Below are 68,577 nucleotides of genomic sequence, written 5' to 3' on the forward strand. Positions count from 1 at the left end.
GAGGCTCGTTCACCTGCACATCCACCAATGTGATATATGCCATCATGTGCCAGCAATGCCCCTCTGCCATTTACATTGGTCAAACTGGACAGTCTCTACGTAAAAGAATAAATGGACACAAATCAGATGTCAAGAATTATAACATTCATAAACCAGTCGGAGAACACTTCAATCTCTCTGGTCACGCAATCACAGACATGAAGGTCGCTATCTTAAAACAAAAAAACTTCAAATCCAGACTCCAGTGTTGCGGTTCAGTGATGAGACAGAACACAGCTTTATGCAAGCAAACAGGCTGGTCAGCGGAGATGAGCTGTTCTGCCCCCCCGCCTTCCACCTTCTCCTTTTATTATATTTCTCCCCCTAAACATTACACACTGCTACACAAAGGAATGTATGATGTTAATTCATATGCTTAGTTACCATCCTTTATCTACTACAATCCTGGTTCTCAGGCCTTGAGCCCAGGCTAAAGAAACCTCCCACAGTTGCTGTCCAAACAATCAAGTTCTCAGGGTTCATATCTAGCCCTTGTCCTTGGATAGAGCAATGTGTGCATTGCTCCTAGGAAACAGTCAGGGTGTGCCGCGCCTGCTTCCAGGTGGAATAGCTAGACATTAACCCTTCATCTCCCCTTTTTTGTTTATTGATAGTTGGCCATCTCATGGTAGCCGCCAATTTGTTTTATCATGCTATTTAACTCCCAGACAGACAAGGACATAACCTGGGGAGCTTTCCAGGGCAAAAATTTTACAAAGTCTTAACAAGGAAGGAATACATTGTACACAGCAGCAACAAAAAATAAGCCCAATGATTACAAACACAAAATAACCAAAAGCTTAACATCTGCAATATAATCATCTAAAAGAGGTACACTTCTTTTACTACAATTGTGACCAGCAAAAGGCAATATAAGTATCATTCTACTAAGACAGCAAAGGGTGCCATCACTTAAATTTGCAGGAATATAATTAAAGGTGCATGAACCACAAGTAAAAACCCATCCTGATGGTAGGATGATATGGCCATAATTATATAAAACATTAACAGCATGGGAACAATTTAAAAGGGATTGAGAAATTTTTTGACAGCCTAAGGGCACCTTTGTACTAGTGCAGTTAACTACACGCGCACAGGTGACATTGTGAGCCCCGGCCGGGTACGGTGTGTGAAGGGATATAGCCGTGCAAGGCGGAGTATAGTTGGCCGGGCCCCAATTAGCCATGCTAGAGTACTGGGAGAAAAGATTAGCATAAGCAAAGAGCAGTATCTTATTCTCCTTCGGGCTTGTAACGGGGGAGGCGCTTCCGAGCCAACCCCTACAGGAAATAGCAGGCACAAAAGGCACACAATCATCACAGAATTAGCAGTGATTTGGGCGAGAATCGCCACAAAGTCTTAAGAGTTTCTGGCTGCTGATCTGCTGCCAGTTTTCGTTGAGCCGTGGCGACCAATGCTTTTACTGCTCCCCATGTCACGGGCTGGCTTGGGACGTTACGCCTCCTCCGTTTCCGTCCCGCCGTTGTCGACTCGGGGGGCAACGCGGTCTCCTCCAAGGTCAGCTGAAACTCTGGTATGGGATTCGACAGCCCCTGGTGCCATGCCATGTTGTTTAAGTGCTGGTCGCACGCACCGGGCTGGAACCCACAACGGTCCTGCAGGGAGAGACACAGCAGCATATCCCCGACCCCAAGTGATTAGAGGTGCTGGGCCCAGCCACTGTGGATCGGGCAGCTGACGGTAAAAGACACGCGGTCTTTCCAGTACCTCAGATTTGTGAAAATGCCGATCCGCAGGGGTCTGCTGATCTGCATTCAGTGTTAAATTATTTAAAGTAAACAAGAGGATATACATTTGTTGTTGAATGTCTCCTAAGGTTTGGAGACGCAGCTCCCCTTGTTTTAATTGTTTATCTAGCAAGGTTTTGAGTGTGCGATTGGCACGTTCAACAATGGCTTGGCCCGTGGAATTATAAGGGATTCCGTGTTTAAGACGGACGTCCCAGCGGGCACAAAAGGTGGAGAGGGCTGCAGAGCAGTTGGCTGGGGCATTATCTGTTTTAATTTGGCAAGGGCGACCCATAACAGAAAAGCAGGCCAGCAAATGGTGAATAACTTTGTTAGTGGCTTCCCCACGTTGTGGGGTTGCCCAAAGGAAGCCTGAATAAGTATCAACGGAAACATGTAAAAATGAATAGGGGCGGAATTGTGGTACATGAGTAACATCCATTTGCCACAGCTGATTTGCTGCGGTACCTCGGGGGTTAACGGCATAAGAAAAAGTAGGAGCAGCAGCAGCACAGTGGGGGCAGGAACGAACAATGGAACGTGCATGATCAGCAGGAATGTGAAACTGCTGGGCCATCAGATGTTAATATCGAGGGTGGTGTCTAACTTTGTAAGTAAATCACGGCCCCAAATATTGAGGTGGACAGGGAGCACAAAAGGGCGGATTGTAGCAAGGGCACGGCCTCCTGGTTTAGAGACCGTGACCCAAGACAAACTTTGGCGCCCGGGTTTGCTACCCCCAATCCCCCACAACTCTTTAGAAGGAACCGTAGGCCAACTAACCGGCCACTCCAGATCACGAATCACTGTAACGTCAGCTCCAGTGTCCACCAGCCCTGTAAAAGGAACATCATTTAAGAGAAGTGTTAACTGAGGTTTCGAGGGGCGGACTGACATTGTCAGAGCAACAAGTGGAGACGACGCGCTGTGAGACGGCGAGTGAGACAACGTAGATCCAAAGCCTCCTCCACCCCGAGTTCGATCCTCGGCAGCTGGCACCTGATAGGGGACTAAAATCAATTGTGCAATTGACCGTCCACGCGGGAGCGACTGTGGAAGATGAGTCCACACCTAAACCTTAATAATGCCAGTGTAATCAGCATCAATGACCCCTGGAATGGCAAAAAAGCCCTGTTTCCCAGCATGTGAGCGAGGGAGAACAAGACCTACCAAGCCGGCAGGGAGAGGTCCCCTCACCTGTGTAGGTATGGCACAGACGTCCCCTGGCAGCTGAAAGTCAGTGTCCTCCTGCATGATCAAATCAAGCCCTGCACTTCCAGCAGTCGCTGCCCTCATAGAGTCTACGGATTCCAAGGCAGAGGAGCGATTGCCTGAGTAGGAAACACCCCTGTTTGGCCCTGGGTTCGGGGGGGACCCGTCGCGCGGTTTCCTGACCCGCCACGACACTGATTAGCCCAGTGATAACCTTTCCCACACTTGGGGCACTTCTTTGAGGGTCGGGCTGGTGCCTTAGATGAGCGGCACTCCCGCTGAAAATGACCCTCCTTTCCACAGCGGTAACAGCGCTTCCCCTCCTTCCCAGTTTTTCTGAGGGCGGCAGCCAGAACTCCAGCCTTGTGGGCTTGTGTGCCAATGTTCTGGCACGCCTGCAGCATGTCTGAGAGCTCTAAAATACCAGAGACTTGTGCTGCCTGGAGAGCACGGCGGCAATCCTCATTTGCATTTTCAACTGCCAATTTTAACAGGAGCTCGTGAGCTGCCTCAGTGTTATCCACCTGTCGGAGGATAGCCTCCTGCAATCTGTTGGTAAAATCCAAAAAGGACTCTAAGGCACCCTGACGGATACTGACAAAGCTTTTGGTAGGCTTGCCTGAATCCGGGACCTTCTTGAAAGCATGCTGGGCACAGGTGGAAATAATGGGGAAGACGGCCTGAGGGAGTTGAGACTGCATCTCAATAGTAGCAAACTGGCCCTCCCCTGCCAAATGCTCATAAATGATACCATGCTCTCTATATACCTGGGCTTGGCGTTCTGCCATCTGCCGATACTCACTAAGCCAAATAACATACTGACTGGGTGACAACATCATGCGCAGCAGCGTTTTCCAATCCTCAGGGATTAGGGAGTACCCAGCACCCATCCCTTCAATGAGACCACGCACAAAGGTGCTAGTCAGGCCAAATTCACGAATTGCTTTCTTTACCTCTCTAACCACCGAGTATGGCACAGTGGTCCAGGTGCCCACGGGGTTGCCCTGGTCATCATTCTGCCAGGTCACCGGGCAAACGGAGACCAGATCAGCCAGCTCCTCTGCTGTAAGATCTGATCGAGCTTTCGCTGCGTGAACCATTTGTTGCACCAGCGAAAGCTTCTGAGCAGATGCAGATGACTCTCCGGGGGGCCCCATGGGGGGAGGGTGATCACACACCGGCTCCGGTGGGGAAGGCCAGGGAGGCGGTGGTAATAGAGGCACTGGGGGCGAAGCAGGGGGAGGGATGGCTGCAGGAGCGGACGGGGGTGGCAGGATCGGCAGCTCCTCTGTTGGTGCTGAAGAGGGCCTTTCCGAGGCGACACGCTGTGTCGCATCGCCAGGATGGGGGATGGCTGCAGGGGCGGACGGGGGCGGCGAGAGCACCAGCCTCACGAGGGAGGGTCTGTCCGAGGCGACACGCTGTACCACGTCGCGGCAGAGGTGCCAGGCATGTAAAGCCTGCACGGGTGCCCGAGGCTCTTTGTGCAATGTCTGGCCCAATCGCTCCCAGTCCGCTAGCTTAAGGCTTCCAGCTTCAGGATACCACGGGCACTTGGCACGCACCTCCTGTAGCAGGAGAGTGAGTTCTCGAGCCGGGCAGTCATGCTGAGCCTTACGCAGCAAATACTGCAGCTCATTACAGTGTTGCACTTGCAAAGCAGAGAGGGAGCTTCCCATACTTACCACAATGAAAAATACTCACCGGGATCCACGAAGTGGATGAGTGACGCGTCTGAAACCCTTGCCGGGCGAGGTGAGTGCTGAGGGCCCCACGTTTGGGCGCCAGTTGTTGCGGTTCAGTGATGAGACAGAACACAGCTTTATGCAAGCAAACAGGCTGGTCAGCGGAGATGGGCTGTTCTGCCCCCCCTGCCTTCCACCTTCTCCTTTTATTATATTTCTCCCCCTAAACATTACACACTGCTACACAAAGGAATGTATGATGTTAATTCATATGCTTAGTTACCATCCTTTATCTACTACAATCCTGGTTCTGAGGCCTTGAGCCCAGGCTAAAGAAACCTCCCACAGTTGCTGTCCAAACAATCAAGTTCTCAGGGTTCATATCTAGCCCTTGTCCTTGGATAGAGCAATGTGTGCATTGCTCCTAGGAAACAGTCAGGGTGTGCCCTGCCTGCTTCCAGGTGGAATAGCTAGACATTAACCCTTCACTCCAGCGAGAAACTGCTGAATTGGAATTCATTTGCAAATTGGATACTATTAATTTAGGCTTAAATAGATACTGGGAGTGGCTAAGTCATTATGCAAGGTAGCCTATTTCCCCTTGTTTTTTCCTACCCCCCCCCCCCCGACGTTCTGGTTTAACTTGGATTTAAACTTGGAGAGTGGTCAGTTTGGATGAGCTATTGCCAGCAGGAGAGTGAGTTTGTGTGTGTGTGTGTGTGTCCCTGGGGAAAAAAAAAGGGGGGGGTGTGAGAGCCTGGATTTGTGCTGGACATGGCCCACCTTGATTACCATGCACATTGTAGGGAGAGTGGTCACTTTGGATGAGCTATTACCAGCAGGAGAGTGAGTTTGTGTGTGTATGGGGGTGGGGGGGTGAGAAAACCTGAATTTGTGCTGGAAATGGCCCACCTTGATTATCATGTACATTGTAGGGAGAGTGGTCACTTTGGATGAGCTATTACCAGCAGGATAGTGAGTTTGTGTGTGTGTTTTTTGGAGGGGGGTGAGGGGGTGAGAGAACCTGGATTTGTGCAGGAAATGGCCCAACTTGATTATCATGCACATTGTGTAGAGAGTTGTCACTTTGGATGGGCTATTACCAGCAGGAGAGTGAATTTGTGTGTGGGGGGGTGGAGGGTGAGAAAACCTGGATTTGTGCTGGAAATGGCCCAACTTGATGATCACTTTAGATAAGCTATTACCAGCAGGACAGTGGGGTGGGAGGAGGTATTGTTTCATATTCTCTGTGTGTATATAAAGTCTGCTGCAGTTTCCACAGTATGCATCCGATGAAGTGAGCTGTAGCTCACGAAAGCTCATGCTCAAATAAATTGGTTAGTCTCTAAGGTGCCACAAGTACTCCTTTTCTTTTTGCGAATACAGACTAACACAGCTGTTACTCTGAAACAAATACTCCTGTTCCTTTTATGGATACAGACTAACACAGCTGCTACTCTGAAACCTGTCATTATGTTGGAAGTAAACAAATCAAACAGGTCAGGAGTGAGAAGTGTTGGCACAGAGGGAGATGGGGAGGGGCAAGGCTAGAATAGCAATAGGGGCTCCCGGTCAGGAATGAGCGGTGCTGGCAGAAGGTACATCTCCCTTTTCACAGTGGTGGAATCTGAGTCATTCACCCCATCAAAGAGAAACTATTCACTCGAATGCTCTTATATTACTTCATTCTACTGGGGGTAAGATTACAGGACAGAGGGTGAGTGTGGGGTGGGGTCACTAGATCAATATGCGGTGTTGGGGATCTAGAGAAATGGAGACTCTCTGGGGTCAGGGTTCCATGGCAGTGTCCCGGGAATGGCGCTGTGTTCATGCCACAGAGGCCAGGGCCACCTGGTTGTTGGCCCTGTCGAAGACAACGTAGTACTGGCTGATGAAGACATCTCCAAGGATCCAGAGCTCTCCAGAGGGGGTAGGGAGGTCGATGCTTTCAAAGCCAGAGCTACAAGAGCCAGAGTCCTGCACCAGGAAAAATAGGACATAATTACTGGGCAGGAACTTCAATGATCCCTTGAGTTATCATCCTGTAGAGCCTGCACATGCCTGTGCTTGTACCATCTTCGGCTGGACTGTCAGAGCTCCCAAGCTAAGGAGCATTAGGCTGGGTCAGGGCTTTGATGGGAGATCTCTATGGGCCCTAGGGAGTGGCACTGGTGAGTTGGTCCCCAATGTTTGGAGCTATTTAGATATCTAACCCCCACTCACCTACCTTTGTGGATTTGGGCCTAGGAACAGCTTCAGGCTAAGGGGTGCAAACTTTCAAATGGGAAGAAAAGCAAGGTCCTGACCACTTCTGTTCATGACACATCCCTTGGGGAGGCTGAGCGCGCTCTCTCCAGACTCCTGGCCAGATTCCAAAGGAAGCAATTACATTCTGCCACCAGAAATCCTGCTGTGATTATAAATGGATTTGGGCTTCCCCACTGCCTGCTACCAGCTGGTGTTGCTGTGTGCTGTTAAAGCAGCTTGCCTATTCCTCCCCAGAGGGAAGCAAACCTTTATCATGGGGAAGGAAACTCCTTCCTGATGCTCAGATGCCCAAGCCCTGGAGCGCGAGGCAGTGATCTCTCTTGATCTAGCCTCCCAGCTTGGGTAGCTGCTCATTTAATTCTCTCCTAGCCCCGTAAGGCCCCTGCCCTGGTGATCTCCTATGGTGGCCAGCTTTACAGGCTGCCTCGCTGCTCTTGCGGTATGTCACTTTCACTGTGGGCCTGCCTTGATCTTGACTGTCCCTCCCACTGGAACTGTTTGTGAGAAGAGCTCTCTGCTGCCCCACTCTCATACTGGGGACAGAGTCTGAGCTGCATCTCAGTGATGCTCCTGCAGGCTCATGCCGGCTGTGCAGGGGGCAATTGCCAGCATGCTCAGTGCAATGGCCTCAGGCACAAGCCCTCGATAAGAGGCCCCGAGGCGGCTTTCTCAGCAGAACACTCACATCAAGAATGTAGGCACTGGGGGGCACAGGGAACTCGATGCCGTTGATGGTGAAGACGATGTTGGGCAGGCTGCTCATGGCACTGCAGCTGATCTGCAGGGAGGGAGGCAACACACGGAGGAAAGGTTAGACACGTCTCGGACACTAGGTTCTCCAATGAGAGATGGAGCATCACATCCGTGTGTAGCAGACACCTCTAGAAGCATCTCTCCCTCTCCCTGCCCTTACCGTGCCATCGCTGGTGCCGATGTAGGAGTTGATGTTGGAGATGCCAGAAGGGGGCCCAGCCAGCAGAGAAGTGCCAGTGTCAATGATAGCCCGGCAGCCACCAGAGCAAGCGATGGTCTCTCCGTTCATGGTGACGCTGCAAGAGAGAGAGTCGGGGGGAACGTTCCCAGTCACACTCCCGATTTCATTCCCACTCAGCCCACGAGCCAGCAGTGAGAGGCCTGTGGAGCTGCCTCACCATTCCCTTGCTCCAACTGCCAAGAATTTTCCCCTAATGTTTCAGCTTCAACCTTCCTTGGCTATTGCCCATCACTCATCATCCTACATCCTTCTGGGACTGTGACCGATCTACCCTGGGTGTCACAAAGAGATGTCAAGGGGTTGTGACCATCCTGCCCTTTATTGCTAAGCAGAGCTGGCCAGATGAAGGTTCCTGATGTGGATGAGGTGGAGAAACACTGATCTAACCTCCTCACTGGTGAGCCCCTTTCCTATAGCTCCAAGGAAGGTGTGATTCCTACTCCTTTGTCTCTCATCTTGTCTAGACTCTGCAAGTTGAGCTCCCACACACACCACCTATTGCCTGTCTCCTCAAGGTGGCACGATTGAGGGGAAGGGCCAAGGGGTGGGAGATACCTGTCCATGGTGATTTCCCAGTAAGTCTCAGCAGAGAGAGGGATCCAGTTCAGGCTCCCAGAGTAGTAAGATGAGTCAATGCCACCAAACATCACAAAGCTGCCGCTCTGCTCATCACTGGAGAAGGAAGAGAGGAGAGTCAAGGAAGATCCATGAATGGTCGGCTAACAAGACAATAGCAAATGCCCCATCTGTTAGAAAAGGACCACAGCTGGGCAGTGCTGGGGTAGAGTCATAGCTGGGCACATCAGCATCTAGTACAGAGAAAGGAAAGGATGGTTGGATGAGAGTGGCACCTCACCCCCTACTTTAATCTTACTTTGCCCTGTCTCTTGCTAGATTTCAAAAGCTAAGCATGATTGGACCTGCCCTAAAACTGGATGGGAGACCTTCAAGGAAAGGCCCAGGTGTTTGAGGCAGTGGTGTCAGTCACTCAGTAAAAAGAAAAGGAGTACTTGTGGCACCTTAGAGACTAAGCAATTTATTTGAGCATAAGCTTTCGTGAGCTACAGCTCACTTCATCGGATGCATCGGAGCTGTAGCTCACGAAAGCTTATGCTCAAATAAATTGGTTAGTCTCTAAGGTGCCACAAGTACTCCTTTTCTTTTTGCGAATACAGACTAAAACGGCTGTTACTCTGAAACCAGTCACTCAGTAGGTGCTGCTCTTCCCTCTGAGTCAGTACCAAGCAAATGGTTCTGTATGGTGCTAGAAGATGCTAAGTGAGGGAACCACGTTTGGGGGAATGTTTCCCCCCAGGAGTCAGTGTAATACTGATGACCTACCTTGGCACTGGGCAGTGCTTGATATGGTCCTGATGCTTTAATGTAATCATTAGAGATAGTAGCGTTAATTTCTGCTCCCGAAAACTTGGGCCCAAATTGTGAAAGAAGCTTATTGGAACATCTCTGAGGGTGAGATTTTACCTGTAATCAGTTTCTTAATGTATTAGGCTTAGACTTGCGTGTTTTTGCTTTATTTTGCTTGATGACTGTCAAGGTTCCTTCCCCACTCTGAACTCTAGGGTACAGATGTGGGGACCTGCATGAAAACCTCCTAAGCTTATTTTTACCAGCTTAGGTTAAAACTTCCCCAAGGTACAAACTATTTTACCTGTTGCCCTTGGACTTTCGCTGCCACCACCAAACATTTAACTGGGTTTATTATTGGGAAAGAGCCGTTTGGAAACGTCTTTCCCCCCAAAATCCTCACCAAAACGTTGCACCCCCCTTCCTGGGGAAGGTTTGATAAAAATCCTCACCAATTTGTATAGGTGACCACAGACCCAAACCCTTGGATCTTTAGAACAATGAAAAGAAGCATTCAGTTTCTTACAAGAAGAATGTTAATAGAAGAAAAAGTAAAAAGAATCACCTCTGTAAAATCAGGATGGTAAATACCTTACAGGGTAATTAGATTTAAAACATAGAGAATCCCTCTAGGCAAAACCTTAAGTTACAAAAAGACACAAAGACAGGAATATCCATTTCTGTCAGCACAGCTTATTTCCTCAGCCATTTAAAGAAATCAGAATCTAACGCATATGTAGCTAGATTACTTACTAAATTCTAAGACTCCATTCCTGTTCTGTCCCTGGCAAAAGCATCACACAGACAGACTCTTTGTTTCTCCCCCCTCCAGCTTTGAAAGTATCTTGTCTCCTCGTTGGTCATTTTGGTCAGGTGCCAGCGAGGTTATCCTAGCTTCTCAACCCTTTACAGGTGAAAGGGTTTTTCCTCTGGCCGGGAGGGATTTTAAAGGTGGTTACCCTTCCCTTTATATTTATGACACGCCCCCCCAAATCACGGACAGGGTGAAACACTGCCTGGGATTTCTTCCTGGAGTTCTAGGAAAAAACAGAGTTAATAAGACACAGGCACCTCTAAATATACTACCAAGTATATAAAGACTAAGAATATTTTCCACATCTCAAGGATGATTTTAACCTGTTGATTCTGGGAAACTTTCACGGGAGAGTGCATCAGCCACTTTGTTAGAAGCTCCTAGATGTGTTGGATGTCGAAATCAAAATCTTGGAGAGCTAAACTCCACCGAATAAGTTTTTTGTTATTTCCCGTGGCGGTATGAAGCCACTGTAGCACAGCATGGTCGGTTTGCAGGTGGAAACGCCGTCCCCAAATATATGGGCGTAGCTTTTCCAGAGCGTAGACAATAGTGTAACATTCTTTTTCAGTGACTGACCAGTTGCTTTCCCTCTCAGACAGCTTCTTGCTGAGAAACACTACAGGGTGGAATTCTTGATCAGGTCCGTTCTGCATTAAAACTGCTCCAACACCACGTTCAGATGCATCTGTGATTACTAGGAACGATTTGTCAAAGTCTGGGACCCTGAGTACAGGGTCATACATGAGTGTCGCTTTAAGCTGGTTAAAGGCCTTCTGATACTCTTCGGTCCACTGCACGGAATTTGGCTGTTTCTTTTTGGTTAGGTCTATCAGGGGGGTGGTGATTTGGCTGTATTGCGGTACAAATACTCTGTAATAACCGGCCAAGCCTAAGAAGGATTGAACCTGTTTCTTTGACTTTGGGACAGGCCACTTTTGGATAGCATCCACTTTGGCCTGTAGGGGGTTGATAGTTCCTTGACCCACCTGGTGTCCAAGGTAAATCACTCTGTCTAGGCCTGTTTCAGAGTAACAGCCGTGTTAGTCTGTATTCGCAAAAAGAAAAGGGGTACTTGTGGCACCTTAGAGACTAACCAATTTATTTGAGCATGAGCTTTCGTGAGCTACAGCTCACTTCATCGGATGCATACCGTGGAAACTGCAGAAGACATTATATACATACAGAGACCATGAAACAATACCTCCTCCCACCCCACTGTCCTGCTGGTAATAGCTTATCTAAAGTGATCATCAAGTTGGGCCATTTCCAGCACAAATCCAGGTTTTCTCACCCTCCGCCCCCCCACACACAAACTCACTCTCCTGCTGGTAATAGCCCATCCAAAGTGACCACTCTCTTCACAATGTCTAGGCCTATTTGGCACTTCTTAGCCTTAACAGTTAGTCCTGCCTCCCTTATGCGCTCAAAGACTTTTTGTAGATGTTCCAGGTGTTCTGCCCAGGAATCCGAAAATATGGCCACATCGTCAAGGTAGGCGACTGCATATTCTCCTAATCCCGCTAGGAGACCATCTACAAGTCTTTGGAAGGTGGCGGGTGCATTCCGCAGCCCGAAAGGGAGTACATTAAATTCATGCAGCCCGACATGGGTGGTGAAGGCTGACCTTTCCTTGGTGGATTCATCTAGCAGTACCTGCCAGTACCCCTTGGCCTATCCCAGTTTCTCTAATAGTTCATCTGTGCGTGGCATTGGATAGTTGTCTGGGTGAGTTACAGCATTTAGCTTATGGTAGTCCACACAAAAACGTATCTCCCCATCTGGTTTGGGAACTAGAACCACTGGAGATGCCCATGCACTGCCAGAGGGGCGGATTACACCCATCTGTAACTTATCCTGGATCTCCCGTTCTATTGCAGTTTTAGCTTGAGGAGACACCCGGTAAGGTTGGACTTTAATTGGGTGAGCATTACCTGTGTCAATGGAGTGGTATGCCCGTTCAGTCAGTCCTGGGGTGGCTGAGAACATCAGCGCGTAGCTAGCGCACAGCTCCTGGATCTGCTGTTGCTGCATACGCCAAAGAGTCATGGAGAGGCATTCACCTCTTCCACGCCACCAGCACTTTTCCCTTCGTAGTAGACACCTTCAGGCCACTCAGCGTCATCTCCTCCCTGGGCTGTAAACTGACAAATCTTTAATTCTCGGGAATAAAAGGGCTTAGAGAATTAATATGGTATACCTTAGGCTTTTGGTTGGAGGAGGGGAATGCTATGAGATAATTAAGAGTTCCCAGGTGCTCCTGGACCGTGAATGGCTCTTCCCACGACGCTTCCATTTTATGGGCCTGAAGCACCTTTAAAACCATGACCTGGTCTCCTACTTTGAAGGAATGCTCTCTGGCATGTTTATCATACCAGGCTTTTTGCTTTTTTTGAGCATCCTGTAGGTTTTCTTTAGCAAGGGCTAAAGAGGTTCGGAGGGTGTTTTGTAGGTTGGTTGCAAAGTCCAGAATGTTAGTTCCTGGAGAAGGTGTAAATCCCTCCCATTGCTGCTTCACCAACTGTAATGGCCCCTTAACCTCGCGGCCATATACAAGTTCAAATGGTGAAAACCCTAAACTGGGATGTGGTGCAGCTTTGTAGGCAAAGAGCAACTGCTGCAACACTAGGTCCCAATCATTGGAGTAAAAAGAAAAGGAGGACTTGTGGCACCTTAGAGACTAACCAATTTATTAGAGCATAAGCTTTCGTGAGCTACAGCTCACTTCCTCAGATGCATCTGATGCATCTGAGGAAGTGAGCTGTAGCTCACGAAAGCTTATGCTCTAATAAATTGGTTAGTCTCTAAGGTGCCACAAGTCCTCCTTTTCTTTTTGCGAATACAGACTAACACGGCTGCTACTCTGAAACCAATCATTGGAGTGTTCATTTACGAATTTATGTATCATGGCCCGCAAAGTTCCATTAAACTTCTCCACCATGTCATTTGTTTGATGGTGGTAAGGAGTGGCAACCAAGTGGTTTACCCCATGAGCTTCCCAAAGGCTTTCCATAGTTCCTGCCAGGAAATTAGTTCCTGCATCTGTGAGGATGTCAGAGGGCCAACCTACCCTGGCAACAATGTCTGTTAATGCCTGGCACACACTTTTAGCCCTGGTGTTGCTCAGAGCTACTGCTTCTGGCCATCGGGTGGCAAAATCCATGAAAGTCAGTATGTACTGCTTTCCTCTGGGTGTCTTTTTCGGAAAAGGACCCAGAATATCCACAGCTACTCGCTGAAATGGAACTTCAATGATGAGGAGCGGCTGGAGAGGGGCTTTGCCCTGGTCTTGGGGTTTTCCCACTTTTTGGCATACCTCACAAGACCGGACATAGGTAGAAACATCCTTGCCCATTCCCTCCCAGTGGAATGACCTCCCCAACCGGTCTTTGGTCCTGTTCACCCCAGCCTGGCCACTAGGATGATCATGGGCTAAGCTCAAGAGCTTGACCCGGTACTTAGTTGGAACTACCAACTGTCTTTGAGGATGCCAGTCTTCCTGGTGTCCACCAGAAAGAGTTTCCTTGTATAAAAGTCCTCTTTCTACAACAAACCGGGATCGATTAGAAGAGCTGAGAGGCAGGGGGTTGCTCCGTGCCACCATCCAAGCTCTCTGGAGGCTTTCATCTGCTTCCTGTTCGGTCTGGAACTGTTCCCTTGATGCTGGAGACATCAGTTCCTCATTGGATTGTGGACTTAGGCTTGGTCCCTCTGGAAGCGATGTAGGGGATGGGGCTGTTTCCGCTGACTGTGAACCGCTTTCCGCTAGTGCACTATGTTGGGGTTCAGGCTCCGGCTGAGCCTCTTGTGTAGGGTTATCGGCTGCTGCCGGTTCAGGTTCAGTGGGGCCCTCTGGTGTTGGGATTGCAAGTACTGGGTTCAGTGCTGGCATGGGTCTGGTGTTGGTTGTTCCGCCGGTTCCGGTTCTGGGACTGGCTCTGTCTGGGTCTCTGGGACTGGATCCACTACTGCTGTTGCAGACATTGGCCTGGGGTCTGGGTCCATCACCTCTGACCGGGTCCTGGTAGAAGTTTCCGGAACAGAGCTAGGTGTGACAGCTTGTTTAGTCTGGCTGTGGGTGACCATTCCCACCCTCTTGGCTGACTTCACATGATTGGCCAAGTCTTCTGCCAACAGCATGGGGATGGGATAATCATCATAGACTGCAAAAGTCCACGTTCCTGACCAGCCCTTGTACTGGACAGGCAACTTGGCTGTAGGCAAATTGAAAGAGTTGGTCTTGAAGGGTTGAATTGTCACTTGGATCTCTGGGTTGATTAAATTGGGGTCCACTAAGGAAGCATGGATAGCTGACACTTGTGCTCCGGTGTCCCTCCACGTGGAGGGACCTTCTTCCCGCCCACACTCACAGTTTCCCTCCGCTCCAAGGGTATCTGGGAGGTATCTGGGCCTGAGGACCTCTGGTGTGATTCCGGTGCAATGAATCATAGAATCATAGAATATCAGGGTTGGAAGGGACCTCAGGAGGTCATCTAGTCCAACCCCCTGCTCAAAAGCAGGACCCATCCCCAATTAAATCAATGAACTGTAATCTGTTGGAGTTCTTGGGGCAGTTGGCCTTTACATGCCCCGGCTCGTTGCATTTATAACGTCATCCAGCTGATGGGTCATTGGGGCGAGGTGGGTTTCTGGAGAATGGTGTGGCAGGACGATAAGGTGTCTGGAGGGTTCCTTGGGGGGTAGGTGGAGCGTTGGGCTGCCTCCGGTAGTAGGGTGTGGTCTGAGGTTGTCCCTTCTGGTATCTGCTCCAACTGCGACCAGTTTTTTTCTTCTCTGCCACCTCCACCCATTTGGCTCCAATCTCCCCTGCCTCGATTACAGTTTTGGGCTTCCCATCTAGGATGTATCTTTCTATTTCCTCAGGAACACCCTCTAAGAACTGTTCCATTTGCATTAGGAAGGGCAAATCTGCTGGAGATTTAACAGCATCCCAATGTTTCACAATGTGGTAGGCATGTTGGGTAAATGACATGTCCGGGTTTCCACCTTAGGGCTCTGAACCGCCGATGGGAATGCTCGGGGGTTAGCCCCATTCTGACTCTCACCTTGGTTTTAAACAGTTCATACTGGTTCATTTGTTCCTTAGGCATTTCAGCCGCCACCTCAGCTAAGGGTCCACTGAGCTGCGGCCTCAGCTCTACCATGTATTGGTCTGTAGAGATGTTGTACCCAAGGCAGGCCCTTTCGAAGTGTTCTAAGAAGGCCTCGGTATCATCGCCTGCCTTGTAGGTGGGGAACTTTCTGGGATGGGCAGTGGTACCTGGACAAGAATTGCTAGGGTTTGTTGATATATTCTGCTGAGCCTTTGCATTCTCCATCTCCAGTGCATGCTTGCTCTCTTTTTCCTTTGCCTCCAGTTCTTTGTCCTTCGCCTCCATTTCCCTCCTGTGGGCAGCCTCCATTTCTTTTTCCCTGGCTGCATGTGCATCCATCTCCATTCGCATGAGTTCTATCCATCTTTCATATTCCTATTGTTTTTCCTCAGCCTCCAATCTGGCTAATTCCAGGTTTTGTTGAACCGTGGAGTCTGTAATCCTAACCTCTCTGTTTTTAACTAACTTTACACCCAAGAGTTAGAAAGAAAGAAAAAACTTGGCTTGTAAAATTTTGCTGTGCTGTAATATGATACCTATATTCTCTGATAGTGATTGTCAGCCTACAGAGGAATCCTAAAAAAAAAAACCCCTCACACCTTTGTCTCCAGGCAAATAGGCAGAAAACCCCTCTAGTTGCTCTTAGGTAAAAAAACAACTTCAGGTCTGTGAAGACTTGTGAATTTCCCTGCAGAAGGTTAACTACCCTGTCTTTAGGTAAAGAAAACTCCAGCTCACAAAAGACAATTCCCTTTTGTCTCTGCTTTGGCCCCAAAGAAGAGAAAAAGAACTCCAACTACTTCCAGTTGGAAACCTGCTTTCCAGCAGCCCAAAGGAAAAAAAAATCCCTTTTAAAATCTGTGTTTCTGGTTCAAAAAATCTCAAATTGATCTCAAAATGATTTCAAGTTGATCCCACTGCTCTGCTACCATGTCAAGATTCCTTCCCCACTCTGAACTCTTGGGTACAGATGTGGGGACCTGCATGAAACCTCCAAAGCTTACTTATAACAGCTTAGGTTAAAACTTCCCCAAGGTAACTATTTTACTATTTTACCTTTTGCCTATTTTCCTATTTAAAACTATTTTACCTTTTGCCCTTGGACTTTCGCTGCCACCACCAAATGTCTAACCGGGTTTACTATTGGGAAAGAGCCATTTGGAAACGTCTTTCCCCCAAAATCCTCACCAAAGCCTTGCACCCCCCTTCCTGGGGAAGATTTGATAAAAGTCCTCACCAATTTGCATAGGTGACCACAGACCCAAACCCTTGGATCTTAAGAACAATGAAAAGAAGCATTCAGTTTCTTACAAGAAGAATTTTAATAGAAGAAAAAGTAAAAAAGAATCACCTCTGTAAAATCAGGATGGTAAATACCTTACAGGGTAATTAGATTCAAAACATAGAGAATCCCTCTTGGCAAAACCTTAAGTTACAAAAAAGACACACAGACAGAAATAGTCATTCTATTCAGCACAATTCTTTTCTCAGCCATTTAAAGAAATCATAATCTAACACATACCTAGCTAGATTACTTACTAAAGTTCTAAGACTCCATTCCTGGTCTATCCCCGGCAAAAGCAGCATATAGACAGAAACAGACCCTTTGTTTCTCTCCCTCCTCCCAGCTTTTGAAAGTATCTTGTCTCCTCATTGGTCATTTTGGTCAGGTGCCAGCGAGGTTACCTTTAGCTTCTTAACCCTTTACAGGTGAGAGGATTTTTCCTCTGGCCAGGAGGGATTTTAAAGGGGTTTACCCTTCCCTTTATATTTATGACAGCTGCTTTTGGGCAATTCTAATGCAAACATTGCAGGGGTCACTCAGTGTGAGAGGCACTATACGAACGTGAGTCTCACTGCAGTAGATGGGCTGTTTCCAGCCTTGACTTACGAGCTCAGGTAGACAGAGAAGAGGTCCTGGGACACCAAACCCTCATTCATCATGTTGTCGAAGACGGGGGTAGCTCCAGAAGAGGCGATGCTTGGGAAGGCCAGACCCAGGATCCCATCAAATTCGGAGTACTCAAAGGCTGTGCCGGGCTCAGTTTCACTCAGGCCAAAGATCTGTTTGGTGTCCACAATGCCTCCAATCTTGGGGGAGGGATGGAGACAATCAGACACATGCTATACCCGAGGAGAAGCTGCTAAGTCCTACCAGAGGGAACTTCATGGGTGGGAAGTTTTCAGAAGCTGAACTCTGCTCTCCCCCACATATGGGAACAGCCTAAGAATGACTGGGTTACGTGCGTAGGCGCTAATGGGTCTGACTTTGATTTCATTCTTTGTGGAGTCGTTCAGCTGAAGTGGGCAGTTATCAGCATGAGATCAGAATGAGGCCCCAGCATTAAGAATAGTGTCAATGGGTATTATATGTATGAACAATCCTATAAAGCCCCTTTGATCACCTAGGATTTCGCAGTTGTTCCTATTCTGGATGCCACACTCACTCGACACTTCAAGCCAACAGCAGAGAGAAAACTGAGATCCTCCTGCTCTAAAAGCCTCCCTGCCATACAAAGGCACTAACTGTATACAGCAGAGCAGCTCTGTTCCATACAGTAGGGAGCAGTGGTGCTGTATACCCTACCCTCTTCAATAGGAGTCAACATATGAGCTGCACTCTGCTTGTAAGTGGGTAAAATAGAGCGAGCATGATACAAAAATGCAGATGATCTCTGGCTTGCTCTTGTGTCTTCCACCTCTTTCTCTGGCTTTATCTCCTCTCTTCTCTACTCTTCTCTATCCCCCTCTCCCGGTTCACTCCATGTGGAATTCCTCTTTAGATTCCCAGATGCGTCCTGTCCTTATAACTCCCTATCTTGATCCTTTCTTGTGATTTACCTGGACGGTGTCATACGCCAGGAATCCGGTCATGCTGCCACTGCCATACTGGATGGAGAGACTCTCATTAGTGGCCTCATAGGTGGAGGAGTCTGATGGGTTGAATTGGTTGTGGTTTGCTGCAAGTACAGAAAAGTCAGATGGTCACAGACGGACACTTGTAACTCTCCCCATGTGTTGTATAGAGAGCCTGGATGCCTAAACAGGCTATGAATTCCTTAGTGGGGACAGGGTGCTGAAGAGTCAAGCATTGCAGCGCTCAGCATTACCACACCTAAGTGCCTTTGTGGATCTAGCTTCGGGTCTGACTAGGGCCTGTTTTCCCTCTGACACCATGCAACACGTGGAGGGATAATGGAGGGAGACCTACTGCTCTCTGGCTTCTGAGGTGGATAAAAATAGATGATTTTAAAAATCCTATTTAAAATTAACCTTGACATTAGGACAACATATGTTAAGGTCTAAACTTACTAAAATCCACTAAAATCATCTAAATTACATACAAATGTTACTATTAAGCACTGCATGTTCTCTGCCTTTAAAGAAAGTCAGTGGAACTGGAGGAATTTCAGTGCTCTCATAATCTGGAAACACAATTTCTTCAAGTACTAAACAAGCTTTTGACAGCAGTAGGCTCTTCTGCAAGTGCAAAGAGAATACTTTCTTTATATCCGTTTATTAACTAGTTCAGTTCATGGACTAGTTCATTCCAATTTAAGAAACTAATTGGAAATTGAAAAGTGGGAATGCTTGTTTTCCTCTTCCAATCTCTGAGTAAAAACTAGGTGCGAGAGGATGAGCTCTGCAAGTTCTAAAATCAGAAAACGCTGATCAGAAACAATCAGTTCAATTCATTAACTACAGATAACACTTCCTTTGTTTCATAAATCTGTTATTTTTAAATGCAAAACATGTTTTGATAAATTTTTCTTTCTTATGTATCCAGCCCATTCAAAGGAGTTTTAACTAATTTTTTTTAAAAGCTGGATTTTGCATTTTAAAGTGAATTCCAATTTCCATGCAAATTGAGTTTGACACAAATCAAAAAATAATTACATAGTGAATAAGAAATGCATCCCTCACCATTCTCTAAAATAATTGAAAAAAGTACAAATTATTTATCTGAATAATTGTATATTAAGCTATATAATTGCGTAAATAAATGTGTATTGCCAACCTTCCTGGTTTCGCCGGGAGTCTCGCAGAATCAGGCCCTATCTCCTGGAGGCTACTGAAGCCGATCCGGGAGATTTTAGGCCGCTAAAAGTCCGGCGGCACAGCAGGGCTAACACAGCCTCCCTGCCTGTCCTGGCCCTGTGCTGCTTCCAGAAGCAGCCAGCATGTTCCTGAGGCCCCTGACAGAGAGGTGGGGGGTTTCTATGCGCTCCCCCCACCTCCAGCACTAACTCTGCAGCTCCCATTGGCCAGGAACTGCAGCCGATGGGAGCTGCGGCTTTGGTGCCTGCAGGCAAGGGCAGCGGGCAGAGCCCCTCTCCCCCTCCCCCTCCCCAGGGCCATGCTGGCTTCTTCCAGGAGCAGCGTGGGACCAGGGCAGGCAGAGAGCCTGCCTTAGCCCTGCTGCACCACCATGCGGGAGCCAGCTGAGGTAAGCGCCTCCTGTCCGGATCCTGCACCCTACACCCCAAACCCCTGCCCCAGCCCTGAGCCCCCTCCCGCACCCAAACACCCTCCCAGAGCCTGCACCCCATATCCCCTCCTCCACCCCGACCCCCAGCCCTGAGCCCCCTCCCGCACCCAAACACCCTCCCAGAGCCTGCACCCCATATCCCCTCCTCCACCCCGACCCCCAGCCCTGAGCCCCCTCCTGCACCCAAACTCCTTCCCAGAGCCCACGCCCCTCACCCCCTACTGCACCCCAATCGCCTGCCCTAGGCTTAGCCCAGAGCCCCCTCCCACACTCCCAAACCCTCGGCCCCAACCCAGAGCCTGCACCCCAATCCCCCTGCCCCAGCCTGGTGAAAGTGAGAGAGGGTTGGGGAGAGTGAACGACAGAGGGAGGAGGGATGGTGTGAGTAGGATGGGGCCTCAACATGTTTATAGTGGTAACAAACCAGTGAGAATCAACTTCCTTTAGAAAAATAACTAAAAAGTACAAATGCAAAGCAAGATTAAAATCAATTATTTCAATTAAGGTTCTTCCTCACTAATGTAAATCTCTATGATTTCAATCAACCTGCCCAGCTGGAATGTCAAGGCAAGAGGCATTACAGGTGACTTACTGCAGGCTGTGCTGGAGCAGTACACGGAGGGCACCCACAGGTTGGAAGAGCCGGTGTCGAAGAGGACAGAGAACTCCTGGGCTGGGGTACCAATGGAGATGGTTCCATAATACTCGATCTGCCAAAGCAGGACAAAGAACGATGTAAAGAGAGGGAACCATTGCCATCCAAGGGCTAGATCCTCAGCTGGTGTAAACCCTTATAGCTACCCAAGCTGATTTACACCAGCTGAGGGTCTGGGCTATGGTGCCCTCGCTACAGGCTCAGCCTGACCTGGTATTCCTCTGCCATCACTTTGCCAAGCATGGCTCCTAGCACCTACTGGCATCTGAGGCACAGAGTCATTTAGCCCTAGTCCCCATAAATAACAGTGTGTGAGAGGGGGCGTTGAGTAGGGGGGAGCCAGCAGACCCTGGGAGTGCTGTTCCCAGTGCTCTTCTTAATCCCATCTGTCATAAAAATAAAAGGAAAGGTAACCACCTTTCCGTATACAGTGCTATAAAATCCCTCCTGGCCAGAGGCAAAACCCTTTCACCTCTAAAGGGTTAAGAAGCTAAGATAACCTTGCTGGCACCTGACCAAAATGACCAATGAGGAAACAAGATACTTTCAAATCGGGATGGGGGGAAACAAAGGGTTCATCTGTCTGGGTGATTCTGTTGCGGGGAACAGATCAGGAATGCAGTCTCAGAGCTTCTGTTAGTTAGTAAGTAATCTAGCTAGAAATGCGTTAGATTTCCTTTTGTTAAATTGCTGGTAAAATAAGCTGTGCTGGATGGAAGGTATATTCCTGTTTTTTTGTCTTTTCGTAACTTAAAGTTTTGCCTAGAGGAATTCTCTATGTTTTGAATCTGATTACCCTGTAAGGTATTTACCATCCTGATTTTACAGAGGTGATTCTTTTACATTTTCTTTAATTAAAATTCTTCTTTTAAGAACCTGATTGATTTTTCATTGTTTTTAAGATCCAAGGGTTTTGGGTCTGTGTTCACCTGTACAAATTGGTGAGGATTTTTAACAAGCCTCCCCCAGGAAAGGGGATGTAGGGCTTGGGGGGATATTTTGGGGGAAGACGTCTCCAAGTGGGCTCTCTCCCTGTTCTTTGTTTAACACGCTTGGTAGTGGCAGCATACGGTTCAAGGACAAGGCCTTGAGGAAGTTTTAACTTAAGCTGGTAAAAATAAGCTTCGGGGGTCTTTCATGCAGATCCCCACATCTGTACCCTAGAGTTCAGAGTGGCAAAGGAATCTTGACACCATCCAATCAGGGCTGGGTGGCCCAGCACAGGTTCTTGGCAGCAGCAAGATGAGAGCTTGGTTGGAAGCACATGGGTAAGGGAGTGTGTTGGGGCACTTTTGGGAGGAGGAGAGATCAGGTGTTGGCAGAGGAGTGGGAAGCTTTGATGAGGAGAGGGAGGCTACAAGACCTGCTCTCCTGCCATACTCACATCCATGTAGTTTGTTAGGGGCTCACTGGCATCCTCGTTGGCCAGGCTGGGGAAATACTTGGAGGCTGGGTTGTAAGGGTGTTTCTTCAGGAAATCCTCCAGCAAGCCATGTTCCTTAAGGTTCTGCCTCAGGGATTTCATCTTCTTCAGGGAGACCCTAATCAACAGGGGTGGGGAGAGAGACTGATCAGTAACAAATAAGCAGTAGTCAGGGAATACTGTGCAATCCAGCTTTTACATTGCACTGAGACCCCTTAGTAAACCTAGGATTATCAAAGGAGTGTAAAGGAGTTGGGGTCCCAGTGCACTGAAAGTCAATGGGAGTTGGGCACATAATTCCCATAGGACCCTTGGAAAATTCCAGCACATGTGTACTAGAGATGACAGAGAGATGACCCAGCGGAAATAGACAAGATGGACAAGGGAAGTATTATCAGCCGCCTTGACTCCGTTGACCACACTGTTCTGCTTGAAATCACGTTCTCCCTTGGCTTCCATGTCTCTCTACTCTCATGGTTCTCCCTCCTATATCTGTAATCACTCTTTGATGTCTTTTAGTGGATCCACCCTTCAACTTTCTGGAAGGATCCTCTGTCCCTGTCTGTTTTCCTTCTATCCCTTATCTCTGTGCAATCTTATCCACAAACATAAATTCCACTACTATATCTATACCGATAACTCACAAATCTACCGCCCTCGGCTAGACCTGTCTCCTCATGTCCAAACTGAAATCTTGGCTTTGTATGCCAGGCTTGATGGGAGTAATTGAACATGGGGGAAGCCTCATTTTTTGGGAGACAGGATTAGAGAGGTTAATAGATCAGTCGACTGAACACAGAATGTCTGTGCTAACCAGGACAGGTAAGTGGGTGGTAAGCCAAGAGAGAATGGCTGAACTAGCCAATATAAGGCAGGGAACATCAAGGGAATCATTTACAAAGTACAAGGTAACAATGGACAAGATAAGATGGGAACATAAAGATGCGTAAGTCGCACATGGCCTGGATAGAGCATGCTGTACAGGGATTGGTTCCTATAAAGTAACCAAGCCAATCCCCAAATGTGTGATACACAGTAAATGCAATGAATGTGATGTGTAAATGTATGTAAAGGAAGCAGGGTTATTTGTGTAACTCTGGATCCTTGATGCACCCTGCATCCACCCCCTGCAGATGAGTCAGATCAGCCCAGCATAGCTTCACAGTATGCCAACTGAAGACACCTGAGTGAGGAAATACGGAGTCAAACGGAATGCTTGAGGAGCATGACTAAAACAGAGCTCCTAATCTTCCTCCTCCCATCAAGCCCTCCCCCACTATCTCTTTCCTTGATCACTGTCAGCAACCACCCCATCCTGCCTCTCACGCAGGCCATAACCTGAGGTCATCTTCAACATGGACTTTTCTCTAGCTCCTCACATCCGGGTTATGTTTAAATCTTGCCAAATCTTCTTGCATAAGCTCTCTGAGATGCAGCCTTTCCTTCAGACAACTATAGCTCTCGTCCCAGCTCTCCTCATTTCATGCCTCAGTTGCTGCAACATTCTTTTCCCTGGCTTTGACAAATGTCGTCTTGCCCTACTCATGCACGTTCAGAATGCTGCTGCAAAGATAATTTTCCTAGTGTGTCACTTTGACCACGTGTGATGGCGTGTCCTCCCAACACTCCTCTTGAAGGGGTTAAGGTAGGCCAGAGGGGCCAATTAACCTATTAGGCGGCAAGCTGGGGGAAATTAAAGCTGAGCGAAAAGCCCTAATTAGAAGAAGCCCACCTGTGCAGGAACAGGCAGGGCTTCCATAAAGCTGGGGAGAAGACAGCAGAAGGGGGCTGCAGGGAAATAGGCTGCAGTCTCTCCCTGGGAGAAGGGCGGCATGTTTTGAAACTACAGAGGCAGGTAGCCTCCCTGGGAAGAGGAAGTTGGGAGGCTGGCCAACCCAGAGAGGGGTGGAAGCCAGATAGGTAGGAAAGGCTTAGGGAAAGTGGCAGCAAAGATCTTGGCTGCTGATTAGAGGGTCCCTGAGCTGGAACCCAGAGTAGAGAATGGGTCCAGGTTCCCCTAAGAGCCACTGGGGAAGTGGCACCAGCTGTGCAGAGAATGGAAAGACTGCCTGAGCCTAAGAAGGGATATAAGAAGGGACTGGGATACCCCAGAAGGGGAAGCCACATCGTGACCTGGACAGATGGCCAAGTCACGAGGAGGCAGCAGCCGTAGTTCCTGGAGTGACAGAGGGTCTGCAAACCAAGAGGAAGCAACAAAGAGATGGAGTGCAAGGGGTGTAGGCCCCACAGATCTAATCCCCAGAGAGGCCAGGAAGAGTTACTATCCAGCAGTCAGTGGAGCATCCTCTGACACCATGAAAGTCCTCTCTTTGCATCCCTCCATCTCATCAGGCATAAGCTGCTTGTCTTTACTTTCAAGGCCCTTCACACTCAAACAATCCCACCCTACCTCTCATCCCTCATTTGCTATCAAGCTATCGATACTCGCCTCCCATTGGCCCATGATGCCAGCCTCCACTGCCCACTTGGAAAATTTCCAATCAAGCATCTTCATGCTTCCCCCGACCTGCCCCCTACGGTTGGGAGGTCCTCCCAGAGCCGTCCTTACCCATATGCAAAGTACGCAGCTGCGTAGGGCACCAGGAAATTTGGGGCACCAAATTTCCTGGTGCCCTACACACCTGTGTGCTGCTCCAGCCCCTGCTCTGCCTCTTCCACATGGCCCCTGCCCCTACTCTGCCCCAGCCCCGCCCCCACTCCAGCCAGCCCTTCCCCTGAGGACTGTAGGATGGGTCGGGCTCCCTGCACTCACTGGCAGCAGTAAGTAGAGTGACCCAGCCCCAGCCTGCAGAGCAGGCTGGGGCCGGGTCATTCCACTTCCCGCAGGACGCGGGGGGGGGGGGCGGCTGCATAGGGCACCAAAATGGCTAGGGATGGCCCTGGGTCCTCCCCATAAACATCTGCAAAGCTACCTCACTGTCCTCCTTCAAATCCCTCCTTAAAACCTCTCTTCTGTCAAGATGCCTATGAAAAACCCAACATGAATAAAAGTTTGGCTGCTGGTATGCAGAGACCACTGTCCCTCATGTACTTGTACTCCCCTATCGGCCTGTCTGTATCCATCTGTCATCTCTTCTCTAATTCTAAGGTTGTTATCTACTTAGCGAAGGGACAGTCTTCCAGTGCCTAGCACAATGGAGTTCTGATCCATGACTTGTGGGTCCTACATGCTGTGATAATACAAATAATAAACACTAATATTATCACAGAGAACTGATCCCCAGAGAGAGACTCTGTCACTTGCCCATGGTCACAGAGGGGGTCTGTATTAGAGACAGAAATTAATCCAGATCTCTCAAGTGCCACTCCAGTGCCTTCACCACAAGACCTGCCTTCCTCATTCCTCCGCTAGAACACAAAGCTAAGGGGTAGTTCCCAACTGCTTCCTATACATGAATGGAGAGTACAGAAGAGAATGAGAGAAGTGCAGACACTCCACTTGATAATCACACATTGCTATGTAGAAAGCCGAGTTCAGCAGCCCAAAGTGGTGTGTTCCCACAATACTCACTTTGTCACCTGGCACTGAGAGAGCGCCACCAAACTCAGGAGCAGAAGCCACTTCATGATGTTTTCTGAAACGCAAGCTAGTGGTGATGATAGGAGAATGTAGAGAAATGCCTGGGTGCTGCTTCTTATAAACACACAGCTCAGAGCTTTTCTTATCGAATTAATAACCCTGATAAGAAATGTAAACCTTCCTGATAAGATCTTCCAGAATGTCCTTTAACAAAATTTTGGAGAACACTAAAAGTCCATAGATTTCCACCTTCACTTGTCTGTGACCCGAAAATGGGGCATCATCTAAAGGGAAGGTGTGAGAGTTCAGGGATGTCTAAGCTTTGAAAAGCAATGCCTATGGGTTGTTTTAAAGAATGGGACAGAAGGCACAGAAGGATTGAATGGGATACGAATACATTCACTGCTTGGTTCTTCATTTCAGTCTGGCCAAATGTTGTGAGAGTGGGTACCTCAATGGGATTGGAGCCTTCCACACTTTGGGCACCAGTTACAATACAGCCATGTAGTGAGTAACTGGTTTCTTGATGAGAACTGGGATATGGAGCTTTACGCCTCTAGGTAGTTTGGTCTGAATCTGAGCCCAGGTCAGCACAGAGAGCTAAAGTCAGTGGACTGGGAAATAGGATGTAGGGCATGCCACAGTCTGAGTGACTGTCTGACTCAGGAATTCGATATGGAGCCTTTCACCTCTAGGTTCTCGCTCACCCAGTTCAATAGCAAAAGTGTTTGTTGCCTGACAGTGCTTGGGTGAAATATGTTGGTGATCTCCATCCATCTTCTAGAGGGACAGTTGAGGGTAGGGAAGGATGGGGTGTGATTACTTGTTTGGGAGTGAGTGGATAGAGGGATGGTGGGTGAGTGTGACATGACTACCTTCAATGTGTCTGAGGGCAAATTGTAAGTTGTGCTTTGGAATGACAGGGCTAAGGTAGTGGTGGGCTATGGAGGCCACTTTTGAAGGGCAAGAAGGAAGCAGATGTCACGGAGGGTAAGGTCACCATGACGTAGACCTGAGGGGGAGAGAAAAGGAGGAGATCCTGGATGGCCCCAAACCTGGAGACTGATTCCCTGGCCCAGGAGCAAATTATGGGTTCAAGTTCCAATGGCTTGGATGTGGGGGAGGTCTCACTTCTTAGCCCTGGTACTTCAGCCATCCTGTTCCTCTCAGAAGACTATCCACTGAACTTGGGTACCAGGCCATGCACCAGGAGCATCTGTTCTGCCTGAAAAAGAATGAGAATCCCAACAGATTTCACAACTTTTACTTTCCATTTAGCACTACCAGATTCCTGACAAGCAAACACCCCATGAGCCACATTCCCCCACCCACTAACTAGGGCTTAATAATCATAAACATGTATGGTGGAGTTCCTGGCTTGAAATAAAGACCCTTTTAAGAAGCATCACAACCAAGGGGACTGACCATCTGACAAGTTCAAGAATGGAAGATGGAGCTATTTGCTTCTCATTGTGCCTCAGTCCAATCTGGCCACAAACTGGGGAACAACTGGCTCAGGAGCATTGGGATTAGCATACAGAGCCTTCCACTTCTAGGCCCTTAGGTACATTCTGAGCCCAAATCAAGGGATGGATGTTTGGTGGCCCCTATGTCAGATGAGTGGGGAGGGGATGGGTCTCAGTCCCAGACCCTGGTGGGACAGGTGCCCACATTGCCAGATAAATTAATCATCAGGGGCACCAATTGGGCCCCTTTATCTCAGTAAAAAAGCCAGAGATCAAATGGGTCATAGAAACCAGTCCTCTCTTTTCTCCCATCTTTTGAGGTCAGGGCTTGTTAGCCGACAGCCAAGGATGTTTGGTGAGGTGCCAGCTATGGCCGTTTATACCATCCGTGACTTTAACCGCTAGGACGCACTGTCCCTTCGCGGCGGGCAGCCCGGGCTAGGCTGACGGATGCCCCAAGGTCCTAACCACCCGTGACTTTAACTGCTAGAGCTCAGAGCTCCTTCGCAGCGGGCAGTCAATACTGACTGATAGGTGCCCCAATGGCAGCACTAAGAGCCTCTCCACACCCATGACTTTAACTGCTAGAGCTCAGAGCTCCTTCGCAGCGGGCAGCCAGGATTGACTGACAGGTGCCCCAAGAGTTTGCCCCGTGGAGGCGGCACAACTCAACGCTAGGCTCTTAGTACTCTCACCTAATGGCCAAGCTTTAGAGCCAAAACGGCTGAGGTTCTTTAATTGTGTTGGCTGCTTTACAGTAAACCAGAGAAAACAAGTCAGGCTTATGCACAAATGGTTACCAAAATTTATTAAGCTAGATTCTAATCATGTGGTTACAAAATTGCTAGTGCCTACTTATTTAAATGTAGAGATGTTACACACACAAACAAGTTACAAAACTGAAGCCACAATCCCAAAGAAAGAAAACAAAGTATAGAGCTCTATTTCAAAATATGTGTACACTCAAGATAGGAGATCAGGTGTGGGTGCTTCTTACCCTCCTTGCATCTCTTGATTCCAGCGGTGCCAAGCCAGGATCGGTCACTCAATTCCACGGAAAGACGAATAAGGGACAAGGCGTAGGGACCGTCTTAGCTGCAGAAGCCTTGGGAGGCTGTCACTTATCTGACCAGCAGATAGATAGTGAAAAGCACTCAAAAATCATGGTGCTGTAGGTCCCCTACTTATACCTCTGTACTCCTTTATTCCCTTTCTCCTTTCTTATGCCAAATTGAGGCTGGTCTGTCTGGGTGACGCCAGCTTTCGCAAGAGTAGTTTACACTTGCAAGGGAGAGAAACAATAAGTTTCGACTACTGGACATTTCTTTTATCAGGGTAAATATTTTCCCACCTAGGATGTTGGTGTGTGTGCATCACGCTATTTAGTAGGGGCTAAGAGCCATGTCTGTCACAGGGCCTCTGCCTGCTGTGAGCTTAATCGTCGTATCTGTTCCCAGAGGCACATTGTAGCAGCACACCTGTGCTTTCACAGCTTCAAAGGCTGTGCTGGAATATATGTTAAGTGCCCTGTTCCAGTTTCCTCCTGTGTTTCCAGCAATACTGGTCTGAGAGGGGGGGGGGCTGGCTGTCTGGCTACAGGGCTGGAACAATTATTGGACTTGGGGATAGAGGTCTTCTCTGTCATAGGACCTTCAATTCACAATAAGAGATCTATACCTGATCCCCCTTCCCTTCAGCTTCCTGTCGGGGTGAAGCTGTGTGTGCCATATCACCTCCCGCTGGTGGCCCTGTTAAGGCTGAAGGTCTAGAAATCATGGAGATTCTATTCCAGTGATTCAATGCCCTGATCTAAATATTTGATGAATATGCACAAGCTCACCTACAGAAATAGCAGAAAATGTCTCCATTACAAGAATTTAAACCTGACAAAGCTCCAGAGTGGAAAAAGTTTGAGGAACAGAAGAATTGCCATGCTACCTGGTTTGGTGCCCAGGTAGCTCTGAGAGCTTCTAGAGCCTCTGCCTCTGTTTGTTCTTTCTCCTGGTCTGGGTGGAGGGCTGTGTGGTCTTCAGGAAACACTCTGGCCCAAGGGGCTTGAAAGAGCCCCTCTTCACTCAGTCACTGAGTTCCACCTGTCTCTGCTTCTGCAGCGCTCTTCCCCCAGACTTCCTGTGCCTGGGAAGCTGAATGATCTGAAAGGTCAATTCCCAATATCCAGCCACAACATAATAACAACAACACTTCACAAACAACATTTATATAACTCGCTCCTCCAAACACTTATAACCGTCCTACTGATAAACCTTGCTATCTCAGGAAAGTGAGAATAGTCTAGAATGAAGACAGAGATTTTTCCAGCCAATATAACAAATCTCTGCCTACTTTGCTCCAGGGGGCCAATTATTCCTGAGCCACCAATACTGGCCCTTTTCCTAGACTTGGCCTGAACTTTTGGCACATACGACAAGCCTTGATGGCTTCCTCAATGTTGCTGTTCATTTGAGCCCAGTGTAAAACTTTTCCAGCGCTTCTCTTAGATTTCTCAGTTCCTAAATCACCTTCATTTCTCCTTCATAACACATTTTACTGTACCATCTTATGAAGCACCATCCTGATTCCTTTAAACATAGTCCCATCTGGTACTGACAGCTCCCTCTGAACTCAAAAATAGGGACTGGGAATATGATCTCCATACCACTCTGCATAACTTGCTACAGGGTCTCACCCTGAGGAGTAGCTCCGGCAATCACAGTCAACATTTTGACTGGAAAGCTGTTGGGGTTTTTTTTAATGGTCCTTGCAAACTCTTGCAACATGATGGAATCCATTGCATTTCTTGCATCTTTTTCCCACCTGCCGGGCATTATCTTGGAGCTGTACACACTGTGGCAACCAGCACAAGCCATGTGCTCTTTTTTCAGAACTCTGACTTGGAAGTCTCCATCCCTTTCTGCCTCAGGTCTCTTTTCTTGCAGGATTTTGGATTCTCTACCATGTCCACAGTATCAGAGGCTGCCCACCCTCCAAAATCTTCCTTCTGGACTGGGTGACTTAAATTGCTTGACAAATTCTGACATATTTGTCATGGGTTAATTATGGCTCTTCCAGTAGTCTCTGAGATATATGTTCCCGATCCCAGTCCCAATCTGGTCTCTTATCAGAGACTCAGTTTTAGCCTCCCCAAACTTACAAGTTCAGCTCTTCATCCTCAAATCAGTCACAAATTCTTGCAGGCTGCAAGGAATTCTGCAAAGGGAATTGCACAATTGGTTGTGATCAGCCAACTTTCTATAGAAGAGACTATATTATAAACTCACACAGGGAGCTGCAGGTCAGGACTGAGGGGCATCAGAAGAGCTATGGATGTGTCAGACTAAGGGCTGGAATAGCAGGGTAGCCTGTCTCTCAGGAGGCGCTTTAGCAGTGCTGTGTGTGTGTTTCATCCCCAGGCCTATTATAACCAGGTCTAATTTGAGAGGCATTCGCAGAGCTGTGTGGAGACCCAAGACTGGAAAAGAAGGGCATGCTATAGGACAGGATTAATCCATACTGTTTCAGCGTGCAACGAGGTGCCTGTATTGTCTCTCTGGTGTCAGACGTCTCAAAGAAAACCTCTCTTCTCTAAATCTGAGATCTATTTCACCTCTTTGTTGAAAAATCTGGAGCAGGGAATGGAAAATATCTGCCCATTTGCGAGACTAACACCAGAGGCTAGGGCCTCACTGTGGGGCAACAGGGGACATCGGATAAGCTGATTTTCAGGACCAGTTCTGCTCAGATAAACTTGTTTGAACTGATAAGTTTTTATACACAGAGTAGCAAGGTCAGACCTGCCCAGTTCTAGGCCCCTTTGTTAGGGCTGTCACTGGCCTAAGGTGACTTTACTCCTAGTCACATGAAAACCTCATCCCTCCCCTGGTGTTTGCTTTTCCCACAGGGTTAGGAGTAGATAGTGGTAAATGGAAAGTTAAATGCTGTTGTCTAATCTCATGGGATTCTCATTGTGATTTCAGGCAGAGCAGCTGCTCCTAGCATGTGGGCACATGGCCTGGTGCCCAAGTCCGTGGATGGCCTCCTGCCAGGAATAGGATGGCTGCAGTGTCAGGGCTAAGCAGCGAGGTCCCTCCACACATCCCAGCCATGGGGACTTGAACCCATGATCTGCTCCTGGTGCAGGTAATCACGCTCCAGTTTGGGGGCCAACCAGGATCTCCTTTTCTCTCCCACTAAACCCTATGTCATGGTGAACTTACCCTCTACCCAACTAGGGCTGGACATCTCTTCCCTCTTCTCCTCCGCTGGTGGACTCCATAGCCCCCCAATGCCTTAGTTCTGTCATTCCCAACCACAACTTACCATTTGCCCTCAGACTTGTTGAGGGCAGTCACATCACATTCATAAAATCATCGAAGATTAGGGTTGGAAGAGACTGCAGGAGGCCATCTAGTCCAACCCACTACTCAAAGCAGGACCAACCCCAACTAAATCATGCCAGCCAGGGTTTTGTCAAGCCGGACCTTAAAATCTCTATGGATGGAGATTCCACCACCTCCCTAACGCAATACTCCAGATGTGGTCTCACCCGTACCGAATAGAGGGGAATAGCACTTCCCTCAATATACTGGCAATGCTCCTACTAATGCAGCCCAATATGCCATTAGCTTTCTTGGCAACAAGGGCACACTGTTGATTTATATCCAGCTTCTAATGCACTGTAATCCCCAGGTCCTTTTCTGCAGAACTGCCGGTTAGCCAGTCAGTCCCCAGCCTATAGCAGTACATGGGATTCTTCCGTCCTAAGTGCAGGACTCTGCACTTGTCCTTGTTGAACCTCATCAGATTTCTTTTGGCCCAATCCTCCAATTTGTCTAGGTCACTCTGGACCCTATTCCTACGCTCCAGCATATCTACCTCTCCCCACAGTTTCTTGTAATCTTCAAACTTGCTGAGGGTGCAATCCATCCCATCATCCAAATAATTAATGAAGATGTTGAACAAAACTGACCCCAGGGGCACTCCACTTGATACCAGCTGCCAACTAGATTCAGCCATTCATCTACCCACACCCAAACCGAGTCCTCACACCTGATCCTTTCCTTCCCTGACATGTGTCGCTAGGAAATTCACAAAGACCATCAGCATATTTCATCCACAGGGTTGACAAAGATTTTTTCTACTGAACTGAGTGAGCTGGACCAGTGCCATAGAGGTGAACGGCTCCATATCCTCTGAGTCAACCAGTTACTCAGACCGTAGCATGCCATGCATCCTATATCCCTGTCCACTAACTTCAGCTCCTTGCGCTGACCCGGGCTCAGATTCATACCAATGAGCTAGAGGTGTAAAGCTTCATATCTCAGTTCCCATAGAGACACCAGTTCCCACTACATGGCAGTTTTATAACTGGGGGCCAAACTGGAACCAGTGACCTAGAGGTGAATACCTCTATATCCCGTTCAAATTCCTCTGTGCCTCCTGTTTGCTCTTTAAAACAACCCAGCATCATTTCTTTTCAAAGCTTAGCAGGGAAACCTCCCCTAACTCTCACCCCTTCCCTCTAGAAGATGCCCCCATTTTCAGGTGACTGCCAAGTGAAGGTGGAGATCTGTGAACTTAGAATGTTCTCCAGACCTTTCTTTCAAGGACATCTTGGACAATCTTACCAGGAAGGTTTGCATTTCTTATCAGGGTTACTAATGGGATAGGAAAGGCTCTGCACTATGTGCATATAAGGAGCAGCATCCCGGCGTTGCGCTGCATTTAGCACTCGCACTTTCCTTTCCCCCACCAGTTTGGGTGTACAGCGACATCATGAAGTGGCTTCTGCTCCTCAGTCTGGTGGTGCTTTCTCAGTGCCGGGTGACAATGTGAGTGCAGGGGGGAACAAGAAACATTGGGATTCTGAGCTCAGCTTTCTACAGAGCAATGTTCCCTTAGCAGCAGAGGCAGCTCCTACATCTCTCTCCTCAGTACTTCATTCTTTAATAGGCAGCAGGTGGGAACTACCCCTTGGCTGTATGGCATAGCAGAGGTATGAGGAAGGATGGGCTTATGGTTACAATACTGGAACAGGATTTGGAAAATCTAGGTTCATTTCCAGCTCTACCACAGGCTCCCTGTGTGACCTAGTGACTGAGTCTCTCTGGGCCTCAGTTCTCTGGATAAAAATGAACATATGTCCTTTGTCCACCTTGTCTATTTCATCAGTAAGATCTATAGGACAGGGGGACTGTCTTATACAATGTATTAGTAAAGCTCCCAGCATACTAGGCCCTCTCAGTGCTAGTTACACATGGGCCAGGAGTTTCCAAGCATCCTACGGGAATTATATGCCCAACTCACACTGACTTTTAGTGCACTGGTCACCCAGCTCACCTAAACCCTGTGCTAATCCCAGCTATAAAAAGGGGTCTCCGTGCAGTGTAAGAGTCGGACTGCACGGTATTCCCTGAACACAAGGCTTGTCTTTTGTTTATTTGTTATTGATCAGTCTCTCTCCCCACCCTTGTTGATTAGGGTCTCCCTGAAGAAGGGGAAATCCCTAAGGCAGAACCTTAAGGAACATGGCTTGCTGGAGAATTTGCCTGGTGCCCTGAACTCAAGGCTTCCAATCAAGCACATACCTTGCTGCTGCCAAGAACCTTCCCCAGCCTCCATGCTGGGGCATCCAGCCCCCAGCTGCGATTGGATGGGATTAAGAAGAGCACTGGGAATAGAACTCCCAGGTCTGCTGGCTCCCCGCTTCCAATACACTGAGATTGATGGAAACTGGGGATAAACAACTCGGTGCATCAGATGCCAGCAGGTCCTAGGAGCCATGCTGGGCAAAGTGATGGCTGAGAAACAGCAGCTCAGGCTGAGCCTTTAGCAAGGTCACCGTAGCCCAGATCCTCAACTGCTGTAAATCAGCTGGTGGAACTATGCCGGTTTACACCAGCTGAGGATCTAGCCCTTGGATGGCAATGGTTCCCTCTCTTTAGAATCATAGAATATCAAGGTTGGAAGGGACCTCAGGAGGTCATCTAGTGCAACCCCCTGCTCAAAGCAGGACCAATCCCCAATTTTTGCCCCAGATCCCTAAATGGCCCTCTCAAGGATTGAACTCACAACCCTGGGTTTAGCACGCCAATGCTCAAACCACTGAGCTATCCCTCCGCAAAACAGGCTGTTTGTTACCATGTCAGCTGATTGATGAGCTGCCAGCCCCAACCCAAGCACTAGCCTTTAACCTATCAGTCACCCATCCAGCTACAGACCAAGCCTTGCATTGCTTAGCTGCATGAAATCAGAGGCAATCACCTCCTTGCCTTGACACGCCATCTGGGTGGTTTGATTGAAATCAGAGAGATTTAAATCAGCAATGAGGAAACCTTGATTGAAATAACTGATTTTAATCTTGCTTTGCATTTGTACTTTTTAATTATTTTCCTGCAGGAAGTTGTTTTTTGTTGGTAACCATTAAAACACCTTGATTTGCAACTAATTATAGCTTTTACCCTAAAATTGATACTTCCTCCTTCTAATCAGGAAGAGAATAAATCTGTATATAATGAATGTAACCACTTATAGACCTTAACATACATTTATTTGTACATTTTTTAATTATGAGAAAATGGTGAAGGATGCATTTTTCATTTTGCTAGCTGACTAATCTTGTTACTTGAAGTATGTGTTCACCTTTACATGGTAATTGGAATTCGATTAAAAATGAAAAAAGAAAAGCTTTTAAAAATTATTAGTAAAGTAAAACGACCTTAAATGTGCTGGATAGCTAAGAAAAAAAGTTTATTAAAACAATTTGCATTTAAAACTAACAATGTATTAAACAAAGGAAGTGTTATCAATAAGGCCATTGTGGAGAAACTAAATGAATTCTTTGCATCAGTCTTCACAGCTGAGGATGTGAGGGTGATTCCCAGACCCGAGCCATTCTTTTTAGGTGACAGATCTGAGGAACTGTCCCAGATTGAGGTATCATTAGAGGAGATCTTGGAACAAATTGATAAATTAAACAGCAATAAGTCACCAGGACCAGATGGTATTCACCCAAGAGTTCTGAAGGAGCTCAAATGTGAAATTGCAGAACTACTAACTGTAGTCTGTAACCTATCAGTTAAATCAGCTTCTGTACCAGATCACTGGAGGATAGCTAATGTGACACCAATTTTTAAAAAGAGTTCCAGAGGTGATCCCAGCAATTACAGGCCTATAAGCCTGACTTCAGTACTGGGCAAACTGGTTGAAACGATAATAAAGAACAATATTGTCAGACATAGATGTACATAATTTATTGAGGAACAGTCAACATGGTATTAGGAAAGGGAAACCATGCCACACCAATCTACTAGAATTCTTTGAGGGGATCAACAAGCATGTGGACCAAGGGGATCCAGTGGATATAATGTACCTAGATTTTCAGAAAGCCTTTCTTTCTGAAGGTTCCTCAGCACAGGCTCTTTCGCAAAGGAAGCTGCCACGGGATAAAAGGGAAGGTACTCTCATGGATTGGTAACTGGTTAAAAGATAGGAAACAAAGGGTAGGTATAAATGGTCAGTTTTCAGAATGGAGAGAGGTAAAAAGTGGTGTCCCCAAGGGGTCTGTTCTGGGACCAGTCCTATTCAACATATTCAAAAATGATCTGGAAAAAGGGGTAAACAGTGAGGTGGCAAAATTTGCAGATGATACAAAACTATTAAAGATAGTTAAGACGCAGACAGACTGCGAAGAGCTACAAAAGGATCTCTTAAAACTGGTTGACTGGGCAGCAAAATGGCAGATGAAATTTAATGTTGATAAATGCAAAGTAATGGCACATTGGAAAGCATGATGCCAACTATACATATAAAATGATGGGGTCTAAATTAGCTGTTACCACTCAAGAAAGAGATCTTGGAGTCATTGTGGATAGTTCTCTGAAAACATCCACTCAATGTGCAGTGGCAGTCAAAAAAGTAACCAGAATGCTGGGAATAATTAAGAAAGGGATAGATAATAGGACAGAAAATATCACGTTGCCGCTATATAAATCCATGGTACGCCCACATCTTGAATACTGTGTGCAGATGTGGTTGCCCCATCTCAAAAAAGTTATATTGGAATTGCAAAAGGTTCAGAAAAGGGCAACAAAAATGATCAGGGGTATGGAACAGCTTCCGTATGAGGAGAGATTAATAAGACTGGGACTTTTCAGCTTGGAAAAGAGACAGCTACGGGGAGATATGATTGAGATCTATAAAATCATGACTGGTGTAGAGAAAGGAGATAAGGAAGTGTTGTTTACTACTCATAACACAAGAACTAGGGGTCACCAAATGGAATTAATAGGCAGCAGGTTTAAAACAAATAAAAGGAAGTATTTCTTCACACAATGTACAGTGAACCTGTGGAACTCCTTGACAGAGGATGTTCTGAAGGCCAAGACCATAACAGGGTTCAAAAAAGAACTAGATAAATTCATGGAGGATAGGTCCATCATTAGCTATAAGCCAGGATGGGCAGAAATGGTGTCCCTAGCCTCTGTTGGCCAGAAGCTGGGAATGAGCGACAGGGAATGGATCACTTGATGATTACCTGTTCTGTTCATTCCCTCTGGGGCACCTAGCACTGGCCACTATCGGAATACAGGATACTGGGCTAGATGGACCCTTGGTCTGACCCAGTAGGGCCATTCTTATATTCTTATGTGTAGTCAGTGAATTGAACTGATTGTTTCTGGTCACCATGTTGTTCCAAGATTTTAGATTTCATCCTCTCATACTTACTTTTTATTCAGAGATTGGGAAAGGAATACAAGCTGTCTTGCTTTTATAACTCCCAGTCAATTTCTTAAGTTAGAATGAACTAGTCAGTGAACTGAACTAGCTGTATGAACTGACATGAAGAAAATATTCTCTCTGCACCTGCAGAAGAGGCTACTGCTGTGAAAAGCTGGTTTAGCACTTCAACCAAGTCCAGTTCCAGCTGCTGAGCCGGTGAAATCCACCAGTTCAGTGGTCTATCTTTAAAACTTCAGCAACAAATATGCACTAATTAATAGTAATTTTTATTTAATTTAACTGATTTTAATAGATTTTAGTAAGTTTAGACTTGCACATATGTTGTCATAATTTAAACTTTAATTTTAAATTATTATTTTTAAAATAAAAATGTATTTACATGGTTTAAAATCAGATTTTTTAAATTAAAAAAATCATCAGTTTCCAGCTACCGTGGAAACCAGATATGAATAGGTTTCCTTCCATTGTCTGTGGATTGTCCAGTTGTACAGTGTCAGAGGAGGGGGATGGTTTCCAGGAAGCCCAGGAGCTAGATTCACAACGGGACCTAGGCGTTGCAATGCTGGGCACTGCAGTGCATAAGCACCCTCCCCCCACCAAAGAATTCACAGCCTCACTAGTCTCCCATACAACACATGGGAAAAGTTACAAGTGTCGGTCTGTGACCATTTGACTCTTCTGTACTTGCAGAAGACCACAATGGCTTCAATCCATCAGACTCCTCCACCTACGAGGCCACCAGTGAGGACGTCTCCATCCAGTATGGCACCGGCAGCATGACTGGAATCCTGGGCTACGACACCGTCCAGGTAAATCACAAGAAAGGATCAAAGCCCCTGGAGCAGAGAAGGGAAATGATGAGGAATTCGAAGGACAGGTTGCATCTGCAAAGCTAAAGCAGGAACTCCACTGGCTGTGAACTGGGAGACAGGAATAGAGAAAGGGAAGAGAAGAGACAATGAAGCCAATCATGGGGGAGACAGCACAGTTCAGGGCATGGTAGCCTCTGAGAACTTGCACACTGTAAAGACCCTCTGGTAGACTTGGCAGCTTCTCCCAGGGTGTACGGTGTGTCTGATTGTCCCCATCCCTCCTCTAAGGTTGGAGGCATTGTGGACACCAATCAAATCTTTGCCCTGAGGGAGACCAAGCTCGGCTCCTTCCTCTACTACTCCCCCTTTGATGGGATCCTGGGTCTGGCCTTCCCCGGCAGCTCCTCCTCTGGAGCCACCCCCGTCTTTGACAACATGATGAACGAGGGTTTGGTGTCCCAATACCTCTTCTCCATCTACCTGAGCTCGTGAATCAGGGCTGGAAACAGCCCATCTGCTGCAGTGAGATTCAGCACCTCTCACATTCAGTGAGCCCTGCAATGTTTGCATCAGAATTCCCAAAACACAGCGATCTCGGATGGAACAAGGCAGCCGTTCCATGCTGGTGATGCACATTTTGGGAGCAGAAGTGAACACTAGTGCCTCTAACGATTACATTAAAGCACCAGGGCCCTCTCTACACCCACTGCAGGTCATCAGGATTAGACTGACTCCTGAGGGGGAAGTGCCCCACATCACCCACATGACTCCCTGGCTCATCACCTTCTAACATCAGACTGCTCAGTACTGACTCAGAGGGAACTGCAGCACCTGCCACCACTGCCTCAAACACCTGGGCCTTTCCTTGGAGGTCTCTCATCCAATTTTAGGGCAGGCCCAGCCCTGCTTAGCTTTTGAGACCTGGCAAGAGACAGTTATCAAAGTGGGGGTAGAGGTGCCCCGCCCAGACAACCGTCAGGTCCTTTCACCGCTACTAGACACTGACGTATTCCAGCACTGCTCAGCTGTGGCTTTCTCTAATAGGGAAGGGTTCAAAAAGGAACTCGATAAGTTCATGGAGGATAGGTCCATCAATGGCTATTAGCCAGGATGGGCAGGGATGGTGTTCCTAGCCTCTGTTTGCCAGAAGCTGGGAATGGCAACAGAGGATGGATGACTTGTTGATTCAGTTCTGTTCATTCCCTCTGGGGCACCTGGCATTGGCCACTGTCGAAAGACAGGATACTGGGCTAGATGGACCTTTGGTCTGACCCAGTATGGCCATTATTATGTTCAGACAGAGCGTTTGCTATTGACTTGCCAGCCAGCCATTCATACATCTGCTTCGACTCTCCCCTCTCCCTTCTCTAGGGACGACCAGAGCGGGAGCTTTGTGATGTTCGGCGGCATCGACTCATCTTACTACTCTGGGAACCTTAACTAGATCCCTCTCTCTGCTGAGACTTACTGGCAAATCACCATGGACAGGTATCTCCTACCCCTTGGTCCTTCCCCTTCATCGGCCACCTTGAGGAGACAGGCAAAAGGAGATGCATGCGGGAGCCTGGGGAAGCTCAAATTACAGAGTCTAGACAAGGCAAGAGACAAGGGAGTCAGAATCACACCTTCCTTGGAGCTATAGGAAAGGGGCTCACCAGTGAGAAGGTTAGATCAGTGGTTCTCCACCTCGTCCACACCAGGAACCCTCATCTGACCCACTCTGCTTAGCAATAAAGTACAGGGCAGGGTGGGCACAACCCCTTGACCTCTGTTTGTGACCCCCAGGCTAGATCGGTCACAGTCCCAGAAGGTTGTAGGACGATGAGCGATGGGCAATAGCCAAGGAAAGTTGAGGCTGAAACATCAGGGGAAAGTTCTTGGCAGTTGGAGCAAGGGAGGTGGGTGGGCGGGGTGAGAGGCAGCTCCACCCTGCAGGCCGCTCGCTGCTGGCTCATGGGCTGAGTGGGAATGAAATCGGGAGCGTTACTGGGAACGTTCCCCCCGACTCTCTCTCTTGCAGCGTCACCATGAACGGAGAGACCATCGCTTGCTCTGGTGGCTGCCAGGCTGTCATTGACACTGGTACTTCTCTGCTGGCTGGGCCCCCTTCTGGCATCTCCAACATCAACTCCTACATCGGCGCCAGTGATGGCACGGTAAGGGCAGGGAGAGGGAGAGATGCTTCTAGAGGTGTCTGCTACACACGGATGTGATGCTCCATCTCTCTCATTGGAGAACCTAGTGCCCGAGACGTGTCTAACCTTTCCTCCGTGTGTTGCCTCCCTCCCTGCAGATCAGCTGCAATGCCATGAGCAGCCTGCCCAACATCGTCTTCACCATCAACGGCATCGAGTTCCCTCTGCCCGCCAGTGCCTACATCACTGATGTGAGTGTCCTGCTGAGAAAGCCGCCTCGGGGCCTCTTAGCCAGGGCTTGTGCCTGAGGCCATTGCACTGAGCATGCTGGCAATTGCCCCCTACACAGCCGGCATGGGCCTGCAGGAGCATCACTGAGATGCAGCTCAGAGTCTGTCCCCAGTATGAGAGTGGGGTGGCAGAGAGCTCTTCCCACAAATGGATCCAGAAGGAGGGACGTCAAGATCAAGGCAGGCCCACAGTGAAAGTGACATACCGTAAGAGCAGCGAGGCGGCCTGTAGAGCTGGCCACCGTAGGAGATCACCAGGGCAGGGGCCTTACGGGGCTAGGAGAGAATTAAATGAGCAGCTACCCAAGCTGGGAGGCTAGATCAAGAGAGATCGCTGCCTCGTGCTCCAGGGCACGGGCATCTGGGCATCAGGAAGGATGTTCCTTCCCCATGATAAAGGTTTGCTTCCCTCTGGGGAGGAACAGCTAAACTGCTTTAACAGCACACAGCAACACCAGCTGGTAGGTGGGACAGGCAGTGGGGAAGCCCAAATCCACTTATAATCACAGCAGGATTTCTGGTGGCAGAATGTAATCGCTCCCTTTGGAATCTGGCCAGGAGTCTGGAGAGAGCGCGCTTTGCCTCCTCAAGGGATGAAAAGAAGTGATCAGGGCCTTGCTTTTCTTCCCACTTCACAGGCTGCACCCCTTAGCCTCAGGCTGAAGCACTGGGATTGTACTGAGGCCCAGATCCACAAAGGTACCTCAATGGGAGTTATGCCCCTAAATACATGTCAAGGGGTCATTGAAGTTCCAGCGCAATAACCCATGTCCCATTTTACCCTGGTGCAGAACTCAGGCTCTTGATCTTTGAAGGCATCGACCTCCCCACCACCTCTGGAGACCTCTGGATCCTCCGAGATGTCTTCATCCACCAGTACTACGTTGTCTTCAACAGGGCCAACAACTAGGTGGGCCTGGCCCCCGTGGCATAAACACAGCACCATCCCCGGGACACTGCCATGGAACCCTGACCCCGGAGAGTATTTGTTTCTCCAGAGCCCCAACAATGCGAGTCAGTCTAGTGACCCTTATTACTGCTGGGACCTTAATGGACACACACTTTTCCCCACCCAAACTCACCCTCTCGTCTCTAATCTTACCAACAGTAGAATAAAGGACTATAAGGGCATTGTAGTGAATTGTTTCTCTCTGGTGGGCGGGGTGACCCACATTCCACCAATGAGGCAGGAAGGGAACATTCTCATATCTTCTGCTGTGGCCCCCAATCTCAATCTGCAGCCTCCTGCTATGCCAGCCCTGAGCTCCCTCCACATGCAGCTCTCCCAATGTCCCTTCAACCTGACCCCAGCCTCTTGCTTTTCCAGCCCTGGCTCCCCACACACAGCTCTGCTGATGCCCCCTTACACTGACCTGCAGCTCCCACACTGCAATTCCATTCTTGTCCCACCCCATCCCCCACTATGCTAATGCCCCTCACTCCTGACCTGTTTGTTTTGTTACTTTCAACAGTATCTCATGAGATGGGCTTGGGGGCTGTCCATAAATTACATAACACAGCCATTTGGGGGTAAGGGCTGTGACAGGTACCACTGGAACTGGGGACCACTGCATCCTTTGACTCACCAGCCTGGGTTCCCTCTCACACTGTGCTGTGACAAGCTGCAGACCTGCTCCCAGTCCTACACTTCCACCAGCATTCACACAGGCGGGGACACACCCAGCTGCAGTTACATGCGGGCTCTCTGACCCGCCACTACATGAACCAACAGCTAGGATTTGCTGTGGGGCCAGGAGATGACCCAGTCCTTAGGCCAGCACAGAGGAAAGCCAGGGCTAGCATGAGGGCTGGGTCTATGAGGGGGCGGGGTCACATTCCGAGGTGTTGTTAGAGATGGGGCCAAAGCTAGGAGAGAGCAAGGACAGATTTCACTTCACTGGAGAAACTCAGGAATAGCCAGACTGGGTCAGAGGTGAGGTCCATTTGCCCAGTGTCCTGTCTTCTGGCACCAGCTGCTTGGAAGGAAACCCCAGAATGAAGAATTAGGAAATAACTACCCATGGCCTAAAGCAGGGGCAGTCAGAGTCCCATTTCCCAGCCACCAAGCAAGGGGCAAGGAGCGGCTCAAGCAAGGCACCCAAGGAAGGGCCGCAGCCCAGGGATCTCACAAACCACAACGATCAATGTAACTCGCCTGGTCCAAGGACCTTCACCCAGCTCTGCACAGAGGAGTTTTCTAAGCACATGGCTTGGCAGAGAAGCCAGTTTGGGAAGGTGCAACATGGTTTAGACCAGAACTGGTTCCACTCACTAACAGGAAGAGACCTTGGGAAAAGACCATTGTGCATCTTTCCGGGCAAGTCTGTTTAGCCCCTTTGGAAAGAGTCATAGTTTCTGTGTTGTCCCCAGACATGTAAACTCAAGGAAATTGGCCAGTACTCAGATACAACAAACAAGGCTGGAGGGAGAGAGCGGGGGTTAAGGCTGAGTCCTTATGACAGTGACACAGAGGAAGGGGAAGGGTCTGGTTCCCAGCTGTTCTAACAGGGCAGGGCTCACAGGGAATAGTAACATTAGGTTCAAACGCTGACGGCCTGTTTTGGTTTATGAGGCCTTCTATGCTTAGAGGAGTGAACACAAACTGCAGCGTAAGAAAGACAATCCTCTGGCTTCTCCGACTCTGGCCTATGGCGAAGGCATTGGATTGAGACCTAGGTTCAATCCCAGTCTGTGCTACAGACCTTGGGCAAGTCACTTTCCCTCTTTGTGCCTCAGTTCCCCACCTGTACAATGGGGATAATGATCCTCTCTTTGTCTGTTCAGCTTGGAAGCTCTCCAGTGCAGGGGCTGTCTAGCACCTAGCAAAAAGGGATCTTGACTATGGCCTCTGGCACTACTCCCATCCATGCAGAGCATTCCCCACTAGATGGCAGGAAGCAGCCAAATCTCCCTCCCAGACCAGGGAGGCCAGCATACCAGCCACAGCCCGCCACCCACACCAAGAGAAGGGGTAAATCAGGAAGCTGCCAGAGCTACCAGGACACCTAACAAGAGCCAGCCAGGAGCATGGCACTTCCTAAAGTTTGTTCCATGCTGTAGCCGTGTCAGGTTGCAGGCCTGATAATCATAATATTTGCTGCTGTTTCTGTAGATGAGCCCCTGCATATTCATCAGATATTTAGATCAGGGCACTGAGTCACTGGAATAGAAGCTCCATGATTTCTAGACCTTCAGCCTGAAGAGGGCCACCTGTGGGAGGCGATATGGTACACACAGCATCACCCAGACAGGGAGCTGAAGGGAAGAGGCATCAGGGATAGATTCCTTATTCTGAATTGAAGGTCCCAGGACAGAGAAGACCTCTATCCCCAGGTCCAATAATCTGTTCCAGCCCTGACCTGGAAGGGTTACCTCAAAAGCTGGGAGAAAAGAGAGGATTGGATCTCAGGTTTGTCTAATGAGATAAAGGGGCACAATTAGTGCCCCTTATGATTAATTTGTCTGACAATGTGGGCCCCTGTCCCACCAGGGTCTGGGCGTGAGACCTCTCCCCTCCCCACTCATCTGACATGGGGTCACCAAAACATCCATCCCTTCACTTGGTCCCAGACTGTACCCAGGAGACTAGAGCTGGAAGCCTATGCTAATCCCAATAAAAAGCCCTGGTTGGTGGGCCAAGGAACGTGGCGTACAAGGCCATGGCAGCAAAAGCAGGAGGTTATCATGTCACTCTCTCACTGCTGGGGCCCTGCATTCAAATCCCATGCTATGCCACAAACCACACTGAGTTGGGGTTGGGTCATCACAGAGCTGCCATCCTCCACTTATACCACTAGTAGAATTCATTGTAGAGTGCAATACTATTGGTTATGATCAGCCACCTTTGGTCAGAAGAGGTTACGGTATGGAAGTGGAAGGGGAGCTGCAGGTCAGGAATGAGGAGCAAATGTGTGTGTGTCAGGCCCAAGGGCTGGAATAGCAGGGGGGCCTGTGAGTCAAGCTGAAGGGGCATCAGCAGAGCTGCTTGGAGACCCAGGACAGGAATAGCAGGGGGTTCTGTGGGGCAGGAGTCCCCGTGTATCCTGTGTGCTTGCATTGCCTTCTGGGTGGGACTCTTCATGCCAGCAGACTTGCTGGAGGCAGGCAGAGTGACTACGCTGGATAGGCCGGAATCACCCTGAAATTGGGCGTGGTGGCCACTAGGCGTGTGCATTAGCTGTTTGAAGGTACTTGGGAGATTTCCATTGTGGGCATGCAGCCTGGCCACCCAGAATCCCTCTCTGAGAGTGGAACCAATGGAAACGCAAGGGGAGGAGTTCAGCCACAGGAAGAATGGGAGCCAGACTGGAGGACTCAGTGGTGGAGCGGCACAAGCACTAGAAGGGTACACTGTCAGGATGGCGTTGCAGGAATTAAACCCATCCCACTCCCCCAAGCGGAGAAGAGGCAGAGGAGAAGGGCTGCAGGCTGTGCACATGGCAGAGGCTCACAGGGAGCTTGAAGAGACTGTGGGACACTAGCGCTTGTTTCCCAGGCTCTAAGGAGACAGCCAGTGGTGTAGTGGAGCTGGAATGTGCTGGAACACCATTTCCGTACTATCCACCCTCCACAGCACACCCCTTTGACCCTCCTCACCCCTCAGCCCCTAGGTTAGGGCTCCATTCAGCCCCCTGCATGTGAGGGCAGGAGCAGAGAGCAGCATGGGGGCAGGGGTAGAGAGCCAGGCCAGTGGGGATCTCTGGCATTCCAGTACCTTCCAGCTCCAGGACTACACTGCTGTCCATGGCCCGCCCTACAAAGGGTCCGGACACCATTCCACAGAGACTGAGCAGGGTAAACCCTCCCCCACAAGAGCCATTCGGGAGCCTACATATGTGTGTGCCCATAATTATATTGCAGTAGCGTGCTGTGGTAGTAACAAAGAGTAAAACTTGGGGGGAATCCCCTGAAAGGGTTGGCTTTAACAGTTGCTCTTGACAATAGTCACGGTTGTTCAAGACTTAAGTAAACATATGCATTCACAGAGAAAGAGAGAGAGATTTAGGCCACGTCTACACTTAAAACAGTACAGTGGCACAGCTACAGTGCTGCAGCTACATCACCTGTAGCGCTTTGGGGGAGACACTACCTACGGCCGACGGGAGGGGTTCTCCTGTCACTGTCATAAATCCACCTCCCCGACAGGCAGTAGCTAGGTCGACAGGAGAATTCTTCTGCCCACCTAGCACTGTCTAAATAGAACTTAGGTCGGCTTAACTACATTGCTCAGGGGTGTGGATTTAGCTGGGTCGATCTAATTTTCTAGCGTAGATCAGTGCTTAGTAAGCATTTGCTTTTAGAGACTGTCCCACTGTCCTAGCAGAGACTTAATTCTATGTAAAATAAAGCTCAATCAAAGTGTTGCCGGCACCCAGTGCCGAGAGGCTGAACAACAGCTTGAGTTGGTTCGTTACCCGGTGTGCTACACCCAATAATCACAACGGGGTGGAGAAGCAGAAAAGTTTATTTGAAGCTTCAAAAAGGTACAGGGAGAATACAATCTCAAATCCTGCACAACAGAGCAGGAAGTTACACAGGCTTTTATACATCCTTTTTCCCAGCATACTTATCCAATAGCAAGCTGCTCCAAGTATCCATATAGCCAGCCAATCCAGTTCCCAGCTAGTTCCCTGATTCTCTGTATCATTTGTTAAACTATACATAAAGCTGCTTTATTCAGCATTGTTCTTCCATATCTCCCCTGTTTGGCCTTGCTTAGTTTCAGGCAGTCTGACTCTGCAACATACTGTTGCAGATTCTCAGGATAACTGCTGTGTGTGCCTCCAGGCGGGGGGGGCCAAGGACACTTGGGCCTAGCACACAGAGCTGCTGCGAGTGCCTCCAGGCAGGAGGGGGTGGGGCAAGGACACAGGGGCCTAGTGCGAGGGGGCTTCATCGACACTTGTGGTCTTCCATCCCCTCGAGTTACCTAGTGGCCATGCCCCAGTGTTCCCAACAAAAGTCTTGAGAAGACTAAACTCTGAACATTAAGCAGGGGAGGAAGAGGGGAGCTAATGTCAGGATGTTCCCCTCCCCCCTGCTCCTGCACCCCACTTACCCCATCTTCCATAGAGTAGGGGAACACATGACAGGGCTCAGGAGGGAGGGAGCTTGCTGGCAGCAGCTGCAGTCTCAGCAAGCTGATCTAATTAACAAGGCAGTGTAATTAAGAGTAGGGTCAGATACTTAAAGGGGCAATGCACATCTCTCTCACACACACAGGGTGTGTGTCTCTGTCTCTGTCTGCGAGATTGTCTTCCCTCCCTCCATTCCTGATGCCTTGTAGAGTGTGAGAGTTAACCCTTGAGGGCTCAGCCAATTGCTAGTTCATCATTTAGCAGTAAGGCATTCCCTGGGAAATATCCCACCCTCTGACTCCTCCACCTCAACCAAGCTTCACAATCATCATTGCTGTGTACCAGTATTAAATTGTTTGTTTAAAACTTATACTGTGTGTGTATATACATAGATAATATAGTCTTTTGTCTGGTGAAAAAAATTTCCCTGGAACCTAACCCCCCCATTTACGTTAATTTGCTTAACATTGTTTCTCTTAAAGTCGCATTTTTCAGGAACATAACTGCAGCGTTAAGGGAGGAGCTACTGTACTGACTAAATTTGAGGAACACTGCATGCCAAAAAGGAATGAGACCTTTGAGAGACACAATTTTTTTACATGCCTGCAAAAAATCGATTATATCATAGAGCAATATGTCACATAATTAAGGAAACTCAGTAAAATCTGCAACTTTGGTGAGTTGACTGGTCAGAGATAGAATCATTTGTGGCATTAAAGACAAAGTGTTAAGAGAAAGACTGCTCTGTGAAGGAGACTTGTCACTTTGGATGGGCTATTACCAGCAGGAGAGTGAGTTTGTGTGGGGGGGGGGGGGGCGGAGGGTGAGAAAACCTGGATTTGTGCTGGAAATGGCCCAACTTGATGATCACTTTAGATAAGCTATTACCAGCAGGAGAGTGGGGTGGGAGGAGGTATTGTTTCATGGTCTCTGTGTATATAATGTCTTCTGCAGTTTCCACAGTATGCATCCGATGAAGTGAGCTGTAGCTCACGAAAGCTCATGCTCAAATAAATTGGTTAGTCTCTAAGGTGCCACAAGTACTCCTTTTCTTTTTGTGAATACAGACTAACACGGCTGTTACTCTGAAACTTTAGAACAAGCTCTCCAGATATGCAGGGCAGCAGAAACTGTGAAAACACAAGCCAGAGAGCTGAATCCACCAGAGGGAGCTATCTGTGTACTAAGTACAAAAGCATATAGCCAGAATAAGTCAAATCAAAGAGTGGAACTACTCACGATGAAAACCAGTGCAAGGGGGAAGGCTGAGTACAGACGGTCATGGGGAAGGTGTGGATCACAGCATGGCCCCAAACACTGTGTTGTCTTTGGGAAACTGTCATAAATGTAGGGGAAATAATGATTTTGCAAAATGCAGCAGATCTCAAATGCAGAAAAGTCAAGAACAATGAGGAGTACAGTGGCACCTTTAAGACTAACAGATTTATTTGGGCATAAGCTTTCGTGGGTAAAAAACCACTTCTTCAGATGCAAGACTAACACAGTTAGTGCACACAGACTAACACAGCTACCCCTCTGATACTAGAAAAGTCAAGCACATTCAGTTGAAAACGACCTGGTTGGGGAGTTTTTCATAGATGTACTGGAATCTAGAAAGCCTGATGAGAGGGACTGGATACTACTTGTGACAGTGAATGGAACAATTATTCCACTGAAGCTGGACACAGGAGCTCAGGTTAATATTCTGTCAGAACAAGATTATGAGAGACTGAAAATAAGACCAACCTGGGACCAACAAAAATAAAAGTAACTGGTTATTCTGGAACAAATATACCAGTGAAGGGGAGGTGCGTTGCTAGCATCAACCATAAAAACACTGTGTGCAGGCTCCTGTTCACTGAAGTGCCAAAGAAGGTGACACCAATTTTAGGCCTGGCTGTGAGCGAAAAACTCAATCTGGTAAACCAGGTGTTCTCACTAAATGATCATACTGAACCTGGTTATGAGGCACTGTTTTGGGAATATCATGATTGGTTTCAAAGGTTGAGTTGCTTGCAGGGTGAACATATAATCCAGATAAACAAGCAGGTCCCTCCAGTTATCCATCCATTTCATAAACAAACTAGAGAAATACAACCTAGATGGAGCTACTATAAAGTGGGTCAAAACTGGTTGGAAAACCATTCCCAGAGAGTAGTTATCCATGGTTCACAGTCATGCTGGAAGGGCATAACAAGTGGGGACCCGCAGGGATCAGTTCTGGGTCCGGTTCTGTTCAATATCTTCATTGATGATTTAGATAATGGCATCATAGAGAGTACACTTATAAAGTTTGCAGATGATACCAAGCTGGGAGGGGTTGCAAGTGCTTTGGAGGATAGGATTAAAATTCAAAATGATCTGGACAAACTGGAGAAATGGTCTGAAGGAAATAGGGTGAAATTCAATAAGGACAAATGCAAAGTACTCCATTTAGGAAGGAAGAATCAGTTGCACACATACAAAATGGGAAATGACTGCCCAGGAAGGAGTACTGCGGAAAGGGATCTGGGGGTCATCGTGGACCACAAGCTAAATATGAGTCAACAGTGTAACACCGTTGCAAAAAAAGTGAACACCATTCTAGGATGTTTAAGTATGAGAAGTAATTCTTCTGCTCTACTCCGTGCTGATTTGGCCTCAACTGGAGTATTGTGTCCAGTTCTGGGCACCACATTTCAGGAAAGATGTGGACAAATTGGAGAAAGTTCAGAGAAGAGCAACAGAAATGATTAAAGGTCTAGAAAACATGACCTATGAGGGAAGATTGAAAAAATTGGGTTTGTTTAGTCTGGAAAAGAGAAAACCAAGAGGGGACATGATAACAGTTTTCAACTACAGAAAAGGTTCTTAGAAGGAGGAGGGAGAAGAATTGTTTTTCTTATCCTCTGAGGATAGGACAAGAAGCAATGTGTTTAAATTGCAGCAAGGGAGGTTTAGGTTGGACATGAGGAAAAACTTCCTAACTGTCAGGGTGGTTAAGCACTGGAATAAATTGCTGAGGGAGGTTGTGGAATCTCCATCATTGGAGATTTTTAAGAGCAGGTTAGACAAATATCAATTTTATAAATTCACTACATATATAGGATGAAAGATAGGATATGTTACCTTGACCTTCATTTCCATAACGTACAATGTGATTTGCTAGAAATGGATCGAATTCTGCGACAACCTCAGGGGCTATAATGTAATTGCCGTGGTGATCCAAATTTTTCCACCTTATGTCTAAATGCAAGTCCTCTGCTTGAAAGTTTCTTTACCACTACTACAATCCTCTTCAACACATTTCTCCAATAAATAATGTCTTCTTCCATTTGAAATTTTAAATTCGTATCAATTCTTCCGGATATCTCGCCTCTCTTCACCACTGTCAGTGCACACGTTTTATGTTCAGTCGAATTTTCATGTTCACATAGTCGAGCTGATATGTTTTTCCAGCCATGGAATCCACTCGTCGCCAGACTAGAGATCCCTCTGAATAATCGACATGGGGCCCAAAACACGGCTCCTTTGCTCTCCAAATATACAAGATATTGCTGTGGCTTTACTTCACCGTTTAAAAGATGTCATTCAAACACATTTTTTGTTAGAACATGCATTTTATCAGTATATTCTTTTTGAGTTAGTAAAATCACTATCAATATTCGCAAAAAGAAAAGGAGTACTTGTGGCACCTTAGAGACTAACCAATTTATTTGAGCATAAGCTTTCGTGAGCTACAGCTCACTTCATCGGATGGTGTTTAATACCATGGGTTGATAAATACTCAATTGTAGCATCATTCAATATCCATTCGGCCGGGTCGTCACTTATGGTAGATATTTCAATGTCACATTGAATTTCTGATTGACATGATTCACAAATCTCTGCAGTATTGTCAAAGATATCCAGATCAACATGATAAGCGGTAGTCTCTGATATGCTCGTATTTGGAGCATTTTCTTCAACACTAACCGCAACCGGAATTTCTTCCTTAGATTCAATATGTACTTTAATCACATCAATATTTTCAATATCAACACCAATATTTCCACTTTTTACTTCACTGCTACTTTCAAGTATTTTTTCTGTCTCTCTGTTGGCACTAACTGATACAACAAAGGAATCCATTTTGCGCATTTTTGCTGTCATTTCATTTTCCCTTTCTTTCTTTTGTATAGAATTTTTTTTGAACTGAGAACTACTTAATTTCTTCCTTCCGGTCATATTGTTAATGCTTAGGATTGTCGTGAGCATGTTCTTTACTAAAGGGCTTCGCGCCGTCATGGGTGGTTTCAATGCGCGCTGTGGTTGGTAGAATCGCGGCGCATGGCACTGATGCCACGATTACAAAAATGCAGCTATTAAAAATTTGCCGCCCCTGCAAATTTGCCACCCGAGGCCTAGGCCTCGTCGGCCTAGGTGATACTATGCCGCTGACAGGGAGGAATGTGTTTTAAGGGTTACAGAACTGACTTTTGTTGGGGACATTATTTCCAACAAAGGTGTACAACCTGATTAGATGAAGATTTCAGCCACTGAAATGATGCCATGTCTGCAGTCAAAGAAAGATGTCCAACAGTTCCTGGGAATGGTTAATTATTTTGGAAAATTCATCCGTAATCTATCTACCAAAGCAGCGGCTTAGAGAACACTCCTAGAGAACAAAATTGAATGGTGTTGGGGTGCAGAACAGGAGGCATCGTGGGAAGGTTTAAAACAACAACTGATAAAAGAGACAGTGTTGACGTTCTATGCACCAGGAAGGCCTATTTAAATCTCAGCAGAAGCTTCACAGTCTGGCATAGGTGCAGTGATTTTACGGAAGCATAAGGATTGTTGGCAACCAGTGGCATATGCATCCAAATCACTGTCTGAGGCAGAAACCAGATATGCACAGATTGAGGAGGAGCTTTTAGGAATATTGTTGGCCTGTGACAGGTTCAATCAGTATATTTGTGCCCAGACAGTGGAAGTTGAAATGGACCACAAGCCCCTGATAGCGTTATTTAACAAACCGCTAAATGACTGTACCTTAAGGATTTAAAGAATGATGATAAAGCTGTAAAAGCATGATGTGGTTGTGACCTACACACCCGGTAAATTCATGTTCACTGCAGATGCACTTTCCAGGATGGTGACTCCCACTACGAAACCAGAGCATAGGCGCCGACTTCCCCTCTTTCCCATGGGTGCTTGGCCCCCCGTCTACTCCCTGAAAGACCTGAGACTTGCTAACCTGCCTGGAGAAAGGCTATTGAGGAAAGTGAATGGTAAAGATTCACTCCAGAGTGATGTGCTGGTAACCTCTCCTCTCTAGATTGTTGACACACTGGGTTTATGGTAACACACTAGATGGGTTGAGAATATAATGTGTGTGTTATTAGATAGCTGTTAGCTGTTTTATATTCGTATATAAGAACTACTGAGTTTTTGTTGTTGTTTTTTAAGGGGGAAGATGTAGAGATATGTTTGTGGAAGATTGTCATTTAGAGAGGCTCCCCCATAAGGGACAGTATTATGAACACAGGTATTTAGAGATGTGCCCTGGAAACTGGGGTGGAGAACACTGTGTCGCTTTGTACAGCAGTTCACCACAGAAGCTCCCTAGTTTGTTTTATCAAAGGTTTTATCCTTTCTCATTCACTGGTTTGTTGTTTAATGAACCCCAATATCATTACATAGGATGCATCTGATTCTCCCCATCCCTCCCCCTAGGTCAGAGGCATTGTGGACACCAGCCAGATCTTTGGTCTGAGCAAGACCGAACCCAGCTACTTAAGCTACTTTGCCCCCTACGATGGGATTTTGGGTCTGGCCTTCTCCAACGTCTCCTCCTCTGGAGCCACACCAGTCTTTGAGAACATGATGACCGGGGGTTTGGTGTCCCAGGACCTCTTCTCTCTCTACCTGAGCTCATAAGTCAGGGCTGGAAACAGCCCATCTGTCTACAGCAAGATTCACATTCCTATACCGCCTCTCACAGAGCGATCCCTGCGATGTTTGCATCAGAATTCCCAAACACAGCCACCTCTGGGGTGGAACGTGGCAGCCATTCTGTGCTTGTGCCATATGTTTTGGGGAGCAGAAGTGAATGACGATATCTCTAATAACAACTGCAGGGGAAATTAACATTAGGAAGAATCTAGTTACTAGCTATGACTGGAAAATGGGTCCCCCCCGCCCAAGAAAATTTCTATTTTCCAGCAAAAAATCAAAAACTGAAATAATTCAGTTTGGAAATATTGCCCTGGTGCTTGGTGGGAGTTTGAATGGGGGTGTCTCCTGCTCCCAGTCTCCTGTATAGGCTGGAGTCCCTGGTCAGACTACACTGCTCATGGTGCCCCACTGTCCGACCTCATGGTGGAGGAAGGGTGTTGCGTGATGTGAAATGCACCAGTCTGACTCTCTCCTCCATTGAAGTGTTTGTCATTCTCTCTTTAGCCAATAATTCATGCATCTTCCCTGACTCTCCTCTCTCCCTTCTCGTGATGTTCAGTGGCATCGACTCATCTTACTACTCTGGGAGCCTGAACTGGATCCCTCTCTCCTACTGGGAAATCACCATGGACAGGTATCGCCCACCCCTTGGCCATTCCACCTGCGGGCTATTGGAAGACAGGTCAAATGTTAATGAATTGTACATCGGAGCCAGGGGAAGCTCAGCTTTCAGAGTCTAGACAAAATGAGAGACAACGGAGCCACAAAAACACCTTCCATGGAGCCATAGGAATGGGACTCCCCTGCTAGGTTAGGTCAGGTCAGTGATTCTCAACTTTGTTCATACCAGCACCCCCTCCCATCTGTCCAGCTCTGCTTCGCAGTATGGGAAGGGCAGGGTAGCTGGGACCGTCAGTCCCAGAAGGCTGTAGCATAAGGAGCGACAGGCAGTAGCCATGGAAGAAAACGTCTAGGATGAGACATCAGAGCAAAGTTCTTGGTAGTCATAGCAAAGGGGCAGTGGGGCAGCTCCACCCTGCAGGTTTGTCCCTGGCTGCTTGTGGGCCGAGTGGGGATGAGATCGGGAGTGTTCCTGAGGACATTCCCCTGACTCTCTCTCTCTTCCAGCATCACCATGAATGGCCACCTGATCTCTTGTGCTAATGGCTGGCAGGCTATTGTCGACATCGGCACCTCTGTGCTGGCGGGGGCCCCCACGGCCATCTCCAAAATCCTGCACTACGTTGGTGCCCGCGGGGACTCCAGCAACCTGGTCAGGTCAGGGAGGAGGGATGGGTGTTTCTAGGGGCATCTGCTACACACGCGTGTGGCCGAACCCCTGATTCCACTGCCACTGCCCACAGGCTGCACCCAGCCAGCATAGGGATCAGCTGGGTCACTCTGCAGATTCCCTGGTGCTTCCACCCACTGGTAACCCACAGGAACACAGGGGAGGTCACCGTCCCCAGCATGTGGCCAGGCCAAATATAGAAACCGGGACCGTCTGAGCTGACAACATTGGTCCTTTGGTTCAATCTGCAGAGCCTCAGGCTTTCAGAGCCAGAGGTTCAATCCCTGGAGAGGATCCAGTCAGGCAGTGACCCAGCTCATTTAGATCCCACTGCTAATCACATGCAGCTTTCCCTTGTTGGAGAGTTGAGTGCTGAAGCCGTGGCTAACCTGGCTCCTGGATGTTGCTTTTCTCCCTACAGATCAGCTGCAGCGCCAAGCACACCCTGCCCGACATCATCTTCACTATCAATGGCATTAGGTTCCCTCTGCCCGCCACCGCCTACATCCGCCAGGTAAGTATCTACGTCGGGGCCTCTCAGTAAGGGCTTGTGCCTGAGGCTGCAGGACCGTCACTGAAATGCAGCACAGAGTCTGGCCTTAGCATGGAGGGAGGGGCAAGGAGCTCTCCCCCAAAGAGACTGCACAGGCGGCCTGTAGAGCTGGCTGCCCCAGGAAATCACCATGCCAGGGGGCTTACTGGGATAGGAGAGGGGTTAAATGAGCAGCTACCCCAGCTAGGAGGCTAGCTCAAGAGAGTTCACTGCCTCGCGCTCCAGGGCTTGGGCAAGTGGGTTTCAAGAATGAGTCGTCTTCCCCCCTGGACAGAACTTTTCCCCTCTCTGGTGTGGAACTGGTGAGCTGTTTCAAAAGGCATGGAAAAGCAGAGAAGAAGCCCCAGTCCAATCATAATCACAGGGGGGTTAGGGGAGCAGAATATAATTGCTCCCGTTAGAATTTGCCTAGGCCAGTGGGGAGAGCACCTTCTGTCTTACCAAGGGATTTTGAAGGAGGAGAAGTGGTTGGTGTGGAGCTGGGAACTATATCTCCAAGTGGTTTAGTTTCCTAGACAGAACAGCTGACGGAGGAACACTGCTGATTCCCCCATGCTCTGTTAGGCAGAGACAGTTGGAATGGGGTCGCTCAACAAAGAGGATCTCCCTTAAGCACCTGGAGCCCAGAGTGATTCCTGAACTCCCAATGGTACCAGGATTAAATAGCAATTCAAGAAAATACCTTGAGTGGAGAAATGGAGCAGCTCAAAATTCCACCAGAGCTGAAGCTGGCTGGAAATGCGGAAGGCAAGTGGAAGAGATTTAAACAGGGCCTTCCATTGTATCTGCAAGCAATGGGTGCCAGTGAAAAGGGAGGCAATCAGATGTAGCCTTATTTCTGACCAGAGCAGGTTCTGGTGCACGTGTCTTTAAAATTTCAGTTAAGTCAGACTAACTATGAAATTGTTTTACAAAGATGTAAGGAGTACTGTACTCTGCATAAAACTGAAACTTATGAGACTTTAACCTGAGGTTCCAAAAGGAAAGTGAAACTAGAGTAGAATTTGTTCCTGATCCAGGGCTGGTGAACCAATTTTGCAGGGTTTTATAGGGGGCAGAGCGGGGACTAACCAAGTCCCTGAGAAGAGACCACACTGTGACTGGAATGCAGAACAAAGCAAGGAGACCCAGAATCAACCCTTCACAAAGCGCTCCAAGTCCAAGCACTCATGGAGGATGGACAGAGCTCTGACGCTGCAGGCATGATTGAGAATCCAAAATGTTGTAGGAAACCCGAAGAAGAGCTCTGTGTAGCTCGAAAGTGTCTCTCTTTCCCCAGCAGAAGCTGGTCCAATAAAAGATATTACCTCCCCCACCCTGTCTCTCTAATAGGAAACCTAAGGCAGAAACAACAAGGAGTCCGGTGGCACCTTAAAGACTAACAGATTTATTTGGGCATAAGCTTTCATGGGTAAAAAACCACTTCTTCAATTTTTGTGGATACAGACTAACATGGCTAGCCCCGGATACTAAGGCAGAAAGGCACACGAGCTCAGGCAGAATTAGGGAAGAAGGGCAGGCAATGCCTGGCATATCAGAAGAGATACAAGAACTGCCATTAATTCCATCGCTTTGCAAGAGTTTTCCGGCACCGGCAGAGTGCGCGCAGCTTGGCCAAAGAGGACGACGACAGTACCACGAGCTCAGCTGTATGTTTCATAGGAGCAATGGCTACCAGTGCAGCAAAAGATGACCTGGCTGTCACAGATGGAAAGCAAATGGGAGGTTTATTAATGTTACGTTGGACACTGGTGCACAAGCCGATGAGTTGCCACAAATAGTGTTATTGACACTAAAAGAAAAGCCACAGGTAAACTCAGGGCTTATAGCCGTGAGCTTATCCCCAACAAGGAGTATGTGAACGAGACATATGGGTAAACTGGGAAAGCTACAATGTGGAATCGTACCAGGGAAAAGCACACCCATTACTGGGTTAAGTGTGTCAAGCCCCTGGTCTCATCAAGAGGGTGCAAAGGGTTTGAGGACATCTTCCAGGGGATGGAGAAGCTTTCAGCAGAGTACAGAATAGAGCTGAAAGAGCCCAACCACCCCACAATTCATACGCCAAGGAAAGCTCCCCTCACACTAAGGCAGAGGCTGAGAGAGGAGCTGGACAGACTCATTGATCTGGGAATCACAGAGCAGGGAGAGGAACTAACAGAGTGGGTATAATCATTGGTCGTTGTAGAAAACACAGACAGAACCCTTCGCTTATGCATAACCTCAAAAGAATTAAATCTATTTAAAAAGTGGACGTTTTTCACTACCACAGGGAAAGACATTTTGGGGGAGATGGCGGGTGCCAAGTGTTTCTCTACACGGGGTGCGTCACAGCAGGATTCTGGCTGGTGCCCTGAGAAGGACAGAGTACATGTTTGTTCTCCTTCAGCATCCCCTATGGGAGACACCATTTCCACAGAGGGACACCTGGCTACCAGTGGTAGCAGATGACAGAACAAGGAGCAATGGTCTCAAGTTGCAGTGTGGGAGATTTAGGTTGGATATTAGGAAAAAACTTTTTCACTAGGAGGGTGGTGAAACACTGGAATGCATTACCTAGGGAGGTGGTAGAATCTCCTTCCTTAGAGGTTTTTAAGGCCAGGCTTGACAAAGCCCTGGCTGGGATGATTTAATTGGGGATCGGTCCTGCTTTGAGCAGGGGGTTGGACTAGATGACCTCCAGAGGTCCCTTCCAACCCTGATATTCTATGATTCTATGATTCAGCACCCGCCGTGCTTCACTGGAAAATACAGCACGCTGTTGATGGTACAGAGGGTGCCATGGTTTACGCAGGCGATGTTCTGATCTGGAGAAAACCAGCAGAACATCATGACCAGAGGCTCCAAGCAGCTGGGAAAGAGCCAGAGCTGCTGAGCTAAAGCTAAAATAAACAAGCATCTAAATTCTGTGTAATGGAAACAATGTCACTGGGCGAGAAGTTAGTCTAGCAAGGGACACAGGTGGATCACGGTGAGGGTGAGATCATCACCAACATGCCTGCCCCAACATACAAGGAAGGGTACAATGATTCCTTGGAACAGTGAACTGTCTACGGAAATTTGTGCCCAAGCTAACAGCTCAAACAAGCCAGCTGAGAGCATTACTGTGCAAAGACATGCAATGCACCTGGGGTGCAAATCTTCATAGAGAGTTTGAGACAATGAAGGGGTTAAAAAGGCCCCCGTCCTGTGAAACTCTGACAGTAAGCTCAAAACTCAGTTGTCCATGGACATCTCTGAAAAAGATATTGGCACAGTCCTCCTACAGCAGGATGGTCAGAACGGGAGATCAGTGGCTTACGCATCACGGGCACAAACAAAACCGGAGTGTCCATAATCTCAAAGAGAGGAGGAGACTTTGGATTTTTGTCCACTGGTGTAAAGAGTTTCATGTCTTTGTTTATGGAGGCCAGTGTTCGCTGAAACTGACCAGAAACCACTTATTGCCATTGCCAAAAGGGGCCTGGGAACCATCCCACCACCCCCAGGAATACAAAGATTACTTTTTCAGCTGCAAAGACAGGATTTGCAAATCGAATATGAACCTGGGGGAGATTTGGCGGTCTCAAACATGCTCCCTAGAGCATTTGACAAGACAGCCGTGGAGCAAAGTCCAGAGCTGTTCTACATGTCAGTTTGAGCATAGCACAGGAGAAAGCAGGAAGAAGATGCTTGTTTGAAATTTTAATATATGGATAATGAAAGCTGACATCATGGGCCAACTGGGCCAGAAGGCAACGTGTTCATACTGAATGAGAGATAATAAGTAGGGGATAAGCTGTGAAGGGGCTTGAAAGTGAAGACAAGTAGTTTGCTGTGATAGAAAAGGGGGAGCTAGCGGTGGGATTCGAAAAGAGGGGTTACATGGTCAAATCAACGGGCTAGGAAGTGATATATGCAGCAGCATTCTGAATGGAGATGTGCAGGGCAAGACTGCGTTTGTCAAGGCTACAGAGAGGGATATTGTAGTAATCAAGATGTGACATCCATCCAAAGAGGATGGATCTAGACTGTTCTCAGTGGTAGCGGATGACAGAACGAGGAGTAATGGTCTCAAGTTGCAGTGGGGGAGGTTTAGGTTGGATATTAGGAAAAACTTTTTTCTCTAGGAGGGTGGTGAAACACTGGAATGCGTTACCTAGGGAGGTGGTGGAATTGCCTTCCTTAGAAGTTTTTAAGGTCAGGCTTGACAAAGCCCTGGCTGGGATGATTTAATTGGGGATTGGTCCTGCTTTGAGCAGGGGGTTGGACTAGATGACCTCCTGAGGTCCCTTCCAACGCTGATATTCTATGATTCTATGATTAAAAAGCCAGTCCAGCCTCAGACAAAAGGTGCATTGCGATTGCCAGAGTTACTGCTTAGGACGAGATGCTGCAGAAAGTGGTTAAGGCTATTAGCACCAAGTGACCGTGACCATGCGTTCCCAGCCCCTCTCACCAGTTCAGGGGGAAGCTCTCAGTCCTAGATGGGATTTTGTTTAAAGGCACCAGGACGGTGATCTCTGAGCTACTGCAGAAACACATGTTAAAAAGGAGACATGAAGGTCATTTCATGATTGAAAAATCTAAGCGAAGGGTCAGAGACATTTTACACTGGCCTCAAACGAACAGCAACATTGAGGAACTGTCAAGGCTTGTCGTACATGCCAAAAATACAGGCGTAGTCAAGCAAAATCCTATGTTAGTGGCAGAGGAAAAATTTTCCCCCTGGAGTAGAAATTTGTCCACATTGGCTGGAAAAAAAAGACTATGTATTTGTCCTAAACTACTAGTCTCACTTCCCTCAGGCAGCCACATTAAAAGGTACTACAGCTAAACAGTTGATTGCGCATCTCTATTTTCGCGAGTCATAACTCTGAGCCACACCTGCCATTGTGATGTCTGACAACGGGCTTCAGTTGAGCAGGCATGAGTTTCAGCAGTTTGCGGTGAAGCTTGGGTTTAGACGTGTGGAGAATATGGAAATGTCTGTAATATTTATAGGAAAAATATGCATGACTCAGTTTCCCCTACTTACTTTGTATTGCTAGGCACTGGGCCTGGAGGAGTTAATTTCTTCTTGGAAACAGGGGGAATAAGAGATGGCTGCTGGTCACAGAAGCCTGCCCAGGTTGGCATGAATGAACTCTCAGGAACTGACCGCATAGCAATGGAGTGCCCTGCGGAGATCACGGAAGACCAACAACTGGGCACTGACTGGCAGCCAAGAGAAGTGGACCACAGTGGAACTGCACCTGGAGGCGGGGGCAGACTGCTAAGCAGGCTGCTCCGAGTTCGCAGAGATTACATCCACGAGGCTATGGAAGAGGGGGCAGGTGATTCCACCAACACAGATTTAGAGTTAAATTGTGCTGTCCTAGGCTAATCTACGGCCTCCTCAGCCCTGGATTCCAGGTGACTAATGAATGCTGGATTGTTTTGAAAAGGCAGCGCAGCAAATCTCTAATGGTCACATTGCTCCCAAAGGGGTAAAATCTCACTCATTTGGACTCACCGGAGAACCCTGCTGAGAATCACAGGGTCTGAATCCAGAGGGCCTGGTCTTGGAGTATTGGAACCATGGGGGTTGCCCTTGAAAAATTGGGGACCTAGGGCCTAGTACTTTAAGGGGCACTCCCAGAGAGTCAGTATAAGGTTTGGAGGCATGGCACACCCTTTGAAAACCACGCTAGTCCCCATTATCCCACATCCAATAGGATGGTGAGGTGAAAAATAGTGTTAAAATAACAAAGGGCTGAGAAGTCAGACTTTGAGCCATGCTTAGCACAGTTCAGTTACAGGAAGGTACCAATGAACATGGGTTGCTACCTGCAGACATGTGGTTTAACAGAATGCTGACAAGTAGAACGCCTGCAACGACAGAATCTGCTGTCCCAGGAACTGGGGATCTGCAGAAGAATAAAGAGAGACAGAGACAACTAAAAAGAAGCCAGATGATTTGGGATCCCAGGAGCTTCCACCAAATCGTGGACATGATGCAGCACGCATCTGTAATAGAAATCAATGGCCACCAACGGCGGTGAGGTCACGTGGGGCTGCCCTGAGGTTGTATGAGGCGGTCACCCAAGACGGACACATACTGAGGAGGAAGAACAGAGGAGGAACATCCAGAAGGGAGGGAGGAGGGGCGCTGGGTTGGCCGCTTGGCCTGAGACAGTCTCAGTTAGGCAACAAATACAGCAAGTGGAGACAAGCGAGCCCCAGGACGTACCACCATGGAGGAAAATGGACTGACTGCCTCCTGACAGCAGTAGCACTGATGCATCCAGGGAGATCGGGAGGTCCTAGCTAGAAAGAAGGGCACCTCGGAAATCAGTGGAGCGTTACTAGTGGTTGGTTATAAGTATATGGAATGGAGAATCCCGTGGGTGCTGTTTAAGTGGTGTTGTGATTGAGTACTGGCTGGGAAAGGAGGAGGTTAGCATCCCGGACAGGAAGTCTAGGGGAGGGGCTGCAGAGGTCCATGTGCTGTTCTGCAGAAGCAGTTAGAACTGAGCACCGGGCAATTCCTTCAAGCACCTCGGGCCCAGAGTGATCACTGTATATCCCATCTGAAGGGCAGCTACCCCTAGCAGCTGGCTGAGGCATTGGGTCGGTACTGACACCTAAACTCGACTCACTGCCTGTCTCCGATCCATGCCTGCCCCAGCCTCATGCAGCTTAGTTTGGGAGCTCCGAGATTCCAGCCCAACATACAGGGAGTCAGTGGAGTTCCAGCCCAACAACCCCTGTCCCATTTTTCCTGGTGCAGAACTCAGGCTCTTGCTCTCCCGGCTTTGAAGGCATTGACGTCCCCACCTCCTCCGGAGAGCTCTGGATCCTCGGAGACGTCTTCATCCACCAGTACTACGTTGTCTTTGACAGGGCCTATAAATCATTGTTGCAAGCAGGGTCCTATGGTTGCACCACGTCTTGTACAGAAGAGGTCAAGTGGGGTATCTATGGAAAGGTTGTAGTTTGCTGCTCATGATTATGCTGTCTGTATGTGTGGATCATTTTTGTATTTGAAGTTATGAATATTGGCTATGTACCTGTATCTCAATGACAGGTTTCAGAGTAGCAGCCATGTTAGTCTGTATCCGCAAAAAGAAAAGGACGACTTGTGGCACCTTAGAGACTAACAAATTTATTTGAGCATGAGCATCCAATGAAGTGAGCTGTAGCTCACAAAAGCTTATGCTCAAAATAAATTTGTTAGTCTCTAAGGTGCCACACGTCCTCCTTTTCTTTTTGTATCTCAATGTGTTTGATTCTAAGTAGCCTCAGTGAAGCATTTTGTCAGCTTCTTGAGAAAGGACTATTCTCAGTAAGTGCCCAATGAAGAAACACTTAACTGACAATGGACTTTAGGAGATGCCAATCCACATCTGAGCTTTCCTGGGAATGTTCAAACTAACAGTAAACAATGGCGTCGGCCTGCAAAAAGCTGAATCATTCATAGACATGGGACTTGCCCAGGTGGCTACAAACTCCATTTTGTTGCTGTGACTTTGCACAGAAGGACAAAGGGGTTTCCACTCACAAGAGAGAGAGAATATAAAAGGCCCTGGAAGCCTCTCCATTTTCTCTTCAACTGGCTTAAGAGATGGTCTCTCCACCCCCAAGAGATGCCTGAAAGAAATTGGAAAAAAGGACAGTAACTCCAGGGGTGGGAGTGATTCCTAGACCCAGACTAGGAAGGAGTCCAGTCTGTGAAAGAAGCATATTGCATCTCTGAGAGTGAGATTTTATCTGTAATCAGGGGATGAAAGAACAAGATAAAGGAGGAGAAGGACAATTTAAGAAAACAAGCACTGGTCGAACAATAATTGAATACAGCATGATGGTGCAAACCTCATTGGTCCCAATGAAGAAAAATCGCTATATGAACAAGGTGCCTTCCCATGAAACATTGGGTTCGTCCTGCCAAGATTTCCCCAGATGCTTCCGCAGAGCATCGTGTCGTGACCGACAGAACCCGGCTCCTCCCTACCTGTGATCAACCTAGCTGGCCTCTAGATTGATCTGGACTCTGGACTGGTAACTATAACATCGATTGGCAGGACAGTGTGTGTGTGGTGTGATTGAATGCATATGCTAATTATTGTATTTCCAATAAATGCAGCATATTGCCTTTTCCACTGAAAAAGGTCCCGTGTGCTTCTTATAAGCAGAACACTTGGGACACAATGTGACCCTCGTAATTCACTGGTGTTCTGCAGAACTGGCACTTATCAATGGAAAGCTTCAGTCCATAGGCCTCCAACCTGTGAATTACTTTAAGAAGTCTTTCTTCGTGCTCCTCTAAGGTTCTTCCAGATACAATCAGATCATCCAAATAAAGCAAGACTTGCAGTAAGTTCATGTCTCCCACAGTTTTCTCCGTAAGATGTTGAAATGTGGCAGGTGCCCCAGAAATCCCTTGAGGCATGCGTTCAAACTGATAAAACCCTAAAGGCTGTCTTCTCCTTATCTTTTGCTCCCAGAGGAATCTGCTAGTGTTCACTTCGAAGATCCAGTACTGAGAACCACTGACTTCCCAGCAAACAGTCTAAGGCATCTTGTACTCGAGACATGGTGTACTGGTCAACCACAGTACGGCTGTTTAGGGTGCAGTAGTCGATACACATCCAGCTTTTCCCATTCTTTTTATGAACCATCACAATGGGTGAGGCGGTATGGGCCGTGGGACTCTGTAATGACGCCATTTGCAATCAACTCCTGATGCAACCTCCACGCACGTCTTCCTTCTCGGAAAGAGCAACCTCCTAGAGCTCTCCCTGAAGGGTCAGGAGTCATGTGGTCTGATGTTGTGCTCTACTCCTTTTGCACATCCCACGTCCCACTCATGCAGTGAGAACACCTTGGATCTTTCACAAAGCTTCTTCCTCAGGCGATCCTTCCACTCCTCAGACCGTGGGGAATCTCCAGAGTCAAACTTTGCAGGATCTGTCACTGAAACTTCAGTTTCACACTGGGGTCTTACAATGGATTCAGGGTCAAAGAGATCTGCTATTTTCTGCCCTTGTGTCACAACAACATCATGACTTGTTTCATTAGCAATCAGCATAATCCCCTTTTCCTGGGCTCTGGCAGGTAGGGTTATGACTCCACTGGGGACAAGCACTCCTTCCGGGAGCCCTCCCTCAGCCGGCTGCCCTACCATTGCCAATGTCCCTCTACTGCCTTTCAGCCCGGTTCTCATGACAAGCACTTCTCGCTCCTTGCAGGCACTACTAAGGGGGTCGTGCCCACGTACCTCAGTGCCCCCATTGGTAACTCAGACGTCTCCTTTTTAGTGCCCTAAATTTTTCTATAGGCTTCAGCACAAAGCGTCTGGATCATCAGAGTGTTTAGATATTGGTCCCTAGCCCATTGTCTGCAGTAATCCACAAGTACCTTGAAGAGACTGGAGTTGGTCCCTGCCAGCACAGACACATCAGAGATTCCCTTAGGGTCAGGGAGTGGAGTGGAGTCTATCTCTTGTCTTACCCCAGCAACCTCCTCTGGGAATTCCAGGTGCACGATGATGTACCCTGGGCAGGGGTATTCATCCATGCTGAGGCCACACAGACAAAGTCCTGTCAGTGGCTGTATAGGCAGGTGCCTAAGCATCTGTTGGTAGAATGAGTGAAATATAATCGTCACTTGAGATCCAATGTGGAGCACTGCTTTATACTCCAACCCTTCAGTCCTCACCATGAGCTCTGCTCGAGGCCCTATCAGTCCTGCAGGGATCCCAGCTGGACAGTCTCTTCTAGGGGAGCCTTCAAGTCCTTTGGATCTGAGCGGCCCCCTTCCCCAGACTGTTCGGCAGTTCCTTGACCCCTCCCCACTGATCCTCAGCTTTCCATACACTAAGGAGGGATTTAATTCATTACAGCACTTGGCAGCACTGTGCCCATCCTGACCACATCGGTAGCAGAAGAATTGTCCTTTCTCCCTTTGCCCAGGGGGGATGGTGGCTCTAAATGCTGACTTCTCCATCTGGCTGGCGGCTCCTTATGCCTGGAAGTCTTAATTCGCTCAGTGGTGCTTTGCAGCTCAGCTTTCTGTTCTGTCAGGACCTGCATTTGTTGGGCAAGTTCCTCTCTGGTGCTCGCCATCAGTAGAGTGGCTGTTCATAGGGGTGCTGTGCTGGCTGCCTCAGACAGTTGGGCTTCCCAAAACGCACTGGCAGCCTGCCTTTCTTCCTCCTCTCTGACCTCTTTTATCAGCTGGGAGTAACTTGGGGGAGGTTCCTGCCCTTCTATTAGCCAGAGATGAAGTAGAATCGGGTGCTGACATTGAGATCCTCTTACAGTTTGAGCCAGTCTGGTCTGATCCATCTGCTCAGCAGTTACTGCTCCCCTCTGGACAGCTCTCGGAAGCCGTCTCTCCAGCCTCTGTATACAGGCTGAAACCTTCTCACCCCTTTGCTGTTGGGAATTAAGGAACTTCCAGTAACTGTCCTCAGAGCCCTCTATGCTCCCAAAGGTGTGAGCGAGGGCCTCTAGGCAGTCCCTCACACCGACCCCAGGGTCAATGAGCTTCAGGGTGCAAATCACGTCTAATGCTGGGCCCCTGAGGCTCTCTACTGGACCTCTTCGCTTTTCTGCGTCTGGTACAGCCCACTCCTGCAGCATTTCGGTGGCAGGTTCCAACCAGGGTTCAAACGCCTCTTCCCCAGGTATTGGGACGGGACCCCCAGCAAAAAACCTTAACTTACAATAGGAGCTTGGTGTAGCATGGGACAGCACACCCTTTTCCAGTGCTTTTGCCCCGTCATCCACAGAGGCTGCAGCCTGGCCACGCAGGGTAAAGCACAAAGCATTTCCCTGATGGAGCAACAGTGAGACTGGGTGGCCAGTCGGGGGAATGCACCAGTCATTTCCCCCACAGTGCAGCAGTGACACCCCGTGGACTAACCTATCTGTTAGTCTTGAAGGTGCCACCGGACTCCTTGTTGTTCCAGTGGAACGTCAGGGGAAAGCAAAAAGCATTTCTCTCATGGAGCAATACTGACACCGTGTGGCCAGTCAGGGTAATGCACAGAGCACTTCTCCTATGGAGCAACAGTGACACCAGTTGGCCACTTGGGGTAATGCACAAAGCATTACTCTCAAAGTGCAACAGTGACACCAGGAGGCCAGTTGGGGAATTGCACAGAGCTGTTCCCCCATGGAGCAGCAGTGACACCCGGTGGCCACTTGGGGTAATGCACAAAGCATTTCCCTCATGAAGCAACAGTGACACCAGGTGGCTAGTCGGGCTAATGCACAAAACATTTCTCTGATGGAGCAACAGTGACACCAGGTGGCCAGTCGGTGTAATGCACAGAGCATTTCCCTCATGGAACAACAGTGAAACTGGGTGGACACCTGGGGGAATGCACCCCTTTTTCCTCTATCTTCCCTTGCTCCCCCCGGCTCAGCCCATCTGCCCTGTGTGCCCATGCCCACTTCCTTGGTGCTTTTGCCCCTGCCCCCTTTTCTGTTGCCCCTGTTCACTACACCCCTTCACGATACCATAGTCCTCCGCTTCCTAGTCCAGCCGGAGGAGCAGGTACCCCTGCCCTGCATCAGTACTTGCGCACCCTCTTCCTTTCCTTGATCAGCTCCCCTGTGCTCCCATCCCATTGGCACCCTCCTCCCCTGCCTGCAGCCTAGTGGGGAGGAGTGATAGGCTTTTATCTTCTGTTTCCCTTCTTCTCCTTCCACCAGTGAAGCCCCCTGCCCCTTGCTAACATGGGGGAAAACTGTGTGTGAAGCCCCTCCCATTGACTCTGTGGTCCCCCTGCCACCTCCCCCATGTCTCCCAGTGGCTAATCTCTCAACCACCAGTCCAGGATCTGCCACTGGATGGCAACTCCCCCCACCATTTGAGGGGAGCCCCCTTGGCTGGTAAGAAGGGCCAGAGGAATAAAAAGGCACAGCCCCCTATGGTTGGGGATGTCCTCCCCAGATCCAACCGACGCCGATGCTTGCAGAGTGTCCTGGAATGGACTCCTGATGGTCAGCATGGGTGACCGGGACTGGCTAGAGCTGCCTTTCACTCTGGCAGAGTTCTCGGAAGCCCATCAATGGAGTTCTACCACTCCAATCACAGTGGAGTTCTACCATGTGTTCTGGCACGTCCTTGGCTCAGACCTTGTCACCCTCTGGGCTGAGTCCTTGGAGAGCAGAGTCCTCGCTCTCTTGTGCAGGTGAACCGTGGTCGCCTTGCTACCCAAGAAGGGGGACCTCCGTGACCTTTGGAACCTTGCTCCTCAGCACAGACTACAAAGTCACAGTGAAGACCATCTCGCTCCAGCTGGGGTCTGTGCTGGCAGACATGGTCCATCCCAACCAGACCATACCCTTTTTGATAATCTGTACTTGGTCTGGGACCTCTTGGAGCTGGGATGTAGGGATGTCATTCACCCTCCTGTCCCTGGACCAGGAGAAGGCGTTTGACAGAATGGACCAGGGGTATCTGCTGGGCACTGTGTGGGCATTTGGCTTCAGGCCCCAGTTTGAGGGGTTTCTCCCAGTGCTGTACGCTGACATGGAGTGTCTGATCAGGCTCAACTAGACCCTGACCAAGGTGGTCAGCTTTGGGTGGGGGGTGCATCAGAGATGCTCAAAGTCGGGCCAGCTGTACACTCTGGAGATCGAGCCCTTCCTCTGACTCCTCCACCAGAGGTTGACGGGGTTGGTGCTTCAGAAGACGGAGTTGCAGCTGGCCCTGTTGGCATATGCCGACGATGTGCTCCTCGTGGTCCAGATGTGACACTCTGTACCTCAAGGGGACACCCTACACCCCATGTCCATCTTTATAAAATGTTTGTGTGGTATCCAATGCAAAGTTTGTCATGTTGGGTGTCTTCAGAAGACTCATGATGCACTGAGCATGTTTGTTTGTTTATTCTACCTGAAGCAGTGTGTTTGGTATCCCCTTGGGATAACAAGCCTGACACATATCAATTTGTTTGTTAAATTGACAAACTTATATGAGCTTGCAGTGTCGAGCAGCTATAACTGGACACTGCGAGACAGAGGTTCCAAGGGTTGTGTCTGGGACTGGAGATATTGGCTAGTGTCATTCACTTGCAAGTAGCTGGGAGCAGCTGACATGCCAGAGGCTGTGCGTGAACAGCCCAGGAGTGGGGGTTCTCACAGCAGAGCTGGGTAAGGCTGGCTCCCAGAGTCAAGGATTGGAGTGGCCTAGAAGATCACTGGTCTGTATAACATCAGAGGGGAACATCACAGTGGTGCAGCAAGCAAGGGCGTGTGTATGGCTTGTTACTCCAAGTGAAGTTCACACTTTAAGCACTGATATTTGTGATTCTAGGTGAGTCTTAAGTGCAGTGGCGAAGAACAGCCAGGAGGAGATCACAGTTTTGTCATTTTCTGTTTGCTTATTTCAGGAAAGGGAAGTAGGAACAGAAAAGCAGGAAAATGAGTGAAAGTAGTGAAGCCATTGCAAAGTTGTAGCTTTTCAGGCTTCAGTCTACAGAAAAGGAGAGAGAGCACCAGAGATGACTGCCACTGAAAGACCTGGAGATAAAAGAAAAAGAAAAAGAGGCAGCCAGAGAAGAGGCTGCGCACACAAGGGCCACGGAGGCAGAGGCAGCCAGGGAGGAGGCTGCGCACAGAAGGGCCGTGGAGGTAGAGGCTGCCAGGGAGGAGGCTGCGCACAGAAGGGCCACGGAGGCAGAGGCAGCCAAGGAGGAGGCTGCGCACAGAAGGGCCACGGAGGCAGAGGCAGCCAGGAAGGAGGCTGCGCACAGAAGGGCCATGGAGGCAGAGGCAGCCATACGAACTATGGAAGTTGTATGGGACAAAACAACTTAAAACTGCCTCATATCACCCACAGGCCAATGGTTCAGTGGAAAGTTTCAATGGGACTCTAAAATCCATGCTAGGGATGTACACTAAGAAGAGGGCCCAAAATTGGGATGAGTTATTACCATTTCTATTGTATGCATACAGGGAGGTAACCCAGGAATCCACAGGTTTTCCCCCATTTTATCTTCTGTATGGAAGAAAAATGAGGGGGCCCCTCGATCTCCTTAAAGATTCCTGGGAGGGAAACACTGAGGTAAAAGAAGAACCAGTAACTGAATATGTTCAGAGGTTTAGAAAAGAATTAAAAGACGTGATGGAAATAGTTCAAACCAATCTACAAGAGAGTCAATCCAGCCAAAGGGCGTGGTATGATAAAAAAGATTTGTAAGTGTACTTTTTAAATAGGGGATTTGGTAATGGTATTAAGCCCTGTGAAAAAGTATAAAGTGCAAAACTCTTAGGAGGGAGCCTTCGAGGGAATAGAAGTAGCAAATGAGGACACGTATCAAGTTAAAAAGCCCCTTGATGATGCTGTCCCACAACTTGTGCATGTGAACAGGCTGAAAGTCTATCATGACAGAGAGACCATAGTAAACATGATCTGTTGTATGGAAGGGGAAACTGAGGCACATCCATTCATTGATTTTGATGGCTGAATGCCAAGAGGGTTCAACTATGGGAAGTGTTGAGATCTGCAACAACTTGACACCAGCTGAAAGGGGGGAGGTGTTGTCAGTGCTGCAAGGATACAGTGAGGTGTTTTCCAACAAGCCAGGAAAAACACACATGCTAACCCACAAAATCCTTACAGTAGGGTCACAACCACCCCCTTCCAGGCCTTAGAGGGCCACTGGCAAGGTAAAAGAACAAATTCATACAGAGATACACAATATGTTGGACCTGGGAGTGATTAAAGAGTCTGACAGCTCTTGGCATCCCCTGTAGTCTTGGTCCCGAAAAAGGACAACTCTGTAAGATTTTGTGCTGACTATAGAAAGCTTAATGCTGTTACAGTACCAGATGCATACCTTTGCCTAGGATCGATGACATGCTGGATATACTGAGCAAAGCCAAATAGCTCAGCACCTTTGATCTAATATGGGGTTACTGGCAAATCCCTCTGGATGAGGTTGCCCAGAAAAAATCTGCTTTTATCGCTGAC

The 68,577-nt window shown here is 48.3% G+C and overlaps 1 protein-coding gene and 1 pseudogene across 2 annotated transcripts; one reads left to right on the forward strand and one right to left on the reverse strand.

Moving 5' to 3' along the window:
- Window positions 1-6,088: 6,088 nt before the first annotated feature.
- Window positions 6,089-26,566, reverse strand: LOC311522023 (pepsin A-like). Its single transcript, XM_084630853.1, has 9 exons — window positions 26,479-26,566; window positions 21,768-21,924; window positions 20,321-20,438; window positions 18,081-18,199; window positions 17,131-17,330; window positions 8,502-8,618; window positions 7,866-8,001; window positions 7,638-7,730; window positions 6,089-6,661 (listed from the first exon to the last, which is right to left on the reverse strand). The coding sequence occupies exons 2-9, from the start codon at window positions 21,906-21,908 to the stop codon at window positions 6,512-6,514; spliced, it is 1,074 nt and encodes a 357-aa protein (XP_084486979.1). The 5' UTR covers window positions 21,909-21,924; window positions 26,479-26,566; the 3' UTR covers window positions 6,089-6,511.
- A 6,019-nt stretch (window positions 26,567-32,585) lies between these two features.
- Window positions 32,586-60,719, forward strand: LOC311522737 (pepsin A-like; annotated as a pseudogene). The gene is made up of 12 exons (XR_014714697.1): window positions 32,586-32,641; window positions 33,291-33,361; window positions 37,242-37,360; window positions 37,652-37,851; window positions 38,735-38,851; window positions 39,384-39,519; window positions 39,657-39,749; window positions 40,427-40,487; window positions 40,580-40,713; window positions 51,563-51,727; window positions 53,497-53,589; window positions 60,293-60,719. The product of XR_014714697.1 is annotated as a pepsin A-like (transcript).
- The last annotated feature ends 7,858 nt before the right edge of the window (window positions 60,720-68,577 follow it).

This window comes from Lepidochelys olivacea (genome assembly GCF_965140295.1).
Source record: "Lepidochelys olivacea isolate rLepOli2 genome assembly, chromosome: 6".
NCBI lineage: Eukaryota > Metazoa > Chordata > Testudines > Cheloniidae > Lepidochelys > Lepidochelys olivacea.

Coding starts and splice junctions, on each gene's coding strand:
- LOC311522023 (XM_084630853.1), bottom strand. CDS start 21,908: ATGAAATCCCTGAGGCAGAACCTTAAGGAACATGGCTTGCTGGAGGAT. Junction 8,619..17,130: donor TTCTCTGTCTACCTGAGCTC/GTAAGTCAAGGC, acceptor TTCCTTCTCCAG/TGATGAGCAGAGCGGCAGCT. Junction 6,662..7,637: donor CCAGTGCCTACATTCTTGAT/GTGAGTGTTCTG, acceptor TTCCTGGTGCAG/GACTCTGGCTCTTGTAGCTC.